General features: G+C 41.3%; 2 protein-coding genes across 6 annotated transcripts in view; both read left to right on the forward strand.

The window, feature by feature from the left end:
• The first annotated feature begins 15,971 nt into the window (after positions 1-15,971).
• LOC131226612 (RNA demethylase ALKBH10B-like) lies at positions 15,972-43,552 on the forward strand. Its single transcript, XM_058222187.1, has 8 exons — positions 15,972-17,082; positions 19,891-20,016; positions 20,605-20,726; positions 20,843-20,960; positions 40,424-40,547; positions 40,949-41,057; positions 41,146-41,300; positions 42,457-43,552. Exons 1-8 carry the CDS (start codon positions 16,497-16,499, stop codon positions 43,217-43,219), a joined length of 2,103 nt encoding a protein of 700 aa, XP_058078170.1. The 5' UTR covers positions 15,972-16,496; the 3' UTR covers positions 43,220-43,552.
• Positions 43,553-67,904: 24,352 nt separating this feature from the next.
• LOC131226685 (uncharacterized) overlaps positions 67,905-72,089 on the forward strand; it is a 21,251-nt gene continuing 17,066 nt past the window's right edge. For 3 of the 5 annotated variants that reach the window (XR_009161985.1, XM_058222311.1, XM_058222312.1), the window contains exons 1-4: positions 67,905-68,155; positions 68,226-68,352; positions 68,437-68,512; positions 71,169-71,241. Coding sequence is in view for 4 of the 5 variants with exons in the window: in XM_058222311.1 (XP_058078294.1) it covers positions 68,012-68,155; positions 68,226-68,352; positions 68,437-68,512; positions 71,169-71,241 (420 nt within the window). In the remaining variant the exon portion in view is untranslated. Of the gene's footprint in view, positions 68,156-68,225; positions 68,353-68,436; positions 68,513-69,407; positions 69,463-71,168; positions 71,242-72,089 lie in introns of those variants that run through there. The other 2 variants (XM_058222313.1, XM_058222314.1) reach the window with 2 other exon arrangements.

Consider the following 72,089-nt stretch of genomic DNA (forward strand, 5'->3'; position numbering starts at 1 on the left):
GTCGGATTCGCCGGATCGGGTTAGATCTGCCCACCTCTACCAGTGAGTTTGGAGCAAGGCAGGCCTGACCCAGTAGGGAGCGAGTTGTGTCATCTTATTAACGAGTTAGGCAGTTAATCGTGTAAATGGTTGGGTTTCGACATATCACTTGAATGGGGTCTGCTATTCTGATTCGATCAGAGTGGTGAGACAAGAATTCGGTTAAGTCAACTTGCCACCGAGTTGAGATATCTGCTACGCATAGGCAGTAATGTCGGATACCACATCTGATTACCGTCTGATCTAGTTGACAGTATAGAGCCATTTTAGTCAGGTTTTACCAAACTAGAGCTGCAATGCAGGGTTGGACGGTTCTTTGAAAGATGGAGCCGTTTCAGAATTTCCGGATCTGCAATTGAGTGGGGACGGACCCGGACGGAGTTGGCTCTCTTCTTCTCTCTCAGTTCTCTCTTACTATCTCTCAGAACTGAATGACTCGGCTGAGTTGAGTTGCTACTGAACCGGCAACCCGCTCAAACAGCGTTCTAACTCTCTCACTCCCTTTCTCTTTCCATTTCTTTCTCTCATTCTCCTTGGGATTCGCCCTAAACTCAGGTTATCTATAGCCTTCCCATTTCTGGATAGTTCCTCAGCTAATCACGGAGATTAGCGCTGAGTTAATGTCTATTAGACGAGAATGGGTTGCTGTCAGGGTCCCCCCCATCGGTCGGATCTTGAGTGTGGGCCCTAGATTTTGTCTCTAATAGATATTAGAGGGGATGGGCTACGAGATGGATGGCTTGGATTTGAGGGTTAGTTACTATTGTAGAAAATGGGTCCCACAATCGGTTTGAGGAAGATGGACGATTGACAATGGCATCTTCGAGTGGGACGGTTGATCCCTTGATCCAGGACGCTCAGATGGTCTAGATGGTGCCCATCAGGCTTGTGGGTCACTATCAACAGTGATGGAATGCCATGTGGTAAGTAGGATTAGCCGCACGAATGAGGTTTGCGCCGAATCCCAATCTCGTTAATTTCTCGTTTAGCTACGAGATTTCGAGCAACCCTAATCTTAACATCCAGTATTTGCTGGGTCGAAGCTTCCAGAGGGCGAGAGATGGTTGAGATCGGTCATTGCCGAGAGTGGAAAGGATTCCTTTTGCTTTTTGCTACGTAGGGAGCTAAAACCAGAAATGGTAGGGGTGACGAGGTTGCAGCTGAGTGCGTGGCCATCATCTGACACTCTCCAACATCTGAAATTGCCAGCTCACCAACGGACGTGGAGTTATCTTCCTCGTCAGCGCCTTCCCTTTGCAATGCCTGATCAGTCGCTGTCCAAGATGGCGCAGGTAACCTCCGACCGTGGATCAAACCATGGTTATGGTCGGTGGGATCGTACCTAGCGGATGGACGGTTTAGATCTCGTTACTGGGACCAGACGGATGGTCGTTTGCGTTGACGAATGAACGGTCAGGTTTAAACGTGTGTTAGGCAGGAGTCTGCTTGAAATTTTAAGGTTTTTAGTTTTCTTTCATCGGGTCAACACTCGTTTGACCCAATGGTAAGTTTCGTGCACAGCGTGTGCATAAAATCTGTGCACATGCACCCACGGATTTGAGGTCCATGGAGCGATTAGCGCTGATCCATGCCGTTCATTATTCTAGGGTGGTCCCTAGAGCACTTAAAGTTAAAGATTTCCTAGTATCATCGTTTTTGGAGTTTATTATTTGGGGTCTTAACATAGTAAAATGGTGTTTGTTTTAGTTCTGGTACGATTTTAAAGGTAGACCTGAGCGACTGAGCCACACATTTATTTTAGTGTTTTAGCTACTTCCTTTGGTGAGAAGATTAACGGGACTTATGGTTTAGGTGGTCCGAAATAGTAAAGGTTAGTGGTGTTGATTATATGATTAGGTTGTGTATATGTGCACACTACGGTGTAGATATTGGATTACCGATTTTCTTATTTTATAAAGTGGTTGGTGAGTAGGATTTTTCTTAAGCTTCAATGGGCTCTCAGAATGACCTTTGACTTGACTCGATGAGAGTTGTGACTAATGGAATTTTCTAGAATTGTTCATGAGTTTCAAAGATAGCCTCTTCGTGAATTAACTGATGATGATATCTATATTATGTGTCCCCATACGCCTAAATACTTCCTACTGTTAAATGGCATTACTTGAGTACGCAAAAGTACGGTATGTTACAGGTCTACTCGGCAAGAGGCCCTTGTAACACAAGAACGGGGGAGAGGAAAGAACAGAAGGGCGGGAAGGCCAGAGATTAATTAAGAAGCAAGTTGAGTACCATGAAGGATGTTGAATGCTAGAATTGTGGCAAGAAGGGCCACTATAAGCATGAATGTCGTAAGAAGAAAAACGATAAGAAATGAAAAGGAAAGAGAAGGAAGATGAATCAGATTCCACTGTGGTCGCTTTAGATGACGATGTTGTAGTTATTCTTTCAGCAGATAATGATGTTTGTCTCACGGCTACGAATTAGGACACCGACTGGGTGATAGACTCGGGAGCCTCATTTCATGCGACTCCACGCAGGGATTTCTTCACAAGCTACAAGTTAAGTGATTATGGGACCGCGAAGATAGAAAATTCTGGCATATCGAAGATCGTAAGGGTCAGTGATATTTGTGTGAAGACCGATATAGGCTGCACATTGGTTCTCAGGGATGTGAGGCATATCACAGACCTTCGCTTCAACTTAATGTCAACGGGAAGGTTGGATGATGATGGTTATGAAAGTCGATTTGTTGGTGAGTGCTAGAAGCTCATCAAAGGTTCATTGATCGCGGCCAGAAGAAAGAAGTGTTGCACGCTTTACAAGGTAAGTGTCAGTGTGTGCAAGTGTGGGTTGAACGCAGTGAAAGATTCAGCTATTGATATGTGACACAGGCGTCTAGGCCACATGAGTGAAAAAGAGCTTCAGCTACCAGCAAAGAAGCAGTTCCTTCCAGACGTGACATGTATACCTCTCAAAACCTGTATTAATTGTTTATCAAGGAAACAACATAGAGTTTCATTTGTTAAAACTATTTCTCATGTTAATAAAGTGCATACGGTAGATTTGGTTTATTCTGTGTAATGACCGAAAAAATTTCGTGCAAAGACCCGAGTACTACCTCAAATTCTTTAGAAGTTTAATGTGGGTTATTTAGCGCTAAACTCGATTGCTTGTGAAATTAGCATCAATGACTTTAAATTTGATCTACAGGACTCAAAACCTGTAAAATCGTTAGCGCTATGTTGCCCTGAAATCTGGGATTCAACGCTATATCCAGTTGCTCTCGGGAGTACTTGAAAACTTTGTATCGGACCTGGACCGCGCGTCAAAAGTCCGATAGTGATGATCTTAGACATTTATGATCTTCTGGTTGGGCTTGACCATCACCTTAAAAATGAAGTCCAGATGATGTCCTGAGTCGATTTGCTTGAGTCCGGAGTAAAGAGTGTGAGAAAGCTGAGAAATTAAATATAAATTTGTGAAATCTGAGTCGTGTCGCTTGCGCGCTGATTCTAAGCTTTCTGACCATTGGATTCTGACCTAATTTCACCCTCGGATCAGGGAAGATGGCCCTGGCATGTCATAGTGCCGGTGGACCTGATCGAGTTTCGGTGACCGTTGAATTGAGATTGGTCTGCCACGGCTGATCTGTAAATCCGATCGGTACGAAAACTCAGTCTGACCTAGATCCATGGTCAGTGAGCTTAAGTCCGATCGCACGTGGAAAAAGGACCACTGAAAGTGCTCCGTTGGATCAAAATAGACCCGATTTGGTTATAACCTAAGTATACCTTGGCCCTGGGGCTATTTTCATCCATTTTAGGCCTATATAAAGACCTTAAAACCCTCACTCTCTATTCTATACGAATTTTCTAACCCTAGCTAAGAGAGAGAGAGGAAAAGAGAGAAAGTGAGAGAAGTTGGTGAATCATCTTGAGATTCTTCCTTGTTGCTTTGTATCCTTAAACCATCACTTCTGAATCGTTATTCCGGCGATTCTAAGTTCATTCTTGGGTAAGTCAATCAAACCTTAACCTTTTTTGGAGCTTAGAATAGTCTAAGTGTTGATGTAGCTCATTTCTATTCATGCCTTAGGTTATCTAGTCGCCGTTGACGAAGACTTATCGTCTGAATCAGATCGGTGCGCTTTTTCTGGTTTAAGGTGCGGACTATATTCGTATAGGTTATAGTTTTCAAGGCTTTCAATGTTGGTTAATGATTTATTATTGTTGTGGATGTAATTTCACATGCCAAATGCGATGTTTATATTGCCTTCATGATATATATAAGCTATATTGAGATTTGTGTATTCCTTGTACGTGTAGAAAGTATCGTATATGTGTGAAATACGAACATGTGTTTGCCATGATTATTTGTCGTGTATTTGTATTAGTTGTATGTGTGTCAACTCCTTGGCGAAAGGAATTGTCCAAACGTGTGTTATCATCAACATATGTCATGTATGTTGGAATATGTAGTCTAAGTGTTTGTAGAAATGCCTGAATGATCAAGTGTGTAATATATTATCCTGTTTACGGACGTTGAGAAGAGATTCTCAACTATCCTATTGGTGTGTATGATTTCCTACATATGATTTACATTCTTTGTTGTTTAAATTCAAGCACTACTTATGTGTAAATCCATGTTAAGTTGATATTCGTTAAATGCTCACATATTGTATGGATGGAATTGTTGATCCATTACTGTTCTCAATTATTAGTATGAATATCTGTTATGATTGAATGTGTTTGGGACTATGAAATAGTCCAGGGAATCGGTAACAAACCTTAAGTTCGTGGCCGAGGTTGTTTTCGCCACGTAGGACGTGTTAGACGAACCCGAGTCGTATTAAGGTTGACGACAGTGGTTTGGCCACACGGGGTGTTTGCGCACTCTATGTCATTCAACTAAACGTGCGCTCGTGCTAGTCGAACTCGTCAAGTAACTCGATTGTCTCGGTGGATGTATACCATGATGGACGCTATTGTTTAAATCTAGGGTACTAAACTTACCGATGTAATCCTGTTAACCGTTGTACCTTGATCCGCTAAGACTCATGAGCCGGACATGGTGGTGTGGGACACCGTGGTCGAGCTATCGGCCTATGCTGGGGTGACGAGCCTCCCCATAGTCACTAGTAAGCACACTAGACTCGTGAGCCGATTATGGTGGTATGGGACATTATATTCATGCTGTCGGCCTACATTGATTGGTGACGAGCCATTTGTAGTGACCTCGAGCATACCTTGATACTGCATTGAGGCGACGAGCCTTAGGGTAGTAACTATATGATAAGCATGCATTGATTGGTGACAAGTCCTTTGTAGCGACCTAGAACCATATGATCGTATGAGATTGTCTAGGACTGACGACCCTAGAATGGATCATTGTTTGGAAATTGATATGAGGAAGGTACCTTAGCTTCCCAATCCTGCTATATGAAAAGGACTAATAACAACTTGGTAATTATGTTCATGCACCGCATTGCATGTGCGTTGGCGTCATTGGCACTGCGGGAGGTTGTCATGCGTACCGTAAGATGAAGACGCTGAGGGAGTGCAGGCGAGGGCATGCATCATTTCTACATACATCATTACATCAACAAGAGTAATTAGGATGTGTTTGATTGTATTGCCTTATCATTACTGCTTGATTGATTTGATATCATGTTAACTTTTACTGTATAGTTCCACTGAGTTGATCACTCACTCCCACATTCTGGGACAGTGTTTCAACACTAACCAGACTCTGTCTTAAATGCAGATGATGACGCGACCCCTGAGGCAGAGCAGGAGTATGAGGATGATGAGGATGCGCTTTCTTTGATGCAGTTCTCAGGCGGGTTCATGTGAGCCGTGTCCTGATATATGGGGATACAGGGTTTATTTTGTAATGGTTTATTTCATTTGATACTTGCATTTTGAGACACACATAAATGTAATTATGACCTGACAGAGTATACATATTACAGGGACTTGCACATGTACACATATATTTCTTTAAGTTTTCTGCTTGCATCTTTCACTTATCCCTGGATTATGTTTACAGTTTGGCTTAATCTATTCCATGTTTTATGCACTCATACAGACAACATACATCCATCATTAAATATGTTGTATAAGTGATGTTTTGAAACTCGGGAGCTGAGTTATGCTCGACCCCCGAATTTCAGGGCGTTACATTCTGATATTTGTGGTCCTATGAGGACAAAAACCTTAGGTGGGGCATTATATTTTGTCACTTTATATATGATGCATCTATGAGGGTTTAGGTTTATGCTTTGAAATTCAAGGACGAGGGCTTTGGTGTGTTTAAATTGTTTCAGTCTATGGTCGAGAGAGAGACAGGTAGATCATTAAAATGCATCCGCACTGACAATGGTGGTGAATACATTAGTGACTTTCATGAGTATTGTAAGTTCTTGGGTATACAACATGAACAGACGGTTCCCAAGATCCCCCAACATAATGGTGTGGCTGAGCAAATGAATCGCACCATTGTAGAGAGAATCAGATGCATGTTATTCTATGCGAAGTTACCTAAGACGTTCTGGGGAGAAGCAATGTACACGACAATGTATTTAATAAATAGGTCTCCATCAGCCCCGTTGAATGGAGAAGTACCGAAGAAGGTGTGGACTGGACAGGATCCATCGTACAGTCATCTCAGGGTGTTTGGATGCAGGGCATCCGTTCACGTACCAAAGGACGAAAGGTCCAAGCTCGATATGAAGATCAGGCAGTGTGTGTTCTTGAGGTACGGTGATAAAAAGTTTGGTTACAGATTGTGAAATCCGACCGAGAAGAAGCTCGTCAGGAGCAGAGATGTGGTTTTCTTTGAAGATCAGTGTATAAAAGACATTAGTAAGCTAGAGAAGAACCAGCCTAGTTCAGGTGAGCTAGAGAACATGGATCCGATTATTCCTCCCGTGATGCCTGATGACGGGGGAGTATAGCAGGGCATAGAGGACAAGGGAGTTCCTACAGAAGATGGACCAGGGGAGCAGCCCCCACCTGATCTACCTGTTGAGCCAGAGGTGAGGAGGTCATCTAGGGACAGACATCCGTCTAAGAAGCACTTGCCGCATGAGTACATTATGCTCACTGATGGGGGAGTGTCAGAAGACTGTTTTGAGGCCTTGGCCGATGAGCATAAGGGGAGTGGTTAAAAGCTATATAAGAGGAGATGAAATCCTTATATAAGAACCACACCTATGATATGGTGAAACTGCCTAAGGGCAAGAAAGATCTGAGTAACAAGTGGGTGTTCAGAAAAAAGATTGAACTGAATAATTCACAAACGAGGTTCAAGGCCAGACTTGTGGTGAAAGGGTTTGGTCAGAGGAAAGGCATAGACTTCGAGGAGATATTCTCACCAGTGGTGAAGATGACATCCATACCGGTGTTGCTTGGGTTGGCGGGCTAGCATGGATTTGGAGATAGAGCAGTTAGATGTTAAAACTATCTTTCTTCATGGTGACCTAGAAGAAGAGATCTACATGCACCAACCAGAGGGGTTCGAAGTCAAGGGCAAAAAACATATGGTGTGTAGGCTAAAGAAGAGCTTATATGAGCTGAAACAAGCTCCAAGGCAATGATATAAGAAGTTCGATTCGTTCATGTTAAAGCATGAGTATGATAAAATGGAGTCGGACCACTGTGTGTTCAAGCGCAAGTTCTCAGATGGTGATTTCTTAGTTCTGCTTTTATATGTTGATGACATGCTTATCATGAGAAAAGACATTAAGAAAATTGACAGGCTGAAACAGGTGTTGGGCAAGTCATTTGCGATAAAAGACTTGGGCCCAGCTAAGCAGATCCTAGGAATGGAGATAACCCGTAACAAAAGCAAAAGGAAACTTTGGCTGTCATAAGAGCGGTATATTGAGAAAGTCATAGAGCGGTTCAATATGAATGCAGTGAAACCGGTCAGTACTCCACTAAATGGTCACTTCAGATTGAGCGACGGGCAGTATCCTAAGACGAAGACAGAGGTGGATGAGATGTAGAAGATACCCTACGCGTCAGCAGTGGGAAGTTTGATGTATGCTATGGTGTGTACGCACATAGACATAGCATATGCGGTTTGTGTTGTCAGCCGGTATCTTTCCAATCCTGACAAAGAACATTGGACAGCGATGAAATGGATACTTCGGTATCTAAGAGGCTCATCCAGGTTAAGCCTATGCTATGGTGACGAAAAACCTGTATTAGAGGGTTAGACATGCAAATATGACAGGTGACATAGACTCCAGGAAGTTGACATCGGGGTTCATGTTCACGTTTGTAAGGGGAGTGGTTTGTTCGCAGAGCAAGCTACAGAAGGTCGTAGCATTGTCGACAACAGAGGCCGAGTACATTGCGGTCATAGAGGCATGTAAAGAGATGCTTTGGATGAAGAGGTTCCTACAAGAACTTAACCTGAAGTAGGAGCAGCACGTGGTCTATTGTGATAGTTAAAGTGCTATACACTTGAGAAAGAATTCAAGTCAACACTCCAAGTTGAAGCACATAGAGATTCGGTATCACTGGATCAGGAATACTTTGGAACAGAAGGTGTTACAACTTAAAAAGGTCCACACGGACAATAATAGGTCAGACATGATGACTAAAGCTTTACTCAAGGGCAAGTTTGAAGTTTATAGAAACCGGGTTGGCTTAAAGAAGGCGAATTCCTCTTGAGTCGGAAAGGGGGAGATTTGATGGGGTTTTTCTCCTCAGTTCAGAGGAGAGATTGGGCAACATAGTGTAAATTGGATGTGTTTTACTGCGTTGCTCGACTGGTCGAGTGGGTTACTCAATTAGTCGAGGGTTCGCTCGACTTAAAGTCCAACGAGTTTTGGTTTGAAAATTCCGAAGTACTTGACCAGTCGAGGGAGGTGCTTGACTGGTCGAGTGGGCCGCTCGACCGGTAGAGGACCTTACTCGACTAGTCGAGGTTACGCAGATTCATGTCCGAATTTTTTACGGATTGCGTAAATTTAAGGCGGTTTTGCAAGAGGTGCGAAAAGGATTTGCCTAAACTATAAATAGGAGTTCCTAGGACTTTTTTAGGCAATGCAAGAGAGTTTCCTAAAGCTTTGTAAGGGTTTGCTAAAGAGTTTGGGGCTATCAAAGGTGTGAGAGAGAGAGAGAGAAAGAGAGAGAGAGGAAGCTTGTGGAAGGAAGGTTCTGCTCGTAGAGGTGATCTACTGTACAGTTGACATCTCAGCGCTTTTATGTCCTCGTAATCAGTGAGATCTCTCCGTTTTTCTTTATTCTCTTATTGTTCATCTACTCCTATGTGAGTGAAGAAGGTTTGATCCAAGTGGTGTGTGCTTGTAATCGGTTGTAACGTTCTACTTCATAGTGGATTGTTGATCTGGACGAGGTCCCATGGTTTTTACCTTTTTAAGGGTTTTTCATGTAAAAATCTCTCGTGTCGTGTGGTTTATGCTTTGATTTATTTCATTGCTTTATTATCCTATAATTCTGGTGGTTTTTTGGGATGCTAGATCCTAAGGTTTTGTGCAACAGCCCCCAACACAAAGAAACAATTTAATGAAGAAATATGAACAATATGATGATTTCAAGGAGAAATACAAAGATACAAAGATGAGTTTTGGTATAGCAAAGGTATTTTTGTCCTTAAAAAAAAAAAAAAAAAAAACCTCCAAAATTTAGGAATGAAAAGTAAAGTTTTGGAGGTTTAAATAGACTGTTGAGTTAAAAGTGAAGTTTATGGGGAATTTCTCCATATGCTATCCTATTCAACCGGATGAAGGAATGAGTTTACACAATTCCCTTTGATGTGGCCCACATCAGTTTCGGATCTGAGAGATAATTTGGATCAACGCCAAGAACGGAGTGATACGCCTGATGAACGGTCTAGATCTCATTTACATTAAGTCATTCCCCAACATTAACGGTAGGCAAGTTCTCAGTGTACCCACGTGAGGCACGCTCGTGTCTCCGTTTTACTAATTCCTCCCAAATAAAAAACCTCAATGTTCTGGCAGACGCGTCGGTTCCATATGCATGCACTCTAAAATAACTACATTAAAATGATGAATTAAACCCGCGTGACTTTAGCTTTTCGATATAGGGTCATCTATCAATCATCCAAACTGTTTATATGATGGGCATCACCATGGATGGATCTTTCGACACTTTCTTCTTTTAGTAAGACAGTCTCTATCTCTCTCCCTTCTATTTTCTTTCTCTCTTTTTTGGTATTCCCCATCCCACGATGGGCCCATCATATGAACGGCTGGAGTCAATGGACGGATGAGGGATAGTGCTGTAGTTCGTCGGGGAAAGCGGATTGCGTGTGAACCCTGGCACACAGGTATACTTGTGCCCTCCGCTGTGTGGGGCCCATAGAGATGTCTGTAGAAAATCCACTCCGTCCATCTGTTTTGAATGACCATGATAGGACATGGTACTAAAAATCAGTAGATCCAAAACTCATGTGGGGCTTGCCACAAGAAACAATGAGGATTGAACGCCCGGGGTGACAGAAGTCTTGTATCAGGATAATATTTGTTCCCACAGTTTACCTGAGTAGTAATAACCCTCTGAGCGGTTTGGATGACGTGCAAACACCATGGTCAGCTCCATGAAGGTTTCAACGTAGATGTTTCTATTCCCGCTGTTTCGTTGGTGTGGCCCACCCGAGTCTTAGATGTCTTATTTTTAGACTCATATGGCATTATGATCTTTCAAAACATATGCATGGAGTGGATTTGTCATAGAAATTTTTGTGGCCCCACACAGCCCCAAGTGCAGGTATATCTCCGCATCTTCGTCTTCATCTGAATCCCTACTACCCAACAACTAGAGTTGGGCATTGAGTCAAGTTGGACCAAGTTAGGGTTGACCTGGCTCAATCCGGTTTTGAAATAGGCCTGGACTAATCCGGATTGAGTTTGACCCGATCAAGAATACTAAGTTAATTTGAGTTAGCATTAATTTGGATTAAGAGATGAGGGATGGATGGAGTGGAGAGGAGACAGAGAGAAGAAGAGGAGGAAGAGGAGGGTAGTGATGGTGGTGGGTAGTTGCCGGACTTGGAAGAAGAGGGAGGGATCGGAGAGGAGAGAGAGAGAAGAGAAGGGTAGTGATAGTGGTGGGTGGTTGCTGAACTTGGAAGAGGAAGAGGATGAGGGAGGGAGAGAGAGAGGATTTGAGAATGGGTTGGTGTTGGCGTATAGAATTAGATATAATTAAAAATTATGATTTTTTTTTTAATTTTATTTTATAAATACCTGAATTGGAGTTGAGTCAGTTTTGGATCGAGTCGAGTCTGATTGGATTGAGTTTTGGGTTAAGTCAAGTCAAATTATTGGGTAGCTTCAACTCAACTTAGTTTGAATTCGGATAAGATAAAACCTACTCGATCAAGACCGACTCACCCATTTAGTTTTGATTAAGGTTTAAGGTCTAAATAAGTCGAACAAGTCTGAGCTAAGCAAGCCAAGTCATTCAGCACTTCTTTTACCAGGCGTTGGCTGGGGTAACACCCAAGATTAGTTAGTCAAATCATACGTCTATGCACTTGGCAATGTGCCATCCATGAGAGAGATCATCGGGACCATTAATCAGGTAGGCTCCAGTTAGTAACTTCCGTGTACTCAAAATAAATTAGGTCCAATCATAAGATGGGCCATTTATATATGGTTAGATGTGGACCGTTGGTTAAGTTTTATAAATATCCATTCTTCAATACACGTGTGGCCCACCTGATGATTAAAATAAGCCACGACACATACAAAGTGGGGCACACTAAACAAACGTTCCAATATGATGGATTTTAGTAGTACTCGGATGTCTACTCATGCGGGTAGCTAATGGCATCTCGTAGTCCCTTACGCGCACTATGTATGCGTGTGAAACGGACACGAGTGTTATACATCCACTCCGTCCATCAGTTGTGTGAGATTGTATTAGAACCTAAGCCCAAAACTCAGGTAGATCCAAAACTTAAGTAGGCCACACCACAGGAAAATGTGGGTCCCAGCAGGAAGAAGGGAAAGTACAGATTTAAACATGAGCCAGTAGTTCGGTGGACCACAAGAATGTTACGTTGGTATTATCACCATCATTAATTTTCCAGCGGTATGGCTCACTTGAATTTTGGATGTGCCTGATTTTCTGGCTTACCTCCTAAAATAAGCTGGATCGATTGATGGACGGACTGGATGATACAGATATACGGACGGGCCCAGAGATTTTTCTGGGCACGGGCTCCTGCTGTATTGGCATGCGAGTTTCCTGCAACACAAAACCCTGTGAGGCCCACCATTTTGTGTTCTTGAAATCTACTCCGTCCATCAGTTTTTCCAGCTCATGTTTGCATGGGAGCCCAAAATTAAGACATATGCAAAGCCCAAGTGGGCCACACCACAGGAAATAATAGAGATGAAAATGTTTGCCATTGAAACCTTCCTGTGCCTGACCGTGCTATTTATTTGCCGAGCCAACGAGAGAGGATTGGAGAGCGACCCTGCCACCAGCCAATGGCTAGTGGTCAGTGCTCTGTGGGACCCACCATGATGTATGTTTTTCATCCATGTTGTTCATATATTTTTCTAGTTCATTTTATGGTATGAGCCCAAAAATGAGGTATATCCCAATCTCAAGTGGACCACACCACAAGAAACAATGTTGATTGAACATCCACCATTAAAAACTTTTTTGGGGCCATCAAAGTTTTGGATCAAGCTGATCTTCGTTTTTTCCCTTCATCTAATCAACAGATTGGATGTCAGATAAACAGGACAGTGGGCCTTATGAGGATTTTAATGGTGGGTATTCAATCAATACTGTTTTTCTGTAGTGTGGTCCACCTAAGATTTATATCCCCCTCATTTTGGGGATCATGAGGATCTTAAAAAATGAATGGATGGCATGGATAAAACACATACTTTATAGTGGGGCCTACAGAGCACCGACCATGGCAGCGACACCAGCCAAACCGCGTCCCGAGCGAACTCGCGCTCATGAGGAGATTTACATCAGATAAAAGAGAAAACCAGATCCAAAACTTGTGTGAGCCTCAGTAAAGTTTCAATGGTGGGCATTGAATTCGTCATGTTTCCTTTGGTGTGACTTGACACGAGAATGAGATCTAATTCACTTTCGGGCTCTTATCTTAAAATGAGCCGGCGACGCTGATGGACGGAGTGGATTTCACACGGACGACGCTGTGGGTCCACAGGGCTTTGTGTTGCAGGACACGTGCATCCGCAGCATTGGGAAACTAACCACATAGAAAACGGGAACGGATTGACTACTCCCCCCTGACACCAGCCAATGGCTGATGGTCGGTGTTCTGTGGGCCCTACCATGATGTATGTGTTTCATCCATGCCGTCCATCTATTTTTACATAAATTTTTACTGTATGAAACCAAAAATGAGATATATCCCAATCCCAAGAGGACCACATTACAGGAAACAGTGTTGAATGAGCGTCGACCATTAAAAAAAATTTGGTGGCCATAAAAGTTTTGGATCAAGCTGATTTTTGTTTTTTCCCTTAATCTGGGCCTGTATGACCAAATCAACAGATTGGATGTCAAATAAACAGTATAATGGACCTTAGGAGGATTTTAATGGTGGATAGCCAATCACTGTTGTTTTCATGTGGTGTGGACCACATGAGATTTATATACCTCTAATTTTTGAGATAAGATACTAAAACGATCTTTAAAAGTGGATAAATGGAACGGATGAAACAAATACATCATGATAGGGCCCACAAAGCACCGAACGCCAGCCACGGGGCTGGTGGCAGGGGGAGTAGCCAATCCGTTTCCATAGAAAACCAGGTTGGCCCGCTCATTCGGGAACGGACTGGGTACTCCCCGTGCCTTCTGTGGGCCCCACCATGATGTATATGTTTCATCCATGCCGTTCATCTATTTTTATAGATAATTTTATGATACAAACCCAAAAATGATGTATATAAAAATTTCAAGTGGACTACATTGCAAGAAATAGTGTTGATTGAATGTCGACCATTAAAAACTTTTCAGGGGCTATAAAAGTTTTGGATCAAGTTGATATTTGTTTTATACCTTCATCTAGCTATGTATGACCTAATCAACAGATTGGATGTCAAATAAACAGTACAGTAGGCCTTAGGATAATTTTAATGGTAGATATCCAATAACTATTGTTTTCCAGTGGTGTGGTCCACCTGAGATTTATATCCGACTCATTTTTGCTTTCAAGCCTAAAATGATCGGTAAAAATGGATGAACGGCGTGGATAAAAGACATACTTCATAGTGGGGCCCGCAGAGCACGGACCACTAGCCACCGGGGTAGTGGTAGGGGGAGTCGCCGATCCGTTCAGTAATTCCACACGTGTAATCGACGTGGACCGCTGCTATGTTCTTTCAAACCATCCCTTGTTTTCGTACACGCAGGGCCTGATTGACGATTGGACCGTTTCTATTGTCGCACTTGTCATCTTCAATGTCAGTAAGGCCCACCTTATGTACGTTCAGATCCTCACACACGTACGGAAGTCACGTGTTACTCGTGTAAAGTTGCGTGGAAAGAGTGCTCATGGTCATGTGGGACCACCAAATCTGTCCTCGAGAATATCAACCCTCGACCCGAGTTTCAAAAATTTTGCGATATGATATTTATCCCAATCTCAGAATATCGCGAGAAACTCAAAATATAGCTTCGTTTACGTTGGGATTGAGAAGGAAACCCGGTTCACCCCTCGCTGATTACCGGCTATTCCCTGTTGCTCACCAGATCCAAAGAGGAATAAAGAAATGTTCACATACTGCGGATGTATGGTACCTTTAACATCCAGCCTTTTCTACACCGTTACTTTACTACCTTTATAAAAATCCTATCCGTTGAAAAGGTTGGCCACACCATGATCAAGATCTTATCTGGAAAAATCACTGCCATCTACTCACTCACCGGTCATAATATTAGACTCGGTCAGACAACGTCTATCCTTTGATTTGACATAGCATCTCTCGAGATGAATGGATCTGTTTGATTTCCCACCAGGTGATCATGATCGAGTGGTCCACATTTTTATTCACGTATAGGATATTCTACATAGTTTGATATTTGTGGGAAAGAAATGGATGCATGTGAAAGTTTACGTACAACTGCTGCATGTGATCCAAGAAAAACTTCGAGGCAACTCGCGCGAGGTATATTGAAGTGGTGATTCACGGCACGTGATTCAATTTCGAGTGCTTATACGGGATCTGAGTCACTCAAAAGGTGGGCAGAACCCTGAGAATTCACTGGGCCTCTCATTAGGTTTTTCTATTTACATGCATCAAATGTAGGCCATTGATAAAATTTCTTTCACCGCATAATTTTTAAATATATATATGAGGCATAAGATAATATTGGCCGTCCGATTTTTTTTTGTCCTAACCATTGAATGGACGGGATTTCCATTTACGTGATGATTTTAAAGGTATGCCGCGAATTGCCTTTTAATGTCTAGTCGCGCGAATCGCACCACCTTGTCTCTTGAAAGCAACACTGTATATGACGATCGAAAGCGAAGGTTGTAAGAAATCTGAGAAACGTTACCACTCGCGCGACTACACTTATTTTCTCATTCGCCTCTCTCACGTGGAAACCTATCACACGTGTGAAATATCCAGTCTGTTCATATGGTGGAAAGCTTAAATCAGGATAACATATTATCAAATGGTCCATGGTCATATAAAATAAATGGATGGATAAATGAAATAAATTTAACAGTCGAAATTAAACAAAAGATTATCGATTATATTATTAGAGAAAAGATCCAAAATTTTATAAAAATATAATCGAAAGGATAATCCGACTGATGAACGGACTTGATCTATTCGCACGTATTCCAATTGTTCACTCATGTGAAACGAGTGCGGTGCAAATAGCATTTTTTTTTTTCGCAAACGAAATCCAAATCAGTGAGACGAAAGAGAAACTCAACACACACTCACAGAGATCTCAAATTACCGAAAATACCCTTCTAATCCCGATTCTTCCTTCATGAAAATCTATAAACTCATTCATATATAAATACCCGATCTTCTTCTCTCTCTCTTCTCCTTCAAAACCCTAGATCGCATTCAGCTTTCGAATTCCAATCTCTCCACTGCCATTTCACAGTCTAGATCTGGAAAATTCAGCTCCAGATCGACGATCTTCTCTGCATTTCATCTTTTTGCACGGAGAAATTGGATCTCATTCCTCTTGAATGGAGATTTTTTTATTTTTTATTTTTCACATTTCTTCTCGGGGAATTTTTATGTGATTTGAGGCCTTTCTTGTGATTGCTGCAGCGAACCGCATCGAGTTGTTGTATTTTAGAGCTTTTAATTTTGCATTTTGAGATATTTTGTTGAATTATTTTTATATTTTATTGTACTGATCTAACGATTGGCGGATATACAATCTTTTAAGAGTATACTTAAAAAGGAATCGGAATAGGTGATCTTGACATTGAGATCTGTAGAAATGAGATTGTAGTGGATTTTCATGGCATCGGGAAATGCGGTGATTTCTGATAAAATGCAGTTTCCAAGCGGTGGCGGTGGCGGTGGTAATGGTGAGATCCATCACCCCCGGCAGTTGGTCCTGGACGAGCGGGATGGGTTCATCTTCTGGCTGCGGGGGGAATTTGCTGCTGCGAATGCCATCATTGACTCTTTATGTAACCATCTACGGTCCATTGGCGATACAGGGGAGTATGATTTCGTTCTCAGTTGCATACAGCAGCGGCGGTGCAATTGGAATCCGGTCCTTCATATGCAGCAGTATTTCTCGGTAGCGGAAGTGATGTACGCATTGCAGCAGGCAACGTGGAGGCGGCAGCAGAGGTGCTTCGATCAGACTAAGATTGTGGAGAAGGATTCGAAGAGATATGGTTTTGGGTATAGACACGTGCAGAAACCTGGTTTTGAACCTCAGTCTCGCAATGTGAATTCTTCTGTTACCTTGAATGGTCCGGATTTGAGCTCAGATAAAGGAGAACAGAAGTCAGAGGAAGAAGAGGAGGGGAAAGAGAGGAGCGAGATCCAACAGTTGGATGAGAAGGGTTCGGTAGCAGTTGAAGATAAGGAAGGTAATGAAGTACTTATGGCTTGCTTAATTCTGTTGCAGGCCACGTACACATTCTAACTCAGAATGCCGACCTGTCAGTGCAAGATCCTTGCCATTCATCTGGTGGGATCTACCGCGAATGTGCCCTTGCCTGAAAATCAGGCTGGTAACTTATAAAGCGGGCCACACATTTGAAAACAAGAAAAGATGGTTAAAAGAAAATGGCCCATGCTCTGTATTCAGTCTACACATATGGCGTGCTAGATGAGTGGCCCAGCGAGGTTTTTGGGCAAGGGCATGTTCATAGTGGACCCAACACGCATTGCCAATAGCTTCTTCAAGCAATCTGCGTGAATAGCTTCTTCAAGCAATCTGCGCGCATTTCCATATTGTTTCTCATTCTTAATATTATTAGTGGCATGTACAGTATGAGAAGAAATTGCTAGGTTATTTTGCTTATTTTCGAGTCAACTAAGTTCCACTTGTGAAAAATTCGCCTTACGAAGTTCATGTTTTCCAAAATGCTATTGATGTAGTGCCATCTGTAGAAGATTGGCCTAGGAGCTGTATGTGGAATAGAGATCATGATGATGTTTGTAATTTTTAGCTGTATAAGATTGTATTATTTTGACATGGATTGCACAATTTTTGGTTCGCGTGCATCGACAGTTTTGATCAATCAATTCATGCAGAACTTGTATACAGTTTGTATTATTAATACCGCTCTTTATTCATTGGTTCCCAAATATGGTTAGATAATTTGAGATTTATGTTAGATTTCTTTCTAAAACAGAGGTGCTACTTGGAATGACAGCTATCAGTCTCTCATTGCTCGTGAAATTTTAGGCTGTGTTTGGATGCTCAATTAATTTGAAGTGTAATAATTCAATTGAACAAATTTGAAATAGGCTAAGTGGGGCTAGCCTGGCCAGCCCTATTCCCATTAGCCCCGAATTAGCAATTTGGGTAGTTTCTAGTGTGACTTTGAACAAATGGAATCACAACTAGGGTGGGTTTTCATTATGGATTAAAATTGTCCGATGTCTATTTTGGTCGTTTCCTCTATACACAATTGGATTTTTGCAATTTGGTGCAGAGAAACAACGGACGAATCCTCTCAATGGATTCCACAATCCCGGCAAGCAGTTGAAGAAACGATAGGGTATATGGGATGATATTTAAGCTATGCAACACAAGGGTAAGAGCCCAAGAGAATTCAATAATTGTAAAATTCCATCCAGGCTTCGTAACTCCTCTTAGGGGCATTTGGCGCATGGTATTAGATGGGATTAGGAGGGATAGAATTGCATTTGGTCCCGTGCAATTCCATCCAACATTTGGAAATGATGGGATTAGGTGGGATGGAATTGCATTTAGTCCCTTGGAATTGCATTTGGTCCCATGCAGGATTTCCGTGGATTTTGAAATCCACTACACATGTGGGCCCCACATTGATGCATGTGTTTATCCATGCCATCCATCCATATACACCATTTACATGTGACATTTTGGTTAATATGTGTACAAGTGGGCGACATCTATTGCTAATTTGGTCCTTTGATTACAATTCCATGGTCCACCAAACATGATTTTTCTTAATCTAGTGTTTTCCATAGCAAAAATTTTATCACGGACATGGGATTGGATGGCTACAATACCATGGTATTTCCAGACATGCAATCATTGAGCAATAATGATGTTTATCCCATCCAATACCATTCAATTCTACGAACCAAACATGCCCTTAGGTTCATATATATAACCACATAAACAATTCCAAATCCAACTTTCTGATTTTAAAACACTCTTTAAGTCTTAACTTACTGATGTACTAGGACTTCCCAAAACCTATTACTTCCATAATAAACTTAGATATAGGTAAAACCTCCCTACAACCAAACCAAAGATCTTCTTAACCTTTCCTAAAATCATTCTGAGCCATTCAAAACAAAATAAACAAAATTTGATTAATGATGAAGCTAAGGTAGCCTTTCGACCAAGCTAATTTAGAAACTTGTTTTGAATTTGACTCCGAATATGGAAACCAAGTCAACTTAAATTAATCTTGGAAAAGTAAACTGCAAGCCAAACTGCTATATGGAAATCTATTTAAACCATAGAACCAGCCTACGATCTGCTCTGTATCTGTTGGGCATTCAGTCAAAACTTCTTCAATCCTTATCTGAATCATTTAACTTTGGATCTGTTGGAAAGTGAACTCAATTGGTGATTGGATACTAACATATTCATGCCCTTTGGACATCATTTGACCATCAATCCAAAGTCCAAACAGGCCTTCACACACATGCACAGATTAAGGAAACTTGCCAGAGAGAGGGAGGGAGAGAGATCTTTGTAATTGAAATGGGTAAGCATCTTACTTCCAAGATTAAGAAACTTCACTCAGTGGCATCTTACTTGAACCACAATACTGTTCATGAAAACATGATTCCATCTTGAAAATTGTATGTAACATGCATGCCTTCCAGGGCCATGCCAGTAAAAACTTAAACTTTGCTATCAGCATCTCATGCTCTCTTCAACACCTTGACATGTGTTTTGTGGGACCCCAAGTTCCGGACTGCATCATAACTGAGTCCCATCTGAGCTTCCAAATGCACCAACAATATATTCATGATTGTGTTTTATTCAACTGAGAATGGCGGAAAGATAAACCCAAAACATCAGAAAGTGTGGACCATTGATGCATTTCCTCCTCCTTCCCCCTCTCCCCTTTTGATCAACAAAAACTAATAATGATGTTAAAGGCATTGCAATGGAGAATTTGCATGCATTGTACTAAACTACTTGTTTATTGCATTGGGCACAGGGGTTGATGGCATTACTAGTTCTCAGGCAGATTGCAACCTGAAGAATGGTGGAAACCCATCAGAAACCTGCTGCAATAATTTGGGGCCTGAGACAATGAAGGATGGTTGTCCCCCCGAGTTGAAAGGTATGACCGCTGTCATGCATATCAGCTAAATTTTTTGGTACGGGCATAAGAAAGACAGAAATGATGTTAAAACTTTCATTAGTTTCTGTTTTTAACAGTCTGTACTTGTGCTATGCGATTTCATTTGATTACTTTGTGGTTGATTTGAGATACATGAATACCTTATTCATATTTTCATTTGCATTTTTAACAATTAACAAATGTAGCCCTTTGCCGAGACTAAGGAACATCAGTCTCCCTCTTTCTCTCTCATGTTTTTAAAGGCTGACACTTCTGTGCCTATATGAAATGCATGTGATATGCAGGGTTTTAAGTTCTAATCATGAGAAAATCATCATCATCTAAGCCTTATCCCAATTATTTTTGGTTGGTTTGAGCCATCATCATCTAAGCCTAACCATGAGAAAATGATGAAGAAAATACCTGGGGACTACAATTTTTCCGGTTATTGTTTTTTCCTTTGTTATTTTGTTATCCCAGTCTCTGAGTATGACCTCTCTCTATTTATTGTTGTGAATTCACCCAAGGATTTCAACGAGTTGTCAAGAAAAAGCCTCTAATATTCGTTTTGACTTTCATTTATATCAGTGCCTTGCAAGACTGTCCCTCCAAAGGGTGGGGCTGATGCTAGCCTAAACCAAGATGAGAAGCAGAAACTGATGCCAGCCCCTAAAGTTTTTGTTGGCACTGAAAATTTTGACCAGAAAACGGTAGGATCTTGTAAACCACTAGCAGAATCATATGTTTATTTTACCTGGAATTGATCCACTACTCATGTGTAGTGTTGAGTAGTGCTTAAAAGGCATATCCAATTTTTTCTGCACAGGTTAATGTTGTTGAAGGGCTAAAACTGTATGAGGAACTGTTTGATAGCTCTGAAATTTCAAGGCTTGCTTCATTGGCAAATGAATTGAGAGCAGCTGGACGGAGAGGAGAGCTTCAAGGCAAGTTTTCTTGCACTGTTTTTCTTTTCTTTCGATCTGAATGAAGTCCATTTTCAGTTTTGAACTGGCTTCATCCCCCTGCAGTTGTATCTTATTCCAGGAAAAAGATTGCCCATATTATGAGGAACTGAGAAACCATTATCACTTTAATAGCTGGAAACTAAAAGGTCTTCTTTCATGAAGATCTCCATTCCTGTGTACCATTTCAAACTCTAGAAGCTTGTTTTGGGACTGGGTGCACTTGTAGATAGGAAAAAAAAGTGATACAACCCAAAGTATGCCAATGGATCAAAGAACAAGAAACTAAAGACTGGGGGGAGAACCCACAATCCTGTAGTTAAGAACTTATTAGAGATCACAAGTCTCCCTCTCCTCTTCTTCCAAGTAAGAAAACCAAAATTTTGAAGAAAAAAATTTCTTTGCACATCCAAGCATAGGTCTTATATAGGCTTTAAGAAGAGAAAACCCTAATATAAAAGAAAATTACTGAAATACCATTGAATCCCATCCCAACCATACTTGCCTTCTGTAAATTGGCCATAACTCACTCAAACAGTGTTGGAATTACATGATCTTCTGCTTGTTTGAAAGCTAAAACAATAGGCTATGAAATGAGAGTGCTTTTGTGTCTGTCTGACATTGGTTGTGCCAAAAAGTGGCTAACCAAAAAGTGGCAAAAATACAATAGGAAACTTGTTAAATAAGTTATTGCTCAATCTAACCCTAAAAAACTAATAAAAACAAATAAATCCAATGAATTTGATGAACATTCAATCGATTTTGTTGGCCCCACAGCATAATCTAACTGTTGATCTAATCAAATTTATCATTCGACCACGGATCTAGTATATACATCAATTAAGCCAATCCGCGGTTGGATTGGTCAGATCTTTGATTTGCCAGCTTTCTTTGCCTTCTGGTTGCATCAAAATTCTATTTGTCATGTCGGATGATATTATAAATCTATGTCATACTGGCTGCTGTTAAATTTCATAAATTGCATAGCTTTGTGAGTGCGTGTGTGCGCATGTGAGCATATGCATGCTCGCATATCATCAATCAAGACAATATGAACGTTTGGATTGATAATATCTTTGATTGGCTAGCATCTGTGGCCTTCTGTTTGTGCATCAAAATGCAATTTGTTATATTGGATGATACCATGATATACTAGCTCCTCTTAAATTTCATCAATGCTTATCCTTGTGGGTGTATGTTCGTGTGTGCGTATGCATGCCTGCTGCATGCCTCATTAATCCATTTCTTTAATCTGGAATAGGCATTGTCACCTCAAGGTTGTCAGTTGTCACCCTTGCATCCTAATGTTGTCCTACAAAGCTCCAACCCACTCTTCTCTTTGTATGTATTCAAATGGATAATTGTATGCAAGCAAGCATGTGGCTTTTTGTAAAAGCAAGCAAACGACTGTATTTTGTATTTGAGTGGATATTTGTGGACAATCAAGCATGGGAATGTTGATGCAAGTATTTTAGAAGGAAGAATTCAACCAATGCCTGAAAATCCTCAAGGGCTCACTTGCTTGTCCATAACACTAGATTTTAATTTCATGGTCAGATGCCATTAAGGGGATGTTTGGCAGCACATGGATTTTGGGCAGTCGGGATTTCCAATCCTGGGTTTGAATCCAAGCTGCATTTTGCACCCTGGATTTTGGTGGATTTCAATTCCACCTGAGATTGGAAATACTCAAAAGGAGCCCTTCTTGATTCTTCTTTAAAAGTTTTGGAAGGCAAAAAATCCAAGGATTTTCAATCTGCTCCGCCTGTCATAACTGCTCTCTTTTCTTCTCTGTGAAGTGGCCTTTTGAAAATCTAGGTTGAAAATCAGGGTTTCCAAGCACAGTTTCTGAAATCCAAGGTGCTAAGCACAACTGATGGAATAAAAATCTCAGGGATTGAAAATATGATTTGGATTCTCGAGTTAAAATTCAAAATCAAGGTGCCATATGAGCCCTAAATCTGATTTCCATTTTGTTTCGTATCAATGTCCCAAGTTTTTGAAAACCCACTTGTACTCAAGACTTTTTTAAAACCAGATTTTGTGCAATCTTTCGCCCTTTTTCTTCCTTTTCCTACCCCCACGTCTCCTTTTCTCTTCTGCAATTCCATCCTCCCTCACTTAACTCCAGACCATACCCCTGAAGGAATTCCTTGAAATGATGTGCATATGGATCCATTATGTTTTTTAGCATTCTAGATTGTACTGTTTGTTGACTAAAGAGGAGAAACTTTTTAGTACATAACTGAAATGTGGCTGAACTATGCACATACAGTTGAGTGCTTGTTATATGTTACATATATATGTACGATATATGAGTAATATTTACACAGCTTAATGGATGGTAAGTTACTGGAGATGCAACTTGGACACAAACTCTTGTTGGTGTTGGATGTGGGTATGGGATGTTGCAAGCTTTTAAAAGTCATATAAGCTGATAGCCTTGTCTCAACAATTCAGGGTTGACTTTTAAAAGGTAGATTGGAAAAATGATTCAGGACCTCAGCCAATCATCAAAATAGGGTCAAAATGGACTCTACATTCTATACAACAGACATATTAGGCCATTTAATCTGTCCAGTGGCTTCTTCAACAGTTCTGATCACTTTTTGGGCCACATAATTACAAGTAACAACCATGTGGCTCAAAATAGTGTCTACACCCTTCTGTTGGCCCGCCATGTGGTCAAACACATTTTGGATCCAATTCCAGTACAAAAGGTAATCTTATACAGCCCATATGTTGAATAGTTGAGTTAGGGCTGTCAACAGGCTATGTTTTGGCCGCATTTTGAACTGTTTGGGCTGGCTTCTTGGGTTGGGCCTTTTTTTTTTTTTTGCATTTGTACGCCCAAGCCCAGCCCATTGACAGCCCTAAGTTCAGTCATCTTCCTATTTAACTCTCTATTTAGTTAGGCATTTAATTAGGATTATGGAGCAAATAGCAAGTCGGGTTTGGTCTTTATCATGTGTACGAAGTAAAAAAATGCAAGTTATTCAATTGATCAATAAGCCTCTTGATTCATGCAATGGGGAAAAAAAGTCACAGAAGTGAAACTCTTCTAGAATACTATTTGATGAGATTCCTCTAGTTTCTTTCTTTGTGGAAACATTCTAAAAGCTATCCTCTGCCTATCCATCTCGTCTTTATGTCTTTAATCCTTCTCTTGTATTCCCTATATTTCTTTATTCTACATGTGGATTACATGAAGTTGAGAGCAATGTGAGATTATAATCTGTCCAGGCTATTGAAATCCTGAAAACTGCTAAGAGGTATGTTCCTTATGCTATTCTTGGATTGGAATTGAAGATAGATTAGTATTGAGCTTTGATCCCAATCAATTTGGTATTAGAGCAGGTTCTCTTTACCTTGGAAACTTGAGTTTTTTATTCTCTCCCAAATCTGTCCAAACCCAGAAAAATCCTAATCCTGAACCTGACCAAAATGCCCAACTGTATCTTCCTAAACCCTCCCTGATTCAAAAACCCTAACCCAATCCCAATTTGATTGTTGGGGAATTTTAGTTTTTGGTGTTTATGTTTCCTGGGGAAATCCAAGAGAGGGAAAATGTTTTCCTGAAACAGTTAATTCTTTTTGGTCGAGATTCTGGGAATTGTTGGGGAAAGTTTGAAATGTCTGGTAGCATTGAGGAAATTGTGGGAAATTTCTAGAATTAACTTTTAAAACATATCAGTGAGACTGTTGGGAATATATGCAGTCGATTTTACCCATTTTCCAAGTGGGCCACATGATGCATGGATGGTTCTAAAATTTGAGGATTGTCATTTTCATATGTCAACATGTCTCATAATCCAAGCCATTCGTGAAGTTGGCTAAATGATGCGGCTAAATGATGCATTGGCCATCATGAACCAATTAGCTCAAAATGAAGGAAGAACAACATGTGTGACAGAACTATCCAATCAAGTGGGTCTAATAATGCATGAGGCCACTATAAAATTTGGGCTATGGTATGTTCATGTGTCAGCATGTGATAGATCCAAGCCACTCATTAAGTGGCCTACTTGAAAGATGGATGATTGTACAGTTTGGGCCATGTCCTTTGGGAAAAAGTAAATTTCTAGCACAGTCATGCCAGATCCAAGCCGCTTTTTAAGTGAAACTCATGATGCACAGACCAAAAGATGATTTAAGGGATATGATAAATAGATCCAAGCCATTCATCAAGTGGGGACATCATCATGCATGGACCGAAAGGAGTTGATGTGAGAGGCATGGAAGGAAGGGGCGATTATGGCTGGTTGTAGAGAATGGTGAAGAGAGGAGAGGAGAGATGGATGGAAGACAACTGTAGTAGAGAGAGGGGATGTAGAGAATGAGAGGCCCAGGGTTTTTTTTTGGAGTTTTTCTATGAAATGATTAGGAGAAGCTGGGAAAATGGGTCATTGGAGGGAAAAACTAGGAATGGGATGGGATCAAATGCAATTATTTGGAAAGTTGGGAAACTTATTTTCCATAAAACAACCAGGCCCTAACTGTTTACATTCAACTTGACACAGCTAGGCAAAACGGCTCAGAAGAACAATGTACCGAACATGGTGAAGATGAAGCTCTTGGGCCAAGAAGTAAGAGGCATGCTCATATTGGGAATCAATAAATGCAAGAGTCCAATAAATATAATGTATTAAATGCAAGAGTCTAACAAAAGAAACTCTCCAACAAAGCATTAAAGGTAAAAAAAGATTGCTATGTACGCATTGCAAATTGTGAATAGCCATAGCTAGAGTAATGGCCTAAGAAAGTATGTACAATCATGTAACTTTTTAGAGAAAGCATTCTCTGTAGCTTGAAATAGTATACACAATCATGTTACTCGCTGGAGATGATTTTTTCTTGTACATGTGGCTGAATGTGAAAGGCTATACTTACGTGGAGGCTCAAGAAGATTTGCATGAGATTGCATGACTAATCAGCTTAATATTTCATGATGCCGTAGTTCGCTCTCCAGTAACCGCTTATTTTTTTGTTCTCGTGAACACTTATCCCAGTTTAGCTTAGTTTAGCCTCTCCACTTCTATCCAGCACAATGTTGCAACAAGGCTGGATTGATTAGCATAGTTTTAGTCTAGTTTAGTTTCCATGCACTTCTGTCCAACACCATGTCACAGCAAGTTTGGATCGATTAGCATAGTTTTAGTCTAGTTTAGTTTCCATCCACTTTTGTCTAGCGCATCGCTGCAGCAAGTTTGGATTAGTTTAGCTTGTTGTCGAATAACAAATCCCTGAGTTCTTACTTAGCAATTTTGATGGGGACATCACGCGCACACGCGCACTCACGCCGCCTCCCCTACTCACGTACGTACGTAGAAGGAGGACCCAACCATCGATCTGGCTCGATGACGACGTCCAGGGAGGGCCTCCTAACTAGAAGTCAAGTTTTGGTTCAGAAAAGTGGCCTGATAGTGAAGAAAAGCCCACCATGGGATCTCATGATCGTGGCCCACTTGTCGGATTGGTTTTATATTTTAGGTTTTGCTTATTGTTATTATTTAGAACATCGTGAACGCTTTAGATTTCCTTGTTTGGTTTTTATTTTAGTTTACTTCATCGCCAAGTAATAGGTGTTACACATGGTGCGAGTTTTTGGGTATAGGGTTCTCCTTATAAATAGGCACCCCTTGTAGTTCTTTTCATTCATTGAAGTTAATAAAAAAATTTCTGCTTTATTTTTCTGCTCTCTTCGTGACTTGTGGAAGAATTCAAAAGTGGGTGCGAAGCCCTCCCTTTTCGAAGGGCTAACTACCGTGGTGCGAAGCCACATGGATCCCAATTCACCCCCATCTTCCATCATTTTTTTTTTCCATCTTCCCCCACCATCCGTACTTCGAATTTGTTTTTTTGTTGCATCAGATTTCTTCATTACAGCAAATTTCCAAATTTCGGCCTGCAGGCGAGCTGAAACTTCGGCGGAGCACCAAGCACAAACCGTATATCGGATCGAGCTGAGATTTAGGGGTTTTGGAGTCCATCCCTGGTCGACCAGGGCCAAGGTGACCTTTTTTTGAATAGTGGGCCCCACACACATGCAGCCGGGATCACACGCACGTCCGTCTGGGCCATTGTTGCTGTCCACAGGCGGGATCATCTTTTGGCTCAGGTTTTTATCCTCTTTTATCCTCTCATAGCCGTTTTTCATGAATCCTAACCCTAGATTACATGATCCCTAATTGATTTGCCCATTTTTATCACCTTAGGGTTCCCTGAATTGAAATTAGGGAATCCCTTGGATTAGATACTGATTTTTATGCATGAGTAGTTGATTTTATTTTCCTTTGACATCGTTTGGTTTATAATTTTTATTGGTCCAGTCCTAGCCTGTGTCGGCTTAGACCCGCATAGATTCCCCTTTTTAATTGAATGTTTGGATTTTCATGTGGGACGTGGAATTTGTGTGATTGTTTCTGAATTGGTAGGATCTAAGCCTGAAATCTTGCATATCATATTTAATTTTCCATGTCCTGCATCAAATTTGGTATTAGAGCCTAGGGATCTTGTAGGGGAATTCATTATATGTTTAGGGTTTGGTTGTTTATGTCCATTACGCATCAATTCTCATCATATATGGCTGTTTAGAGGTCCATAAACCCTGAAATAAGCTGCTGAAATTTTCTGTTATCCCCTTATTTGAAATATTTTAGAAATTAACTTAGTTTTCTATTTCTAGGTTTAGAAACTTTCCTTTTTTGTTTTTTTATAAACTAATTTTTTAGAAACTTTCTTAATCTGTTTTTAGAAACTAATTTCCTTTCCTTTTTCTTTTTTAGAAACTAATTTACTTTCCTTTTTCTTTTTTAGAAACTAACTTACTTTCTATTTTTAGCAACTTTCCTTTTTTTCTTTTTCTTTAGAAACTAGGTTGTTTTTTTTTTTTTTAGAAACTTTCCTAATCTGGTTTTTTTTTTTTTTAGAAGCTTTCCTAATTTGTTTCTTTAGAAACTTTCCTTTTTCGTTTTTTAGAAACTAGGTCGATTCTTTAAAAAAAAAAAAAAAAAAAAAAAAACTCTTATATTTTGACAACTATATTGCTGAATTTTAGTTGGCACCCTACACTAAATATGGAACAACTGCAAGAGTCATTAAACAAGTTGTCCTAGAAGTTGGAGTTTATGATTAAGCGCTTAGAAATGGACCAATGCTTTGAGCAGCTTGATGAACGCATTGCCCGACTAAAGACCATCGCCAGAACAAACCCCACCATTGGGGTAGATGTCCAATCTCAGGCAGGTGGCCTAAAGGATAGATTAATGAATAGAGTTGGCCAAGGAATCAGTTATGAGCGTGCACCCGTGTACCCACCCCATGAGGGACATCAAGACCACTATTTTGAGGGGTACAACATGTGCAGCCTTGTGACTGGAGAGAGTGCACCAGATGTTAGTGTAGAGTTACCCACTGAGGTCATTCCGGTAGTGGATGAGTTTCGTGATGTTTGTCCTGATGATCTACCGGATGAGTCCCCTAGGAGGGATATAGAGCATACCAGAACATGGGACACCGTAATACCTACAACCGAGTTTACGTTGAATAATTTTGTCGATAGGTCCACAGGTCTAAGTCCTCGTGAAGTCGTTACTGATTATAAACCTAAGAAACTTATTGATCTTGTCCCTATGTCACTGTCCCATAGGCCGTCAGAGTCTGCAGAGTCTTTTGTGTATCACATTCATTCATGGCATCAAGAAATCAGGCAAAAGATCATGACTAATAATGAACATTGTACATTTTCTACAGACCAGTATAAATGTTTCAAAGGATTCAATATTGGGGACTCTGTGATGGTCTGCATCAGGCTCGAGCGGTATCCTTCGAGGGTCGTTCGTAAGTTACACGCGTGTGGCGTTGTACCTGTCAAAATTATAAAACGAAACGGTCTCAATGTGTATGAGGTAGATCTTCCACCTTTCATGGGAATTAGTTTTACATCCGATGTGGAGGATTTAGTTACTTTTCAGGGGACCACTGATACTTTGTCCGGCCCTTCGTCCACCCATCCTGATTCCCCATATTTATCTCTTGAACCATGGCCCCTTCCCAATCCATTTTCCCAGCCTCTACCTCCCATATCTACTTTTTCTAACATTTCTTCCCAGCTTCTACCTCCCATACCTACTCTTCCCGACCCATTTTTCCAGCCTCTACGTCCCATACCTACCCGTCCCGACCCATTTTCCCAGCCTCTACCTCCCATATCTGCCATTCCCAACCCATTTTTCCAGCCTCTAAGTCCCATACCTACCCGTCCTGACCTATGTTCCCAGCCTCTACCTCCCATATCTACCCGTCCTGACCCATCTTTCTAGCCTTTACCTCCCATTCCTATCCTTCTCGACTCATTTTTTCAGCTTCTATCTCCCATGCCTAACCTTCACACACCCAAAAAGGAAATAGAGGATATCCTGGACCATCAGATAGTTTCAACGTCGGACGGCGGGTCTCAGAAGTACGTGGTTAAATGGAAGTCATGCCCAGCTTCAGACAGCACGTGACTCACTGAGGAGGAGCTTCAGAGACTTGATCCTGACATCCTGGAGCGGTTCAGGAGTTTTATTTCGCCAGTGGCGAAATCTTTACAGCCGGGGAGAATTGATGGGGACATCACGCGCACACGCGCACTCACGCCGCCTCCCCTACGCACGTACGTACGTAGAAGGAGGACCCCACCATCGATCTGGCTCGATGACGACGTCCAGGGAGGGCCTCCTAACTAGAAGTCAAGTTTTGGTTCAGAAAAGTGGCCCGATAGTCAAGAAAAGCCTACCATGGGATCTCATGATCGTGGCCCACTTGTCGGATTGGTTTTATATTTTAGGTTTTGCTTATTGTTATTATTTAGAACATCGTGAACGCTTTAGATTTCCTTGTTTGGTTTTTATTTTAGTTTACTTCATCGCTAAGTAATAGGTGTTACACATGGTGCGAGTTTTTGGATATAGGGTTCTCCCTATAAATAGGCACCCGTTGTAGTTCTTTTCATTCATTGAAGTTAATAAAAAAATTCCTGCTTTATTTTTCTGCTCTCTTAGTGAGTTGTGGAAGAATTCAAAAGTGGGTGCGAAGCCCTCCCTTTTCGAAGGGTTGACTACCATGGTGCGAAGCCACATCAATCCCAATTCACCCCCATCTTCCATCATTTTTTTTTCCATCTTCCCCCACCATCCGTACTTCGAATTTGTTCTTTTGTTGCATCAAATTTCTTCATTACAACAAATTTTCAGATTTCGGCCTGCAGGCGAGCTGAAACTTCGGTGGAGCACCACGCACAAACCGTACATCGGATCGAGCTGAGATTTGGGGGTTTTGGAGTCCATCCCTGGCCGACCAGGGCCAAGGTGACATTTTTCTGAATAATGGGCCCTACACACGTGCGGCCGGGATCACACGCACGTCCGTCTGGGCCATTGTTGCTGTCCACAGGCGGGATCATCTTTTGGCTCAGGTTTTTATCCTCTTTTATCCTCTCATAGCCATTTTTCATGAATCCTAACCCTAGATTACATGATCCCTAATTGATTTGCCCATTTTTATCACCTTAGGGTTCCCTGAATTGAAATTAGGGAATCCCTTGGATTAGGGACTGATTTTTATGCATGAGTAGTTGATTTTATTTCCCTTTGACATCGTTTGGTTTATAATTTTTATTGGTCCAGTCCTAGCCTGTGTTGGCTTGGACCCGCATAGATTCTCCTTTTTAATTGAATGTTTGGATTTTCATGTGGGACGTGGAATTTGTGTGATTGTTTCTGAATTGGTAGGATCTAAGCCTGAAATCTTGCATATCATATTTAATTTTCCATGTCCTGCATCAAATTTCATCAGGCCATGACCAGTTGGCCAAACCATGACCGTCTTATAACCGCCCAAGTTCAGATGAACGTTAATCATCAACGGCCGCTTCGCCCACTCGAACTATCGTTAGTAATCTTTCTTCTTGGATTTTTTTAATTTACTTATTGATTATACTACATTTTTCATCAATTCAATAAAATCAGCGCTTGGCTTTATTTCTTGCTTTTGAGTATATTACATTATTGTAAAACGATACAAGCTATCATTAGAGTAATAGAAAGTCTTTACTTCCAAGGCAGAACTTATTTGAAGGATTAACTCACATTGACAGAAGTGGAGAGGCTAAACTAGGATAAGCGTCCACGAGGACAAAAAGACTGGAAACATTATGCTGAATAAGAGGTATGTATTTGGATTGGTGAGGGCTTCTTCTCTCAATTTATAATTTTGAGAGGTGATTGCTGGAGAGCGATTTTTGGGATTGTGAGGGATTAAGCTAGCTGGCCATGCGATCTCGTACAAATTTTCTAATCCCTTACATAAGTGTAGCCTTTCATATTTGACCACGTGTACAAGAAAGTGTCGTCTCTGGTGAGTAATGTGTTTGTGTATACTATTGCAAGCCACGAGGGATGCATTCTCTGGCAAGTTATGTGATTGTGCACACTTTCCTAAGCTATTACTCTAGCTATAACCATTCATAATTTGTCACGTGTATATGACAATCTCTTTTGTCTTTAATGCTTTGCTGGAGAGTTCCATTTGTTGGATTCTTTCAGTTAATGTATTGCCTTTATTAGAATCTTGCATTTAATGCATTGCCTTTATTATACTCTTACATTTAATGCATTGCCTCTATTAGACTTGCATTTTTTGCTTCCTAATATGGACACACATCTTGCTTCTTGGCCCTGAGTTTCATCTTCACCACATGTGGTATATTGTTGCCACGTGGCGTCTTCTAAGCCATTTGGCCTGGCTGTGTTAGGTTGGGTGTAAACACTAACATTAACTCTTTTCCCACATCATCAACCAGTCTCGGAACCAATTTCAACTCCTTTTACTTTCCCTACTCCCAACAATAGTCCCCCTAACTTTAACTTTAACCAAACAGAACCTTATTACCTACTCACTCTGATTGCCACTTATTTTGCATTCCACCATAAACCCATCTTACATGCAATTCCTGTCACATGCCAAACCCTAAGTCCACCTTAAAGGCTAATATCAACCTAATCCTATTCCTACCACAAGCTCCAAATTCCAACCTTAATCCTAAATCCAACCATGAACTTCAAACGATAACAAATCCTCTGTTCACATATATACACATGTATCCTTGGGACCTATTCCTTTGAGGAAGCTCACATGGCTGAAGTACTCTCTCTTAGAGAAGCTCTTCACATTTTCACCAGTGAGTTGAATGGGGAGGTCAATGCGGAAGGTGACTCGAGCAACGTATGGGCGAAAAAGGCAGGAGCTGAGTTGTAAGCTTAGTTTTGTTTTGGAGTTTGGACATTTATTTGGTGTAACAGGCTATTCCTTGGTAAGAGTGTTGTTTGTTTGGCAATGTCAGCTTGACTTGCTGAAAGTTGACCAAATGGGCCCTAATCAAACAAAAATCAAGCATGATTTGGTGGATTAGGGCCTGTTGCATATAAAGACAACAGAAAATGGAAGGACAAATTAAAAAATAATGATGGTTTATCCCTTTTGATATTTCCCAAAATGGTCTACTTTGCTTTGGTTCATCAAATCCCACTCAAATTTTGAGTTTTGGTTTTCAGAATAGGCATAGATCTAGTTTAGAATCGGTTTCTAAGCTCCCTTCATGGTTGAAACCAGAGAAAATTTGAAAGTAAAAACTTCCATAATGGACCCTTTATGGCTGTATTGGCCAATGCGAGGCGTATTAGCTCCGTAATGGTGCTAATATGGGGTGCACCGGCTGGCCTATTTTTTTCATACCAGACTGATTCACCCTCGTAACAATGACGACTTTTTCCTTTATGCAGTGGCTACGATTGTAATGTAACTGCTTTTTTAATTCCATGGGCTCTTTCCATCATAAATTTGTTCCCCTCTTTTTTTCTTTTTTTTATTTATTTATAAGATTTTCCATTACTTTCTTATTAACAAAATCATCTTCCAAAGTCCAATTCACCCAAAATTACCTTCTTTAAAAAAAAATAAAAAATACAATGGGCTCTTTTGGGAATATGTTCCTCCTTGTTTAATAATGATTTGGCTTTCTAAGATTTTCTGTTACTTTCTTAAAATGAAATCCTCTATCCACAGCCCAATTCACTCAAAATTATCAAACTGCAATTTACTACTAGTCCAATCATACGCATTGCAAATTGTGAATAGCCATAGCTAGAGTAATGGCCTAAGAAAGTATGTACAATCATGTAACTTTTTAGAGAAAGCATTCTCTGTAGCTTGAAATAGTATACACAATCATGTTACTCGCTGGAGATGATTTTTTCTTGTACATGTGGCTGAATGTGAAAGGCTATACTTACGTGGAGGCTCAAGAAGATTTGCATGAGATTGCATGACTAATCAGCTTAATATTTCATGATGCCGTAGTTCGCTCTCCAGTAACCGCTTATTTTTTTGTTCTCGTGAACACTTATCCCAGTTTAGCTTAGTTTAGCCTCTCCACTTCTATCCAGCACAATGTTGCAACAAGGCTGGATTGATTAGCATAGTTTTAGTCTAGTTTAGTTTCCATGCACTTCTGTCCAACACCATGTCACAGCAAGTTTGGATCGATTAGCATAGTTTTAGTCTAGTTTAGTTTCCATCCACTTTTGTCTAGCGCATCGCTGCAGCAAGTTTGGATTAGTTTAGCTTGTTGTCGAATTAATTTTCCATGTCCTGCATCAAATTTCATCAGGCCATGACCAGTTGGCCAAACCATGACCGTCTTATAACCGCCCAAGTTCAGATGAACGTTAATCATCAACGGCCGCTTCGCCCACTCGAACTATCGTTAGTAATCTTTCTTCTTGGATTTTTTTAATTTACTTATTGATTATACTACATTTTTCATCAATTCAATAAAATCAGCGCTTGGCTTTATTTCTTGCTTTTGAGTATATTACATTATTGTAAAACGATACAAGCTATCATTAGAGTAATAGAAAGTCTTTACTTCCAAGGCAGAACTTATTTGAAGGATTAACTCACATTGACAGAAGTGGAGAGGCTAAACTAGGATAAGCGTCCACGAGGACAAAAAGACTGGAAACATTATGCTGAATAAGAGGTATGTATTTGGATTGGTGAGGGCTTCTTCTCTCAATTTATAATTTTGAGAGGTGATTGCTGGAGAGCGATTTTTGGGATTGTGAGGGATTAAGCTAGCTGGCCATGCGATCTCGTACAAATTTTCTAATCCCTTACATAAGTGTAGCCTTTCATATTTGACCACGTGTACAAGAAAGTGTCGTCTCTGGTGAGTAATGTGTTTGTGTATACTATTGCAAGCCACGAGGGATGCATTCTCTGGCAAGTTATGTGATTGTGCACACTTTCCTAAGCTATTACTCTAGCTATAACCATTCATAATTTGTCACGTGTATATGACAATCTCTTTTGTCTTTAATGCTTTGCTGGAGAGTTCCATTTGTTGGATTCTTTCAGTTAATGTATTGCCTTTATTAGAATCTTGCATTTAATGCATTGCCTTTATTATACTCTTACATTTAATGCATTGCCTCTATTAGACTTGCATTTTTTGCTTCCTAATATGGACACACATCTTGCTTCTTGGCCCTGAGTTTCATCTTCACCACATGTGGTATATTGTTGCCACGTGGCGTCTTCTAAGCCATTTGGCCTGGCTGTGTTAGGTTGGGTGTAAACACTAACATTAACTCTTTTCCCACATCATCAACCAGTCTCGGAACCAATTTCAACTCCTTTTACTTTCCCTACTCCCAACAATAGTCCCCCTAACTTTAACTTTAACCAAACAGAACCTTATTACCTACTCACTCTGATTGCCACTTATTTTGCATTCCACCATAAACCCATCTTACATGCAATTCCTGTCACATGCCAAACCCTAAGTCCACCTTAAAGGCTAATATCAACCTAATCCTATTCCTACCACAAGCTCCAAATTCCAACCTTAATCCTAAATCCAACCATGAACTTCAAACGATAACAAATCCTCTGTTCACATATATACACATGTATCCTTGGGACCTATTCCTTTGAGGAAGCTCACATGGCTGAAGTACTCTCTCTTAGAGAAGCTCTTCACATTTTCACCAGTGAGTTGAATGGGGAGGTCAATGCGGAAGGTGACTCGAGCAACGTATGGGCGAAAAAGGCAGGAGCTGAGTTGTAAGCTTAGTTTTGTTTTGGAGTTTGGACATTTATTTGGTGTAACAGGCTATTCCTTGGTAAGAGTGTTGTTTGTTTGGCAATGTCAGCTTGACTTGCTGAAAGTTGACCAAATGGGCCCTAATCAAACAAAAATCAAGCATGATTTGGTGGATTAGGGCCTGTTGCATATAAAGACAACAGAAAATGGAAGGACAAATTAAAAAATAATGATGGTTTATCCCTTTTGATATTTCCCAAAATGGTCTACTTTGCTTTGGTTCATCAAATCCCACTCAAATTTTGAGTTTTGGTTTTCAGAATAGGCATAGATCTAGTTTAGAATCGGTTTCTAAGCTCCCTTCATGGTTGAAACCAGAGAAAATTTGAAAGTAAAAACTTCCATAATGGACCCTTTATGGCTGTATTGGCCAATGCGAGGCGTATTAGCTCCGTAATGGTGCTAATATGGGGTGCACCGGCTGGCCTATTTTTTTCATACCAGACTGATTCACCCTCGTAACAATGACGACTTTTTCCTTTATGCAGTGGCTACGATTGTAATGTAACTGCTTTTTTAATTCCATGGGCTCTTTCCATCATAAATTTGTTCCCCTCTTTTTTTCTTTTTTTTATTTATTTATAAGATTTTCCATTACTTTCTTATTAACAAAATCATCTTCCAAAGTCCAATTCACCCAAAATTACCTTCTTTAAAAAAAAATAAAAAATACAATGGGCTCTTTTGGGAATATGTTCCTCCTTGTTTAATAATGATTTGGCTTTCTAAGATTTTCTGTTACTTTCTTAAAATGAAATCCTCTATCCACAGCCCAATTCACTCAAAATTATCAAACTGCAATTTACTACTAGTCCAATCATTAAAACCTTAGCCCATCCCCTACCCAATTACTCATCTCACTCCTTAACCTAAGCCAGCAACCTGCATCTCTACATCTATTCTTTTACACTATTATCAGCTCCAAATGCCCTCTCCGTTGGAACCCAATAGTCCAGAACCTGTTCATAAATCCACTGTTAAGTCAGTCTGCAGTTGCAACCCAATTTCTGTCCAATTCTAGCCCCTCCCCTCAAACAATTCCTCAGTAGCCCCTACAGAACCATAACCTCTTTCCGAAGTCATTCCCAATCACAACTTAGCTACAACCCTTATCTGGATGCAAACCTGTACTAAAACTACTGATTTTCAGCCTACTTTACCTCAAACGGTCCTCAGCCCAACCATAAACCAATCATCTCAGCCCTATCAAAGCACAATTACAGATTTCGAAACCACCCCTAAACAGGACCTAAATCTGCCCTCCCAGTGTAAGCATTTTTGTCTTTAGCTCTTAATGAGGTTGTGTTATCATTCAGAAAAAGAAAGAAAGAAAAGAAAAGAAAACGCATGAGAGAAAGAAAAAGAAGAAGGAAGTAGTTGTTGCAGTAATTCAAGAAAACAGAACTGCCTAATAGTTTCTCCTTTTCATAACTTAGGCCTGTACTTAGAATCTTTAGGATTTTTAACGGTCAGGAGTCAATTTAATACAAAAAAGAATTCAATTTTTAAAACAGAGAAATAGATTACTGACAACCATTTCTTTAAAATTGTGGATGGGGTTAAGTAACCAGGGATTTGGTTGTTACCATTTCAACCAATAAATACCATGTTGCCACTGTGGTTGAAACTCCTAGTTTTTCTCTTTTGGAGGATAAGGGGCTGAGTGGGATGTCAGATGTTGGAAAGTAAAAAAGAAGAAGAAAGGATTGGAATTAGCTTTCACCAGGTCTGTAAATGATTTGGCTTCAGGTTGGTTCAAACAACAATCTAGGTCCAATCCAATTCAAGAACATCCTCTTAAGATTTGAACTGGATTGGATTTGAGATGGGTTTATATTTCCTAGGTCTGAATTTGACCTAGTTAAGCAAAGGAGCTAATTAGATCCCATCCAGATTCGATTAGGCTGTCAACTTGTACTGAATCCATGGATACTACCTGACCCAATTTAAATGGGTCTGTATCCAATTTTTAGACCCATTAGAAAAGGGATCGGGTTCGGGTCCACCATCTTGGACCCTATTTGGATCTGAACTGGTTTTAAGATGAGCTTATACATCGATCTGTATTTGACCCGGTTAGGCAACTGAGCTAATCAGATGCCATCTGGATTCGAGTTGGGCTGTCAACGACTACCCAAATCCATGGATGCTACCTGACCCAACTTAAATGGGTCTTGGTCCAATTTTCAGACCCATTTAGAAGAAAAGGGTCAGATTCTGGTCCACCATTCTGGACCTGGTTAAAAATCAGGCAGGGTTGGGTCTGGGTTCAGGTTGGGTTCCAAGTTACTTTTAACATTTATAAATACGCATTATATATATATATATATATATATATATATATATATATATATATATATATATATATAATTCTAATAATTGAATGAGGTACAAGCCACCCATGCATCAACATGACACGCTTGTGAGATCCAATCCATCCATAGGGATTCCGACCATGTAGATCCTTTTCACCCAATGAGGACCTGAAGCCAAGGTTCAAAGACCCAACAGGTACAAGAACCCAATCAGATTTGGGTCTAGGACCCCAAATATGGTACTGGATCTGAACCCAAGTCCCTTAAGGGGGTCGGGTAATGGGTACACCTAGATACAACCCGAACACCTAAAATGCTGACTGCCCCTAGATCCGAGATTTAATGCAGTTTATAGCATCACAATTGAGGCTGACGGCATTTTCCTATTTCCTCTGGTAACTAAGTTTCTATATATATATATATATATATATATATAACAATCACTTTGGGGATGGATGGATGAGAGACAGAAGTGTGGGCAAGGGTTACAGAGGGAAGGAGGCTTTGTCCAGGTAAAGTGAATCATCTCTATTGATGTTAGTGCAATCACTATTATGTTTGCATTGTGAGCCGGAAAATGAGACCCAGTGGAGGACTAGAAAGGCAAACTCAGGTTGAAAGGCCTATCAGCTTTGTGGTATAATATTGATGTCCTGCTATGACTATTCGGGATGATTTGATCTAGAAGCTGCCTCTTGTGCTAACATTTATGCTTGAGAGTACTACGTTACCTGTAGACGTGTTAGACAATGATCTATGATTGGTAATGTTTCTTTTAAGTTGGATCAAGATTGTCAAGCATGATAGTTACTTGATGCAAATATCAGGCAGAAGTCAAGGAGAAGCAGCCATTGGAAGTTACTAAATGACCTTGTTTTGGAGTGTTTGTGGGAGGTAGGCCCACCTGTTGGATGATGCTCCAGTTAGGGTTTGGATCTTCAGACGAAGTAGCTGGGAGATTCCAGCAACCACCAGCATCATCATAGCCTTGTACCCGCTATTTGGATTCGCTTTTCAAACCCCTTTTCCCAATCTTTCCTGTCCAAGCCTCTACCCTCAGTAAGTTAACACACCTTCCTATCCCTCATCACCATTTTGATATCCTCTTTAATACACAAACACGAGGAACTTGGTCCCAGCTGCATTTTTCCAAAGAAGAAGAGGAAGATTTGGAAGACACATCATGCATTGAGCTTAAGGCTGGTCCACTTTTGGATGTAGGCCTCAAACAACATCCCAATTAGCATGGTGCCCATAGCTCTTAAACTTGGAATCTGTAGAACTCGAAATATTTATCTTTGATTGGGTGGATTCGAGATCTCTCATTTCTGTTAAGAAGGAGATTGGATTGCTAACAAACATTTCAAACAACTAAGTGGATCTTGAATCTTTGAACTGGCACTCATTCCTTGACACCTTAAACAGCTTATGTAGTTTCTACTTTTGTTTTAGAAATTAGAATTCTTCTTCTTATCATAATTCTCATGCTGCCTTGAACAACATTCCACTTTTCGATGTAGGCCTCAAACAACATCCCAATTAGCATAGTGCCCATGGCTCTTAAACTTGGAATCTGTAGAACTCGAAATATTTATCTTTGATTGGGTGGATTTGAGATCTCTCATGTCTGTTAAGAAGGAGATTGGATTGTTAACAAACGTTTCAAACAACTAAGTGGATCTTGAATATTTGAACTGGCACTCATTCCTTGGTACCTTAAACAGCTTATGTAGTTTCTACTTTTGTTTTAGAAATTAGAACTCTTCTTCCCATCGTAATTCTCATGCTCCGAAATATATATATATATATATATATATATATATATATATATATATATATATATATATATATATTTATATAAAATATAATATAATATAATATTCTTTGTCATAGAAGGAAGCAGTATCCCACTCAATGCATGTTGCTCAAGAGTATTCATGCCTGGTTGCAAATTGATGAGCTACTTTCACGGAAGGATGTAAGTAATGGCAATGAGGAGATGAATCTGATTTCTCAAAGAAAGGGAAAAAAAGAAGAAGAAGAGGACATGAATTTGCACTATGAGACATGTGATAGAGGGGAGAAATTGCTTAAATATCAGGGCCTTGGTGAGTTGGATGAAGGGAGGGTTGTACCTCCATATATATGTATGTATTTCTATGTGTGTGTGTGTGCGCGTGGTGTGTGCGTGCATGTGAGGGGAGAAGTTGTGTGTGTGTGTGTGTTGGGCCTTGGTGAGTAAAGGGAGAATTGTACCACTATAGGTGTTACACGCACACATATGAGTAATGCTCTTGTAGGAACCGGTTCTCACAAGAACTCATGAGAACTTTTTGAGAACACATCTCACGTGATGTGTATATGCAATCCGAATGGTCCACTAGATGAGTCACCTCATGAAACTTCCATGGCCCAAAAGTTAACTTGATCTAAAAATCTGGTGGGCCTTGGAAAACTGAGAGGCAAATCAAGGGAGGAATTTACCTCTCGTTTTGCTATGGCCCACGAGATTTTTATATTGGGCTAACTTTTAGACCCTGTGGGTTTTATGAGGTGATTCATCTAATGGACCGTTCGGATTTTGTACACACATCACATGTCAAAAGGTGTGCATGAGTTCACATGAGAACCAATTCCCCTATGAGCATTTCATTATATATATATATATATATATATGGGGGGGGGGGGGTTTACTTTTTCTGGATTTCTGGCGTCAAAGTAGAAAGGATTGGATCTCATGTAAAAAGAAGAAATATTCTGAGACTGGAAACTTATAGAGATGTACACTTGGATGTAACACAATGTTCTCTCTCTCTCTCTCTCTCTCTCTCTGTGCGCGCGTGTGTACGTGTGGTGGATTTTGGTATCATTGAGAGTTTTGCTTGCTATCAATAAACAACAGTCCGGATTTTGACAAAAAGCAGGGCAGACATATGCTGTTTCAAAGAGACCTATGAAGGGGCATGGAAGAGAAATGATACAATTGGGAGTCCCGGTTGCAGATGGACCACCAGACGATGAACATTCATCTGGGACCTTCAAAGGCAAGTTTCACCTACTAAAATGAAAGCTATTACGGTTGTGTATAGTCTACTAGAGATTCTTTGGGGTCTTGCCCTTATTGCCTCACCACATTGTGTTTCAGGTTATTCATCTTATGGTCCTTCCATGTGTGGGCTATCTGGCTAGAATCTCACTGCTCAAAGATCCTCACCATTTTATGAAGGTGTGTTAGAATTAACAGTCCATGGTGTTGTTAAATGAGGATCTCAAATCAGTGGGAATTATTCAGGTAGTCATGCATGTGGAACATATAAAATGAATGGGCCGGATCACCTCTTGGAGGTGAAGCAGAAGGCATGAGCCTCCCTAGCAGATCTCATGAACTTTCATTTTAAATTTTCTAAGTATCAAAGACCCTTGGACCTTAAAATCAAAACTGCAGATAGGAAGGTGGAACCCATTCCTAGCTTGCTGCAAGATGCTATCAATCAATTTCTTCGTTTGCAAGTAACGACTTTGAAGCCAGATTCTTGCATCATCGACTTCTTTAATGAGGTAAGAATAGCAGTCTTTTAGCATGATGAGTAAGGTTCCACTGAGAATCCAACACCATGAGAGCCTAACCATCCGTATTGTCTTTTAGGGGGATCATTTGCAGCCTCACCTGTACCCACCATGGTATGGTAGGCCTATCTGCGTTCTGCCCTTGACAGAATGTGATGCGGTTTTCGGCAAAGTCATTGGACTAGATCACCCTGGGGATTACAGAGGCTCCCTTAAGCTCTCTCTGGCAGCTGGGTATGTTTTTCTTGATTTGATATGTTTGAAGATGAATTATGCAATCGATGAATTGAGGCCCGTAGCCTTTGGGATGACCGGACCCCATAGCTAGATTGTCTAGTCTGTTGATCTGATGGATAGACCATGCCCAAAATCTCTCAAATTGGAAGCTCATGAGTTTTGTGATCATTGGGTTGAGAATCAAGCCTTGCTGTTGGGATGGGCAGGCCCCACGGCTTGATTATCCGTCTCTGTTGATCTGATGGATAGGCCATGCCCCAGAATCTCTCTGATTGGAAGCTCATGCCCGGTGTGTTTCTATTCTTAATCATCTATGTGCAGAACACTGGTGGAAGGATTTGGATTTTCAACTGGGGCAACTTTGGGAAATTCATGTCCATGGTGGGGCTAATCACTGAGCCATGGGGCCGCTTGTCCCAGCCGAAGGTCTGAGGATGCTAGCATATCCTTGGTCCAATGATGATATATTTCTATTGAAAGGCGTATCTTCTTCAGAGAAACTAGATCATCGAAAAAACACTTGTGTGACTACAAGTAGTCACGAGGGGGTGTGAGTATTCACCGATGTGGATGGAGGACTTCCTGTGGATGAGGTCCACTCCATCCATCCATTGTTCCACTCGTGCTTTGAAGGGCCCAAAATTCAGGTTAGTTCAGAACTCAGGTGGGCTACACCACGGAAACACTTGAGATGGAAGACCCACCATTAAAATCATTCAAATTATGTGGGGTCCACCCATTATGTGTATGCCATTGAATCCACTCATCTGACGTGCCACACCAGGATGAGTGGATTCCCTGAAATCAGGACATTCCAAGGCTCATGTGGGCTATGCCATGTGAATTTAGACATTAGTGCATGATTTTACACTGTTCCCATGGTGTGGCCCACCTAAGTCTTGGATTGGACTTTCTTTAGGATCAACACCTGATGAGTGGTGTGGATCTGATTCACATTCCCCCCTACATGGTTCTCAATTAGTTGCAGGTTTGCCCTTTGTATGACTACACGTAGTCAGGCAAGCACAGTCCTATGATCATCGACCCCATGTGCTTAGTATTCTCACTTTTTTAGATATTGGAAGTGGGGCCATCATCCAGATCATTGCCTCTTTTTTTTCCCTGCTCCCTAATCCTTCTGTCTCAATTTCAGGTCGCTGCTTGTGATTCAAGGGAAAAGTGCAGATATTGCCAGGCATGCAATCTCATCGATGCGCAAGCAGCGCATCCTTGTCACCTTCACAAAGTCACAGCCAAAGAAAGCCCCGCTAACCGACGGCCAGCACCACTCCATGGCCCCGGCAGCCACTGCACCACCACCACCCTTGCCTTGGGGGCCACCCCCAAGCAGGCAGCTGAGCATTGCACGCCATCCGGCAGGCCCAAAGCATTTTGGAGCAGTGCCCACTACGGGCGTGCTGCCCGCCCCATCTATTGGTCCACAACGCCTACCGCATCCCAATGGCATACAACCACTATTTGTGACTGCCCCAGTGGCGCCAGCAGTGCCATACCCAGCACCGGTGCCACCGCTCCCACCTGTGTCGGCTGGATGGCAGGTGGTTCCTCCAAGGCCGGCCCCACCTCGGCTCCTGGTACCAGGAACTGGAGTCTTCCTCCCTCCCCCTGGCTCAACAGGTCATTCCCCAACTACACAGCAGCCAGTGGCAGTGATCACAGCTGAAGCAAGCATCCCAGCGGAGACGGCGTGCCCACCAGAGAGTGAAAATGCAGGGCCAGAAAGATTGAATTCTGGAAGCAATGGTCCGAAGGGTAAGATAGATGGAAAAGGGCAGAGACAGGAATGCAATGTAAGTCTCAGCAGTGTTGGTGGTGGAAAGGTTGGGGCCAAGGAAGACGAGCAGAGTGTTAACGTCAAGAAGGTTGCAGGCAAGCTGGCTGCTGCCGTTAAATGAGAGAGAGAGAGAGAGAGAGAGAGAGAGAGAGAGAGAGAGAGAGGGTAATTCTTTCAAGCATTTGAAAAGAGAGTAGGCTGCAATGCGGCCACCGAGACTGGGGCAAATGTAAAGAGCGGCGGAGGGGAGAGAGAGAGGCTTGACTTTTGAGAACTATTTTTTCAGTTTCTGTAGCAATTTTTCTTCTTCTGGATTTGTATTTTTCCAGTCTCTTTCTCTCTCTACCTATATTGGATCGGTTGAATTCACAAAATAGATTTGAAAAGAAACATCGATGAGGAAATCTGTGGAAGGTCGTTGGTTTTAGTTTCCATCATGTCGAGGGAAACTTTATTTTGGATGGTCAATAGTAAAAAACTGGTACATATTTCTAAAACGGGGGGAAATGAGGATTAAAGTTTTTGGAAGGAAATGATTTTTTGGTTTGTGTAGCTTTATTTATTATTATTATTATTATTATTTCTTTTTTCTAGACTTGTATTTTTATTTTTATTTTTCGTTCTCTCTCTATATCTATTTATTTGGATAGGTGGAATCCACAAAATAGATTTGGAAAAGAATTTTTTTTAGGCACACCCCCCACAAATGGGTACTTGAACTCATAACCTCAAAGTTGAAGGACTACCAATACTGCGAGGGCGGGACTGAAAAATGGATGAGACATCTGTGGAAGGTTTTTTATTTTAGTTTCCCTCATTTTTAGGGAAACTTCATTTCAAGTGAATTGTGGGATGGTCGGTGGTGAAAAAAGTGGGGAAAAAAAGGTGAAATATGTTTCTAAAATGCATGGAAATGAGTATTAGGCCAGTTAATGGTTAAAAAGAAGAAGTGAAATATGTTTCTAAAATGCTTGAAAAATGATGATTAGGCCCTATTTAGATTCAAGTATTATGCTGCAATATTTAGTATTCGACTAGTGATTGCCTTTCCACGGTAGTGTCAATGTAAGTGGAGTGTACATCCAATGTACAATGCATAAGGATGGTGGGAACCACTTGGTGATAGTAAATTCTAACCATTGTAACCATACATTACATGTTTGGATACTGACCCTGACTGGGAAATGAAACGGTGTTATCAAGAGAATGGTGCTCCATTGTCGATGTCTAGTTTGGTGCATACAAGATCCATCTGATCCTGTATACACGCTCAACTTTGCCAATTGTGCCCAACCATTTCTGTTAACAAATTGGGGGGCCCATGTACAAAACATGCCAATGATCCGGTTCCCTCACCTTCCCAAGGTATATGTATATGGGCTATTGTATATCTTCCTAGACTGCATAAAAGATTGTGACCGTCTCAATTACCAAATGTATGGGGTAATAGTTACCATATGTAACGCAAGACGAACTCCTTCATAGATGGATTTCATTGTCTACTTACTAAGTTACCACATGAGAGAATTCTATATATGTGATTAACAAATAACGTATACAAAGTAACCCAAATTGAGAGAAGACTAATTGTCCAAAAAAGGAGTTTTGAACCAGAAAGACAATACTTCTACTAAAAACTACTAGAACACTATGTAAAACACTACCCAAAACAGCAATGATGCAATAAAGAAACAAATGAGCCACTCCTCGTCAGACATTGGTAACTTCACGACGCATTGCAATTGTTGGCCCACCGACAATTCCCATGTTTGAAGAAGTTGAAGCTCCACTTGCTTCCATTGAGCGTCTGATCATAAGGGTTGTCAGGCTACCTCGCGTCACACCCAAGAACTGAGAATTACCATGAAATGCATGCTATCTAATGCATGCATCATCATATGAACGTATGACTTGAAACTGCTGCTAGAATAGCCTTCCACCTGTGCATTGCATTCTTTCTAATTGTCATGGATTCAAGGTTTTCGAGTGCTTTGATATTGTACGATCTGCATGGACAAAAGAGACATAAATTGAGAATGCATAGAAAATAAATGGATATATGCAACTCATAAATTGACTAATTATATCATGTAATTATGCAAACCAGAGTTTAGGTTAATGTAATAACCATAGTTCCTCGATTTCTATTATTTGCTTCTTATTAGCCAACTTACATCACAGATCAGGCATGTAGGACATCTAACTACATCAAATAGGCCATTGCATACATGCAGCTCATAATCAAAATTAAGTTGAAGATCACCTCCTATCATATAGCAAACATATACCACATAAACACAAATAGGCCATTGCAGTTGCCCGCAATGCACCATATATGATAACCTATGTTAATTACATGCTATATATAAGTCTGTCATTCCATATGTAAAGAGTTTATCAAAGTTACCTAACAACCAAACCACTATGGTCCACCATGTGACCATCCACTACCTGCCCATATTTATCCTTGTCCAAAAAGATTACCTTCATTTCAAACCTACAACCACCATATCTATACCTATGAAACGTACATGGTAGACGGCAAGCTGTGGACAGATAATTATGAATTACACAATCACAACATTTTTTTAAAAAGAAAAATTATATGGTTTTTATCGACGGCTTCTCGTTGATGGTCACTAATCTACTAACTTCTAGCGAAGGCATTATAATGTGCATCCATCTTCCTTCGGATCCATGTTGCCCTCGTGTATAGAGGTAACATAGGAAATGCAGTGGCTACACCATCATCCTTTAACAGGACACTCTTTGCAATCAGGTACTTGACTTCGCTCAATCCCGAAATCTCCGCCAACGCGGTTCAAATATATTGTATTATGTATGACTTTAAATTTTTTTCAAGCTACCTTACTAACTTCGTTATCGCTTCAACCACGTTGCCCATACCGATCCACATAGTGTTACATGGACAGCTCACCCTGCTTTTCTTCCGAGAGCTAATAGTATTACGAGTTGTCTTAGATGTATTATTAGAACCTATAAGGCTTCAATATGATTTATTTACATAATTTCCGGTGCCAAAAAATTAGATCATTGCCCCATTTGTTTAGATGTGGAAGAGCAGAATTGGGGGCCTAAGCCATTCCGTTTTGATTTATCATGGCTCAAAATTTCAGGCTTCTCAAAAAAGGTTACCGATTGGTGGGTAGGCTTCAAAGTTACAGGATTTGCCAATTTCAGGCTATCCTCTAAGCTGAAGATGCTAAAAAAAGAATTAAAGCAGTGGCACAGGAATGAGCTTCAAAGCAAAAATCAGGAATTGTTAGCTATTGATGCATAGGCCGAAGTTCAAATTTTGTCTCCAGACTCTCAGGCCAGAAGAGTGCAAATAATTCAAGCCATTGCCAACACAATCCTTTAAAAAAATATATCTTGGAAACAAAAGGCCCGTCTGAAATGGCTGAAAGAAAGCAATAGGAATACGAGATTCTTTCACACTATGGCAAGTATGCATGCAACAAACAATATAATTTCTAGTATTTTGGTGGACAGGGTTCAAATAGAAGACAAAGACGAGATTGTTGAGGAGATGATCTATTACTATAGATCCCTTCTCAAGGGAGAAGAGTGGTGCAGGCCCAAGTTAGATGGAATCCAGTTTAATTCAATTACAGAGGAGGAGGCGGTTCTTCTGGAAGGTCCTTTCTCAGGAGATGAGATCAAACGGGCCATTGACTCGTTAGGGGTAGACAAGGCGCCTAGTCCGGACGGATTCCCAGTCTCTTTCTATGCTCATTTTTGGAAGGTGATCCAATCAGATGTCATAGATTGGTTCAATGTAAGACCCATATCTTAGTTCATACTGTTTCGTCGACTTTCGCGATCCTTCCCGCCGAATTTCGGCAATCTGCGACCTATAATCAACGTTTGCACGCGACCCTAAGTCGTATCCCTTAGATTCGAGTCGGCTTAATCCGAGACTTATACCATTGCGACCGCACCGTCGCCGCGGTTCCAACGTCGCGTCTTGCATACCAATCCGATACCCTGGTTAGAAGATGTGGGTCCACGTTCAGTTCGAGGAAAACACCGCGCGTTTACGATTCCAAGAGAATCTCTACAACACGTTCCATCAATCAATCACTCAATCAATCAATCAATCACCTCATGTCAAGTACATGAGCAACTCATGCTTTCTTTCTCCACAAGTCAAGCAATCTACCCCAAAAGTCAACAAGTCTCTCACCTCACCTATCACTCACTTCATATCCATTACCCATCACTCTCTCTCCTTACAACCCTCTCTCTCTCATTTCTCAAACACAAAAAAAATTCCAAGCAAAAAGTGGTGGATGTCCATGGTTTTCCAAGAGAGAAAGTGAGATGTGTGTGGCCCACTTCCCACCCCAAAATCTTTCATCTTAGCCGTTCATTTCTCATCATCCTCCATCAAAGTGAGATACAAGGAGATTGGTGTTCCATCGGACCAAGAAGATCAAATGGTGGGTGCTTTATCGGCTAGATTCTCATGTTTTGATGATGGACCAAGTGAGGCCTACCGATTGATGGTATGGATCTCACTTTGGACCCTAGATGTGGCCGATGGCCCACTTTAATTTTCATGATCATTCCATGATAGGGCCATTCTCCATAGACCCCATCATGATGTTTATTTTCCTTACATAAATAGAGTTATCTAGACCTTGCATTTCGGTGGGGAATGGATCTCCATCGTTGATTTTGATCGGAAGGCCCATATGAAATGGGACCCACTTGATGTATGTTGTAAATCATGCAAGGGAGGGCCCATAGTGCCGAGGTACCTCCATCATCGTCTCTCTCTCTCTCTCTCTCTCTCTCTCTCTCTCTCTCTCTCCCTCCTTTCTTTATTTTGTGGCCCATTTATTGAGTATATGTGATATCTAGGCCGTCCATCAAATGGACCCCATGGCCGTCCAAACCATGTGGCCCCTACCTTGGGACGATGGGAAAACACAAATATCAGACTTATCTAAATCAGATGGGCCACGTCCATGTGGGACCCGCCTTGACGAATTGTATATTCACGCCGTCCGTCCAGGGACGCTGGACGTGGGTTCACAGCAGCAACAAAAAAAAGATTTTTAAGGCTTTTGGGTGGGCCACCCATGCAGGCCCCACCTTGATGCATAGATCCAATCCAAGTCGCCCATCCTGTTCCTCAGATCATTTTAGGCGTTGAGCCGAAAAATGAAGCTAATTCGACTATCTGGCAGGCCATAGCATAGAAAATGGTAGTTTTTATCGTTAAAATTCACTTTGATGTTTCTGTACACCAAAGCACATCGAATATTGGGCTTGTTTGGCTTCTCTTGGGCCATGGGATCCAGTGGACGGGGTGGATTTTGCCGCTGCAGGCCCCACCTAGGAAAAACCATGAAAATACAAGTTTTTCAAAAAAAAAATATATGCAGCAGACGCTGCTGCTGCCAGACGGCGCGCCGGCAGCGCCTGCTGCACTAGTGGCGGACGGACAGGTAAGGACCCACGGTCCCAGCTGTGGGCCCCGCCATGATGGGTGTTGATCATCAACACTGTGCATTTGTTGGGTCCCCTCTGACCAGTGGGCCACCCTAAAAATCAGCCGAATTTGGAACTCAGGTGGCCCACGTCACAGGAAAACAGTGTGATTGAACGTCTACCATTGAAACCCTTTCTAGGTCACAGAAGTTTTGGATCATTGTGAAATTTGTTTTTCCCCTTTATTCAGGTCCGTGTGACCTTATCCACGGATTGGATGGTAGGCAAACATTATGGTGGGCCCCACGTGGGATCCACTGACATATGTATTATATTCACACCTTTCACACGTGTGAACCCACCTGATACTGTCTGTCCCTTTTCAGGGCGCAGAACCCACCCTGCACACGCTGCACATGTGGGGTGGGGCCTACCTATGATATAGGTATTGTATACCTAGCTGTCCGTCCGTCCAGGCGGTGGGTTACACCATAATGTATATGTTTTATTTACACCGTCCGTGGTGTATGGGCTTTATCCTGATCGTCCATCTGTGCGGACCCCACATAAGGTATATGTTATATCAAACCGTCTATCTATGGGGCCCAGCAGTGTTGCTGCTTAACGTCAGCAAGTGCTGCGTGGACCCACCATGATTTATGTATTTTATCAACGTTGTCCATCTATGGGACCCACCCTGATGCATGTGTTGCATCCAAACCATCCAACCATTTGGCAAGCTTGTCTTACAAGCTTGAGACTAAAAATGAAATAAATCTATAGTTCAAGTGGACCCCACCATTGAAAATAGCGGGGACAGTGACATTCACCGTTCAAAACTTCTTAAGGGCCACGGTAGTTCCGATCAAGTTGATGTTTTTGCTTTCACTTCATTTACCTCTATGTTAACTTATGAATAGGTTGGATCTCAAAAATACATAAGGGTGGGCCCGATTGATATACATGAAGCCCATTTGATTCGGCCCATTTTGATGAGGCCCGATGTAATGTATTTGAGGCCCGTGGGTTGAGGCCCATTGTGATGTATTCGAGGCCCCTGGGTGAGGCCCAATGTAATGTATTCGAGGCCCATGGAGAAGGCCCAATGTGATGTATTTGAGGCCCGTGGGCGAGGCCCAATGTGACGTATTTTCGACCCATTTGGAAAGTCCCCTTGAGATGTATTCAAGGCCCATGGTTGAGGCCTAGTGCGATGTATGTATGGCCTGTTAAGTTGTGTATGAATCCCTTGTATGGGCCACTCCTTGGGAGCAATGTTGGTTAAATGGCCACATTATTGGGCAATGATGGTTTAATGTCCACATTGTGACCTTTCCTCAAGCCTTTTTCGGCCGATTATCAGTGTCGGTTATTGATACCGATTATGAGTATGTGACAGCATAGCATCATGATACCTACACCTTGGAGCCACCTTTTATATATATTGGGCCTATAAGGAAGTCTAGTTTATTACGCGATAGAGAGGGTAAGGAAGCCCACTTATTGCACTTAGATTCGGATCTACCCTCGATGGGGGATATTGTGACGTTTCATCACTGTGATCACATGTGGGCGGGGCCTAAGGAGCCTGAGTGAGCTACCAGTGATTGACAGGCTACTGTGCTGGCAGGCTACTGTGCACACAATGAAAGCAGAACTTTGTCCCACATCGGTTGCATCGTTTGATGTTGTGGTGGCTATAAGCTGGATTCTTTCCTTAACTATCGTGACTCGTTTTATATCAGTGAGTTTATCTTGATATTTAGACTTGATCCGCAGTCCTTCTGTGGACCCCCATCATTCGTATGCATGTTGTGATGGATGATTGATTAAAGGAGATACCATTGGGCTGAGATGTTTATGGGACTCCTTGTGAGATGGAGTTATCCCCACATGACCGCGTGATATGCGCAGGTTTGATGTATGGCCTAGATGAGGTTGATGGTATTCGTGGCTCGTCAGGATTTGCATATTGCATTGCATCCTCAACATCTGTTATTGTCTCATTGTGTTTTGCATTGCATAGCCTTAATATAGTCGTTAGCATTCATGCCTTGCATCGCATAGCCTTGGTACGACTGATAGCACTCATGGACTTACCAGTATATTTTCGTTTACTCTGATATCGTATGATTTATGATCTTGCCTGTATTTCCGATATTGTATGATTATGGCATTGTATTGGATACTTGGCATGTGCATCGCACACACTTTCACCACCCTCTAAGTTTTCTATAAGCTTATGCATGATAGATGCGTGTAGGCGGCGTTAGGTTGTAGCAACGTTGAGCTTGGAGCGTGCAACAGACTTTTGGAGCTTTGATCACTAACATATGTATTTCTCTTTCAACACTGTATTCAAATGTTAATATTAGTGGATATGTGATGATGATGTTACCTTTATGATTTGGGTATACTAGTGGTTATGCTTCTTATGAGACAAAAGTACGTTGGAAAATCCTCTTTGTAGGATCTCAGGATCGAAACCTGGCGTTTGGATGCTGGGAGCTGAGAATGGGGTACTACGAAGGCTGTCGGCACCGGATTCGACGATCGAAAATTTTGTGAGCCCGGTTTCCGAGTTTGGGGCGTGACATTCAAGGACTTCCATAATAGGAGTAGGATTTCTACCAGCTTAGGGGCTACTTTCATGGCTTTGATTTCGAAGATAGCAGGTGCTGCGTCTCCAAAAGATTTCAAGCCTATCAGTTTGTTAGGGGGGCCTTACAAGATTTTGGCAAAGGTTTTGACAATGTGGCTGACAAAGGTTATTGGGAAGCTTATATCAGAAAATCAGTGTGCCTTCATAGCCGACAGACAGATAATCGATGCAGCTCTTTGTGCTAACAAAATCCTGGATGCTAGTGTTAGATCGGGTCAAAAGCACATCGCTTGTAAGCTGGATATCGAAAAAGCCTATGATCATATAGACTGGGGCTTCTTACAGTACATGTTGCAGCACATGGGGTTTGGAGACAAGTGGAGAGCATGGATGAGAGTGTACTGTATCGGCTCATTTTTCTATCCTATTAAATGGGTCTCCAAAAGGCTTTTTCAAAAGCTCAAGAGGCTTAAGGCAGGGAGATCCTCTCTCCCCCTTCCTTTTTTTGATCGTGGGAGAGGCTTTATCTCGTATGCTCCTAAAAGGGTAAGAGGAGAGCATCTTATGTGGGATCAACATCAATGGTATGCCAAGGCCAATTACGCATATTCAATATGCAGATGACTCCATTATATTTTCCGAAGCCTCGTCCGAGATGGTTCTCAATTTGAGAACTACTATTCTTTGCTTCCAAGCGGTTTCTGGTCTGAAGGTGAATATGGTAAGATCCAAAATCTTTGGGACCAACATGGATAAAGCAGAGGTAGAATGTCTTGCTCAACATTTTGCCTACAAGTCTTCTTTCGTGGGCTTGCCGTTATGTGTCGGTAAACCTTCCAAAATTTTATGGGACAAAGTTATAGCCAGATTTCAGTCGTATCTTTCGAGATGGAAGAGTAGATATCTCTCTTTAGGAGGTCACCTTACATTAATCAAAGTCGCTCTCTCCAACCTCCCAATTTACTTCATGTATCTTCTTAAATGTCCGGCTTCGGTAAGGGAGTCTATTGATAAAGTGAGGTGCTATTTTTTATGGCAAGGTAAGGAAGTTGGGAAGAAGTTTCATTTCCTAAAGTAGTCAGAGGTCTGTCTCCATTTGGCGGACGAGGGAGCTGGGGTCAGAGATCTTAAAGTGATGAATAAAGCTCTCTTAGGAAAGTGGATTTGGAGGCTTGGGACTAAAGAAGGAAGTCTTTGGAGCTCCATTATCAAAGGAAAATATGGTACATCTCCTAGTGGCTGGTGGGCTAAAGAATTACTGTCTCATAAAGTCTTACATATCTGGAAAGAAATTATGAAAATGAAGCAGGTCGTTCTTCTGAGCGTTGGTTTTGTCCTTGGCAATGGAACCAAAATTCAGTTTTGGGATGACATCTGGATTGGAGAACAAACGCTCAGAAGCAGATTTCCTTTCTCCTACCGTATTGCCGTGTCCAAGAATTTGTATGTTGCTGATCATTTCACCAAAGTGGATGGGAAAATCGTCTGGAACATGAAGTGCAGAAGAAGCCTCCAAGTTTGGGAGATTTCGAATTTTACAAGTCTCCTGGAATGTCTCTATTCTGCAGCCCCCTCTCTCTCGTCTCAAGATTCAATTTTCTAGAAATTGGACAAATCGTCTTCTTTCTCCGTTCGGTCTCTCTAAAACTAGATGCACAGACTAAAGCACGAACCCAATAAAAACCTCTCCTTTCTCTAGAAGTACGATGCCCCCCGAAAATCATAGTGTTTGGATGGCTGGCAGGGAAAAAGAAAATCCTTACGGTGGAAAATCTGAGGAAAAAGGGGATGGTTCTCTTATGCTGCACGCGGGCTGAAGAGACAGTGGACCATCTGTTGTTACATTGTCTGTTTGTTCGATCCATTTGGGCTGAGATTATGAATGAGTTCAATTTACATTGGTGCTTTCTGGGTGAGGTTCACCAATTCCTTCAAGCGTGGCACGAGATGCATATTGGTAGGGTGAAGATAATCATTTGAAGAATGTCGGTTCTTGCGATTTGGTGGTCAGTATAGAGGGAGAGGAACAGTAAATATTTTTAATATGCCTAGTTCAGTGGCAACTAAGGCCAAGTGTCTGATGATTGAGTGGGCCTCCAATGTTAAAGACCTTTATGGTCAAGACTTTTTCTTTTTACGCCTGTAATTATGGGCTGCTCTCTCTGCATCCATTCTCTTTATTTTTTGCCTTTTACTTAATGAAACCTTTCATCTTTCCAAAAAAAACTTTTAGCCCATTATCCCGTAGTCTTTAGTGTTAAGACAAACCGTATCTTTATATTGATTTTCCAAGTCATTCATGTCACGCCCTTGTTCACTCCCCAAGTATAGGGTTGTGATGTAGTAATAAACTCGGTGAGACCGAGGTCGAATCCCAAGGGACTGAAACTTGTACGTAATCTGAAACTAAATAGAACTAGAATTAGACTAAGATGAAATCTAAATCAAATGAATTTGAGGGAATAATGGTGAAATATTAATTTAAAACTTGAAGAATTCAGAGGTAGGAAACTAAGGATTCAGAGGATCCACTTATAGAGATCAGGGAGATCTACGGTCGATTCGTGAACTCAACTGGACTTCGAGTCCCATCTTCATCCAATTGGAAGATATAACCTGAAAATCAATTCTTAACTTTATTTAATCTAGTTTTCAAGAGATTAGACGGGTGTAAATTAGAATGGATTCCATTACAAAATTATGCCCATGAGACAAAGTAAACAACAGAATTAAACTAATTCACAGCCAATCTGAGTGATGCATGAATGTCAGGAAGAGTTCCATCATCCAACCATGCCCAGGAGACGATGGTGAACAACATGGTTCCCAAATTCATAAATCCATAATGCTAAGAACATGCTCAAAGCTATCGCAGATCTATTGTAATTTCAGTCACAACAAACCATTAAAAACTGGAAGCATTCCTATTAATCAAACTAAATCAACATCAATTTAGTCTAACATGAATCAAAGCCATAGAATCATTCCCATCACACCACAAGCTTCACCTCTTAGCCCTAGCTAAGAGGTTTAGCCTACCATGATTAGGCTATCCTCAAATTCAAAAAAAAAAAAAAACAGAAAATAAAAAACTCTCTCAGCCCTGGAATTGTGCTTCACATCCAGCCTCCTGGTATCCAACTTGAATCCCCTTCCTTTCTTCCTCTCTCTCTCTATTATATACGATGGAGGTCGGCTGGTGTAGAACTCGAGTCGGTGGGGAGTCAGTGGAGTCTTTCGCAGCCACAGATTCACATCCGCACTCTCTCCTGTTTTGACGCTGTGTAAAGACCTGAACGGACGATTTGCTTCGTTCAGTCTTCATAGCTCTGATTGGCCACACCGCGGGAGTAATTTGAATAGTTCATATGGACAGACCGATCCTCGCAACGATTGCAAAAATGGCCCGGAACTTTAGTCGTGCGCACAACAGGGCCTGCGTAAATCAACTTACGCTGATGTATTGGTGGAGCCCACTTAAGATGACTTTTGGAAAATCCACTCCGTCCACCAGATTCCTCTCAGAATTTCGGTCGGAATTGTGTATATTTTTCCTTCTTTTGATGAGGTCCACAGGATCTTTTTCTTTGCCGTTCATCTTACGTTTGGACGGCTGAGATAAGTTATATGCTATCTTTCGAAATACTTCCACCTAGACCTGAGTGATATGGGCCACATGAGTCACATGGACGGTCCGGATCAGTTTTCCAGGCCAATATGGAGACCCACAGAGATCATCCGCAGGCTTTGTTTGAGCGTTCGCAATGCGGGAGTCTGGATTTCCGAATCCGGATGGGTTTGTGCGGGTCAGCGCCCGCTGACCGTCTGACTCGATTCAATGCACCGGGAGATTAGGTGCGCTGGATGTGCACTCACCCCAAGGTGGGTCCCATCGTGATGTTAGTGAGAAATCCGCTCCGTTCATCTGTTTTATCATCCCATTTAATGGGTTGAGAGCGAAGTTGAAGCATATCCAGATATCAGTTGGGCTCCAGATGAGTGATTTATAGGCTGATCTGTCTGTTGGGCCACTTCTACAGGGATCCAATGGTTGAAAATTGACTTATACGGTTAATTTATGGTCCTCAAGCTACATATGAAGTTTCGAGCCGAACTGATGGTGGAAACCCTGTGATCTAGCATTCTGGCTGACTTTCAGGCCACTTAAGCTTCAATTTCTCGAATTTCTCGGGTCACTAGTGTGTAATTCCGTTAATCTTGGTCCCTTGGGGTCCGTTCCTTTCCTTTGGTGTCATCAGAGCATTAAATCTATGCTTTAAGCTCCCTTTTTCAGTCCATGCTTGTAAAGTCACCTTGCAACACAAACACAAGTAAATCGGGCTGTTAAACAGTATTTTGTTCGTAAATCTAAGCAATAACTGGGTCTGATATGCAATATTTGACCCTTAATAGCCCCAAACCCGGAAATCAGATTCATAGGAATCCCGATCGCCAAATCTGGTGCCGACAGCCTCCTTAGTACCCCATTCTAGGCTCCTAGCGTTCATACGCCAGGTTCCGATCCTGGGATCATATAAGGAGGATTTTTTTTGTATATATTTAACTCGTAATAAGCATAACCACACGTATATCCAAATCATAAAGGCAACATCATCATCATATATCCACTAATATAATCATTTGAGTACAATGCTGAAAGGAAAATACATCAATTGAAAGTCAAGCTCCAGAAGACCGCTGCACGCTCCAAGCTCAACACTGTTGCAACATATCATCATCTGCACGCATCTATCGTGCATAAGCTTATAAAAAGCTTAGAGGGTGGTGTAGGTATGTGCACAGGGTAAGTGTCAAGTATTCAATACAATGTCATCATCATACAATGCCGAAAATACTGGTAATCCATAAATCGTACATTATCAGAATAAGCAGAAGATTGACAAGATCATGAATTATCAAAGTAAGCAGAAATACTGACAAGATCATAAATCATAAGATAACAGAGTAAGCAATATATAACAGCTATGCAAATAAGGAGTCATAAAAAGCCAAATATCAGATGCCGAGGATGCCATGCAATATACAATTCCTGATAAGTTCATGAATAACGTCAACCGTATCCAGACATATTAATGCAGAAACGCAGTAACCTAAAATGCCATATGCGGTGTGAATGGAATGACCATGCCGGAGTGTGAGGTCTAGATGATAGTACGTAGTATCGCAGGCTATGGGGTCCATCACAAGAGACTTCTATCCAAACCAGTCCCATACCTAAATTTGGATAGTCAGACTCAATGTGGTAAACTCCTGATCTCAGGTTAGTCGCACGCCTCAATCGAAATCCTGGCCATTGCGAAGGCACATGTAACAAATAGTTGTGCACCACCAACCCGAGTGGATAGTGAATGAATGAATGCATGAATGAGTATGCAACTCCTACTCACTAAATCCATATATCAATACAGTTCATCTCTAGGATCATCACCGGGGTTTAGTACACTCCAAATGGCACTGCCGCTCTCTTAGCTGCACAGTCCAAGTGAGCGTAAGAAACCTCATTATCCGCCTGGCCAATAGTCTGTCAATACCTATTCGGCATGTCGATAGCGGACCCATTCACGAGCTGGTCAAACTCAGCCTAGTATTGCCCCCTACCCTCGGGCAGGTAAGGCCACACCCCCTCCCAATCGACCATGATACAGTGGGAGACGTGACCTCCTGATATTCGGTACTCGGGCACTCATGTATCCACTCGGTCTCGACGTTGGGGCGTCTCCTGGCCACAGAGGTTTAGGAATTTTCACCCAGGGACATCTATGGCGCCTGTATGCTAGAACCAAACATTTCCGGTGTCCTATTTGGCCATCCACGATATGCCTGTGGAGGCTACGGCCCTGATGTCGCTAGGGCATACAGTAATCATAATGTGAGATGCATGAGTTATACAATCCAATCATGCATCAATCCTGCGCATACCGCGTGCTCATGTGAGATAACCTCCACCTATCAGGGAGTCTCATAACAACATACTTAATGACATATGCAATGATCAACCACATCTCATAACGAACATGCAGATGATACGTATGGGCATGTATCATGATGCTATGCTGTCAAATACTCATAACCGGTATCAATAACCGGCATCGACATTCGACCTCGATAATGTGGACATTTAACCAACATTGCCCCCAAGGAATGGCCCATATAGAGCCAAACATATAATAGGCCCACGGTCTCACACAAAGGCCTGATATGCAACACAGTAGGCCTTACTCAAGGGACACATATACACAATAGGCGGGCCCTGCTCATGGGCCTCAAATACATGACATGTGGGCCCTACACATGGGTCTCAAATACATCGAATGGGTCATGCATCTTGGGCCATGAATACATCACAATGGGCCTTTCTCATGGGCCTAACATATATCATAATGGGCTCTATAGCCTGGTCCTCAAATGCATCCCAATGGGCCTCATCACATAGGCCTCATATGCATCATATTAGGCCTTAAACACGGCCTGAATGCACATCACGATAGTCCTCAAATATGGGCCGCATATACATCGCACTGGGCCTCAACAATCGGCCTCGATATTTGGCCTCAATACTCGAAATCGACACTCGGGATCAACCTCGATAATCGGTACCGATGATCAACATGTATAAATAAGACGGGGTCCATAGATGGACAACTAATTAACAATAATGTAAAGATCCGCTCTCAGCCGTGGTTATACCAATCCGTTAGCACGGAGCCATCTGCCTATGGCGAATGGGGCCCACTTATTTGGGTTAACCCACGAAGAGAATGAGCCTAACAAGGCCTAAGGAAAGGTTACAATGAGGACATCTAACCGTCATTGCCCATCAATGTGGATATTCAACCAACATTGCTCCCAAATAGTGACCCATGTAGAGTCAAACATAAGGTGGGCCCAAATATCCAACAGGTGACCTCAAATAGTCATCACAGGTTGGCCTTACACATGCAGCACGTGGGCCTACATATCACGGTGGGTCAATACATTGGGCCGCACCATTAGCCTAATATGCACATCACGGTGGGTCGCATCATTGGGCCGCATCAATGGGCGTCAATCCAACAAGTAGGCCGCATCAATGAGCCGCACTAATGGGCCTTATACACATCAAGTAGGGCCTCGATAACTGGGCTGAAAACATGTCATAATGGGACACGACATACGGGCCGAAAATACGTCGCAATGGGCCTTGACCCATGGGCCGAAAAAACATCTCTGTGGGCCTTACCAAATGGGCCATAAACACATCCTAATGGGCCTCTAACATATCATAACGAGCCTTGCATCAATGAGCCGCACTAATGGGGCTCATGCACATCAAGTGGGTTGCATCAATGGGCCGCACAAATGCACAATAGGTAGGCCCTGCACATGTAGTAGATGGGCCCCACCAGATGGTTAGTGTGGATATAAAATGCATACATCTAGTGGGTCACACATCCCACAGACGGTGTGAGTAAAACATTCATCGAGGCTGGCCCTATATGACCTGGACGGTTAGGGTGGATCATATGAGGTGGGCTCTGCTCATGGGTTCCAAATACATTACAATGGGCCTTACCAAATGGGCTTTGAATACATCTCAATGGTCCTCAACCCATGGGCCCTGATATATATCATAATGGGGTGCCTGCCGTAGATGGCGTGGATAAAAATACATCATGGTGCATCCCATCCAAATAGTTGGACAGTATGGATATAAAAACATATATATCATGTGGGATCCATGTGTACAATGGATGCATCAAGGTGGGCCTCACACAGATGGACTGCATGGAACAAAATACATATGTCACACGAGTTCCACATCCCACGGCCAGAGATTGGGCGGTGAGGATAAATAAATACATCATGCTGGCCCACAGTACATATGGACGGTATGCTTATTCAACACATATAATAACATATAGTAAGGAAGGCCCCACCGTCCAGTAGCTGCTGGATGATATAAATAAGGAGTGCATGCATCAAGATGGGCACCTCGAATGGACCACAAAATACATCAAAGTGGGCCCGACAAATGGGTCACAAAATATATCAAAGTGGGCCTCATAACATGGGCCTCCTATACATTAAGGTGGGCCCCACTGGACGGGCCGCAATATATCAAGACGGGCCTCCTCATATGGTCATACGTACATCAAATGGGCCACACCCAAATAAAGGTGGTGATAATGATTTCCACCATTTAAGTTCCTAAGGCCCACCATAACATGTGTTTCCCATCCAACATGTTCATAAATTAACGTAATGATAGATGAAGTGGAACAAATATCAGCTTAATAGGAAACTCCCATGGCCCTTAGAAATTTTGAACGGTGGACGCATTGTCCACTACCTTAAATGGTGGGGTCCACTTGAACTTTAGATCTGACTTATTTTTAGTCTCAAGCCTGTTAAGACAAGCTTGCCAAGTGGTTGGACGGTTTGGATGCAACACATGCATCAAGGGCGGGGTCCACATGAGCTATGAATCTGACTCATTATTTAGCTCACGCCACGAAATGAGCTTTCAAAATGGATGAACAGCTTGGATGCAATACATGCATTATGGTGGGTCCCATGAAGGCCCACCATCATGTATATATTATATAATATAATATAAAAATCTATATATAGTATATATAATATATACAATATAATATATATATATACACACACATGCGCGCGCGCACACACATCAGCCCCACACGTGGGGTGGTCCCACCGTGATATTTATCTGCCATCTAAACTGTTCATAAGGTCACATGGACCAGGGTAGGGCCCACTATAATATTTATTTGCCACCCAAACTGTTTATAAGGTCACACGGACCTTAGGGGTCCACCCTGATGCGGTTCAGAAATCCAGTCCACCCATTATGTGTGTCCCACTTGACTGAGGGTTCAGACCAAGTTTCAGCCGCATCCAAATTTCAGGTAGGCCCCACCGAGTGATTTTATATGTTTAGGCATGTCTTCACATGATTTTAAATGGCGTGGCCCACTTGAGTTCCGTATACAATTGATTTTTGGGGCGGCCTCTTGGTCCGAGGGAACCCATCAAATGCATGGTGTTGATGGTCGAAACGAATCACGGTGGGGCCCACAACTGGGGCCGTGAGGGCCCTGCCAGGCCGTCCGCCCGCCCATTGACAGCGGCAGCAGCAGGTGCTGCTACCTTTGTTACTTAATTTTTTTTTTTTAAATGTGAAATTTTACGGTTTTTCCCCTGTAGGGCTCATATCAGATGAATCCACTTCAACCATTAGATTCCATGGTCCAAGACCGACCAAATGAGTCCAATATGTGGCCTATTTTTGGCGAATAGAAGGATCAAAGTGGGTTTCAATGGTAATATCGTTATTTCCTATAGTATGGCCCACCAGAAAATGGAATCAGCTTCATTTTTCGGCTCAACGCCTAAAATGAGCTGAAGAATGGAATGGACGGCGTGGATCAGCCCCATACATCAAGGTGGAGCCTACATGGGAAGCCTATCCCAAAAGCAAAACTTTTTTTTTTGTTAGCTTTATTAGTACACACCCATGTCAGTACATACACTCCATGTTAGCCAACCACGCTGCCTCACGTCCAGCGTCCAGGGACGCTGGACGACATGGATATACACAGCATCATGGTGGGCCCCACATGCACGTGGCCCACATTTTAGTCAAGGTGGGTCCCACATAAACGTGGCCCACCTGATTTGGATCAATCTGATACTTAAGTTTTTCCTTCATCTTGGTCCGCTAATGGGCTGGATGGCGTAGATCCAACACATTCATCCAATGGGTCCCACATGAAAAATATGATTCATGGTGGGCCACACTCACCCCTTCATCATATTACCATTCAAAGAGAGAGAGAGAGAGAGAGAGAGAGAGAGAGAGAGAGAGAGAGAAGCACCCACCAATCAGCCTTCTTCTTAGACTTTCTCCTTCCATCAACGCATCCTAAAGATTCAAAGGGTGCAATTCAACGGTCGAGATTGATTTTGGAGGGTGGAGATGAGAGTTAAAAAGGTGGGCCACACTAGCTTCTCTCATGGAGCCATGGATGTTGGGTGCTCCCTGGGGTGTTGTTTGAAAATGGAGAGAGAAAATGAGAGGGAGAGAGGGGTGATGGGAGAGGAGTGATGGGAGAGAGGGATGTAAGGGTGTACTTGGGTAAGGGATAGAGTTGACTTTTAAGGGTTAATTTTGTACTTAAGTATGAGATAGATTAATGGGTGTACTTTGACAAGTAAAGTTATTGATGTGATGGATTTTCTAGGGATTGCAACGCGCGGCATTTTTCCTCGAACTGAACGCGGGCCCACATCTCCTGGCCTGGGTACCGACTCGACGCGTAATACGTGGCATCAGAACCGCGGTGACGGCATGGTTGTAATGATATAAGTCTCAGGTCGAGCCGACTCAGACCGACAAGATCCGGCTCAGGATCGCGCGCAGACGCCGTTTACAGATCGCGAGTCACCGGAATTCGACCGGGAGGACTGCAAAGGCATACGGAATGGTACGGGCTAGGATACGGGTCTTACAATTTAATGAATCAATATCGTCCCCTCCTCGATGTCGACCTGCATATGGTGTAGAATATCCTATTTACGAATGTTGCCCATTAGCCATATCAATACCGAAGAATATTTCAAGGTTATCATACCTTGAAACCTGGTTTCCTCTCACATTTTCTACTCCAAGATGAAACTATTATATGTTAATAAATATGAAGTTAATAACCTTAATAACAAAATGTGATACGTGGGTAGACACTATATGTTTTTTACATTATAACAATAGACATCGTACTTGTAGATAAGCGTCTCATATTTCATTAGTAGCTGACATAATTTTAAGCCTCAGTCACATCCGAACTCATTTGCAGCTAGCATATCTTGGGCATTATTATAAAACATCTTTAATGGACACACAATTCTGATATAATTTTAAGCTTCAGTCCCTGTTGATGTTGTATTTCATCAATTATAACCTTATATGCATTGTTACAAAAATCAATGTCTCATTTACGACCTAACCCTACCTGCTTGACATGCCCATCAATTAGGATGTTATCAATTAGGTATGTCCATTGAAGCTTCAAGTGTGAGCTTGAGCTTTGGACAATAATTTTATGCTTTCTTGGAGACTTTCTCATAGAAAAATTAGAAGAGTTCATAAATAATTTATCTGGTGTCATCTCCAAGTCAAACAATGGGAAAGACATAGCTATAACATTCTTGTGAAAAGCATGAGACATAACTATATTGCATTAATGAAACATGATACATAATGCCCCCACATACTTACTATCATTCGTTAACATTATAATTTGTTGATCTATACAATATAATAGCAATATATAATGCCACAAAGAAACACAAGGCATATACTAAAAAAACAGTTCAAAGACTATAATAAAGTATCACGATAGAAAGTTAAGTCTAAATATTACGTACCATAAAAAAACTAAATTCTTTATTTGCGTCGTCTTAGATGAATATTCATCAACATTTTATCAATCATTGCATCTCTTTTCTTGGCCCAGGCTTCTCTTTCAGCTTGTGTCACATCAACAAGTATGCGTCCTAAAGCCATCACCACTTCCATCCACTCAAATGAAATTGAAGGGAACATAATATGAAGTGACAATCTTCTCCTAAGTGTCAAACTTCAACCGCAGGGTTGTATGCATAATTGAAAACCACATATTTAACACACCAAAGTAATATTCAATAGCATTCATCAACTGTGCCTAACGACAATTGAATAGCTCTCTTTTTATTGTTTGACATGTCCAGTATTCTTGTAAGTTGTAACATACACCTTGATATAGTGCCACAAAATCCTAAGAATGAGCATAACAAATGTTAACCATGTAATATTTTTATACGTTTATAAAATATTAAATATATAACTCACCCAAAAATAAAAAATTTGGTATGAAAAAAATGATCTAATCTATGGGTAGGGGCATCACGTAGTACCTAAGCATCCGACGTGAATCCTTCTTGCTCGGCCAACACATATATGAATCTTATATCAAAAGTATAGGTAACTAGCACGTTGTATAATACTACGTCCTTCTTATTATGAAAGTTTTTACTTGAGAATTGAAGAAGATGCACAAGTATATGAATCTCATTTAGGGCTTCAATACAATCCAAGGGACAATGTAAACTTCTACATTACAAAGCAAATGAGCTAAAAGTGTATAGTGTAGTTGAAACTTTAGCACTAGAATTAAATCAGTACTTGAAAATATGCTCGCTAATTTGGATTGATATTGATTTCAAACAGTGTATGCAAGCCTTGGTACTTGACATACTCGGTGTACAAAGACGAAATGACATTTAAGACTAAGAAAATAACGATTAACAGTCTCCTTGAATGAATAAACCAATGTTTAATTACTCTATTCCTGAAGTTATGGCCAACTGTGGTAAGAAACATTACTACTTGCTCTTCTACACTCATTCTTTTTATATCATTAGTATATTCATCTTTCTTAGTAGGGAACACAAATGGAATACAAATTCCTTATTCATATGTAGTTATGTTAACATTTGGTGTCAGACTTGTTGATGATTTTCTTAATGAACTGATTTCGCTTAAGCTCTCATCACCTACATAGAAATTTCTTTATATACAAATGGTAGCACTCTTCACACCTATGACGATATATACAACTTCCATTAAGGCACATGTAGCATTCTTCATCTACACTTATTTTTTATTATCTGTTATCTTCACTTTAGTACTATATTAAATTTATACGTTTCGATAAGTATAATCATCTGATAGTATAAATTTTCTAAATATGAATTTACAAAAACGACACAATTTGGCATGCATATATGAATAAAACATGTACATCGACAATATCATTTCATCAAGTGACAAATAATTAGTTATCAACACATACAATGCATGTTTATAACATATCTGAAGATGAAAGTAGGAAAGGGAATGAGCATCGGCAAATTCAGAATTTTTTCTAATTGATGGATTAATACTTTGATCTTGATTATGAAGTCTACCGAGCGCTTGAGTCCAAGAGAAAGTAATGCCCAACATTCATGAATCTTAGACTTCTAGTATCTGGAGTGTTTCCCAAAATCATTCGAGTTTTTAGAATTATCCTATAATTCTCAATTTATTTTTCGCATACTTTTCTCGGGACTAGCAAAATGCTGGTTAGGGGTTGTGTTAAGGGTCAAATATTGTATATTAGACCCCATTTATTGCATAGATTTACGAACATGATACCAACTAACGCCCCATTTTAATCATGTTTGTGCTGCAAGGTGGATTTACGAGCGGGGACTAAAAAGAATGCTAAAAGTAAGGATTTAACGCTCTGGCATCACCAAGGCATTGGACGGGACTCCATGGGTCCAAGATCGAGGATTTACACACCAGAGATCAGCGAAATTCCAGCCGCTTACTTCAAACAAGACTGAAAAATGTCCAAAATGCAAGATCACAGGGTTCCCACCATCTGATCGGCTCGAAACTTTATACATGGCCTGAGGACCATGAATTAACCGTACACGTCGAAATTCAACCATTCGATCCCTATGGAAGTGACCCAATGGACAGATCAGCCCATGAATTATCAATCCGGGACCCACTTGAGATCTGGACGTGCTTCGAATTTGGACTCATCCCATTATATGAGGTAAGAAATGGAATGGATGGAGAGGATTTCTCATAAACATCACATTGGGACCCACATACGTGAGGTGTGTGCACCGTGTACATGCACTGGAAGTGCACTGGACCACTACGTTTGGTCAGAGTTGGTTTGACCGACTTTCCTTAAACAGAGAAACGAGTCTCTGTTTTCTCGTTACGCACGGACGTCCGTTGGGAGGATGCATGGCCCACCTTCATCATCCGGAAGGTTGATCCGATCCATCCAATGCACTTAGGAGGAGAAATCGACCGCACCTTAGGAGATCTTGGCCCAAGACACGTCAGAATCTGCTCTCTTACTCGCTGAAGGGTCGAATCATCACCAAACAATAGATCAGGTGGGCCGCATCAAGAGACAGCCGAAACCATCCATTTCCAGTTTTTTTTTGACATGCATTCAATAGACGGAGTGGATTTATCAAAACAAAATCGAGGTGGGCCCCACCATTAGAACAACATAAGTGCTGTTATGTAGGCCCTGTTTCAAACGTCCGAAACTGACACTGTCTAGCCGTTGCACGATCATGGCCGTAGATATGATGGAATATCTAAACCGTTCATCGAGTAGGCCATCGAAAACCATCCCAAGGAACCCTATTTCTTTGGAAAGAAAGAAGGAAAATGGTGCAGATCTCATCCGTTCGTTGCTGTGCAAAGAAGAGGCACGTGGCCTTTGTTATTTGCGATTGGCTTTGCACAAAGAGAGTCGGTTCTCCGACTCCAGCAGGATCTACATGCAGCTACCATCCTTCCTTGCTATAAAAGAAAGAGAAGAATAGGAGAAGAGGGAGGTCGGTTGGGCTTGGACGTGGAAGCAGACGTGGGAGAGAGTTTTTTTAAGTTTTTTCTGCTTTTCTTTTCTTTTCTTTTTAGAATTAGTTGATCATGTCTGTGGTTAGCTAAGCTCTTAGCTAGGGCTAAGAGGTGAAGCTAGTGGTGTGATGGGTAGTGTTCTACTTGGTTTGATTCATGTTATGAATGATTTAATTCTGGTTTGATTATTAAGGAATGCTTTTAGTTGTTAATGGTTTGTTGTGTGAAATTACAATGATCTGTGATGGCTTGAGTATTTCCTTTTCCTCTTTGTGATTATGATGTAAGGAAGCCTTGTTATTCACCATCGTCTCCGGGCATGGTTGGGTGACAAAACCCCTCCTACCGTTCATATATCTCTCAGTTGAAGTAGATCGGTTTAATTCATTGTTTGCTTTGTCTCATGAGTATGGTTTTGTGATGGAATCCATTTTAATTCATATACCTCGATCTTATCTCTCTAAAACTAGATCAAAAGACGTTGATTTGATTTTCAAGTTATATCTTCCAACTGGATGAAGATGAGACTCAAAGTCCAGTTGAGTTTGTGAATCAAGCGTGATCTCTCTGATCTCTATAAGTGGATTCTTGGCACCCTAGTCCCATCTTTATTTTTATTAGTTTTTAATTAATCTATTCACAATTATTCTCTTCAATTTTAATCGATTTAGATTTCATCTTATTCTAGTTCTAGTTAGTTTCTGATTACGTACAAGGTTTAGTCCTGTGGATTCGACCTCGGTCTTACCGAGTTTATTATTACATCACAACCCTATACTTGGGGTGTGAACAAGTTTTTGGCGCCGTTGTCGAGGATTGATAGTTATGTTTTTCTAAGATTAACTGGTTTTAGAATTAGACCCAAGGGCCTGTTTGGCCGGGCAGATTGGATGGGATTGGACGGTATTAGAGTGGATTGCATGGATTTCAAGGTAATGATAGCTGCGTCAGTGGATTGGTGCAAGATCCATGGGATTGCTATATCCGGTCTGTTTGGCACGCCCGGCCAATCCTAGGATTAAACATTCCAATCCATTTCAATCCCTCGAGCCAAACAGGTCCTACGCAATTTTGAAGGGATTGGAGTGGATTGGATGGAATTTAAAGGTAATAATGGTGATGTCAGTGGATTTTCTTAAGATACATGGGATTGCTATATCCCCGGGGTATGCATCCCATGTCTGTTTGGTGGTGGTGACTAATATTCTCTTTCTAGTGCACTGTGTACATCCACCAACATAGAAGACCGTAGAAGATAACTATGTATGGACATCCACCAATATGCCTAAGAACTATGCATTCAACACTTTAATTCTTATAAATATGTCACTTTAGAGAACATCTAGGAGATGAAAACATGTGTTTATTTTTTTTTATTTTTAATGATGGTTGATGATTTTTGTTTATTTCATATATTTATTTAATTTCATGGTACCCAGTGCCTAATATTATCGAAGGGTTATAATTATTCCATCAAGAAGAGCATATCACATGGTCCATTAATTAAGGGGTTATATTTAAGAGATGTATGTAGATAAGAGTATAAGTGTGCCAAATGTGGTGGCAAAATAATAACACGTTTTGTCTCATATTCTCTCCAAGAAACTGACATTGGGACAATTTGAGCAAATTTGAGAAATTGTAGATATTTGTGATTTGTTTTTATTAGACAGTTTTTGTAAAAAAAAATACTTATTTTTAAATATTATAACTTTTAATTTAAGCTTTCAACAGCCAAAATAATTTTCAGATCTTATCTTCCTGTTTACCGAACGGCACCTTATATCCACACCGTCCATACGATCTAAAAAATGAAGCATATCTAAATGCTATGTGAACCACATCACGTAAAAGGAGTGGTGAACGAATGCCCACCGTTAAAATCTTCTCGGGGGGCCACCAGAATATTTATTTTCCATCCAAGCCGTTGATAAGGTACATAAGACTTCGATGAAGAGACCACAAGAATATCAACTTGATCCAAGAGTTCTGTGGTCCCCAAGAAGTTTTTAACGGTGGGCATTCAATCATCACTGTTTCCTTTGCATGGTCTACCTGAGATTTGGCTCCGTTTAATTCTTAGGATCATGCCCTAAATGAGCCGACGGCATAGATGGACGGTGCCGATACAAGACACATACATCAAGGTGGGCCCCACAGTCAGGGATCCACCGATCTCGATGTATGCGGGGATTCACCGAAGCCGCGTCCTGGAAATACGTCCCGACTGCATCTGAGCCCGGCTCCTATTGCTTTTGGGTGTTTTACACGGCAGGTGCTGTAGACGAGACCAGTTCGTTCCGTACAACCCATCGTCTCCCATTTCTCTCTGATAGAGAAGAGAGAGGAAAATGACGGAGGGTGACCATCCTCGTCTCATCCTCCCTTCTTTTCTCTCTTCTTCTCTCTGCAAGGTTCTCCCTCCCTCTCTCCCTCTCTCCAAATCCTCTAAAATTGCGTCTCATCCTCCTTTTCTCTCTTCTTCTCTCTGCAAGGTTTTCTCTCCCTCCCTCCCTCCCTCTCTCTCTCTCTCCAAATCCTCTAAAACTGCGTTGAAAATGACAGGAGCTGGAATTCATACACAAGAGCAGCAGCACCGTCGGATACAGGCCCAGCGTCTTCTCCACCACTCTCTCTCATCTAATCGCTACCAACTCTCCCCATCTCCTCCTTCCTTTCCTCCCCATCCGAGGTTCTTTTTATCCATCCATCCATCCATCCATACATACATTCATCTCTTTCCTTACCTTCGCATCCTCAATCTGGTTTTCTGCAGAGAGGCTAAAAGAGAGAGTGGAGGAGTTCTTTGGGTGTGACTATGAGCTATTTGTGGAATTTACCGGTCTCATCAGGTGCCCTTCTTATACTTCTTTTAGGGTTCGTTTGGATGCTTGTAAAGTTTTAAGTGGTAAACACTTCACCTGAAACTCTTTTCAGGTGCTGTCTTGTTTTGCATTAAGTTGTAAACTATTTACATTTAAAGTGTTTACGGCATGTAATGAGGTATTCACACTTGACAGAGCTTGGAGAAGTAAATTCCTATAAAATCTTCAAATGACATATAGAGGCTTCATTTAAGATAGATCATTGGGTTGAACCCATCTCAATAAAGCTTGGGGCCGATCCTTATGCTGAACAAGCGAGCCATAGAAGTAGGCCCACTAATTCAAATTCCCTACCTTTGGTTTAAATTCTTTCTAATGGCTATTGAAAATTCAAATTTTAAGACTTCCGAAAGCTATTTGGGTGAAAAAAAATTGCCCATGGCCACTAGCGTTGTATGCATTAGAGATGGAAGATATTCATATCTGTCTAGTGCAAGGGAAAAGAATTGATACTTTGATGGAGTGTGATGGATGATATTGGGCACTAATATATTAATTAAAAAAATTGGCATATACATACATTTAATTCAACTTAAATTATAATATTGTGGGATCATGAATCAAAAACTATGCTAAAGATTAGATTGGAGGGCATTTATGGATGGCTCAAAATGAAAACTATTCAACAAACACGTGTCCACAATGAAGGGGTCAAGATTGCTCAACAAATCTGATTTTGGGACCCTGACATATTGATGGTGGGTTTCACAGTTTGAGGCCATGCATGCCACTGTACAAGTTGTGAGAGCCTGCCAAGCATCATACTCCAGCGGAGTATCAAATAACTCTCCCTTTTCTCATGGAACCATTTGAAAGTCCTGATACACAGTCATGGAGGGTTCTTCATGTTGTCTTGTATTAGAAATGGAGAGCAACCAATATCTCTCTCGCTATCATCAAAAGCAGTTGATAAATCTGTAAGTACCTTCTCATTTTTTCTCAAAAATATCTTTCATTTCATCCAATATTTCATCTCATCTCATGCAGAAGAAAACTCCAAATCACTCCCAACCCCATAGATTCAACACCTCATTCTCTAATGTGGATTGTGGCATATGTACAATATATAGCGATGAGCACATTGACATGTGTGGGACTTGAAGATTGATGGTGGCACTTGTGCAAGTATGGAGACTTGAACTTGGACTGTCGTGCATTGACTTTTAAATAATAAATAACACTGATTAAGCTGACCAGTCTAAAGTCTGTGATGCTTTTAGCTCCATCATTCTTGGGAATCCAAGAGTTTGTCCCTGGCAGCTTTTGCTGGCACACCTTTGCTTGAATCTGAATGGTCCCTTAACCTTTTGGCATTTGGCAACATGTCCTAGGTTTTACGTGAGGGTGCTATCCAATGCTTCTAGATTGGCACCCATGTTCTGCAACTTGTCCAATGTACACATGGCACATGAGCCAAGGTTACCGTGACCATGGGTTGTTTTGATACGTGGAACGGGAATGGGTACGTGGTATACTACTTTCTCCAATACATGATACATGAGGGTAGGATCAGGTGGGTGCGTAATGAATTTATCCCATTCTCTCATTTTTAGGTGTCTATGAAACAGGCCTAAGCATATGCAATATAACATTATACTTTTTTTTTTTTTTTTTTTTGAGGCAGTAAGGTGTGTGTGTGCGCACGTGTACGCGCCATGGAACATGAAATGAAATGTGAGTTGAGATGGACTAGTGGCAAGACAAGGAAGGATAGAACTAGAAATGAATGCATCCATGGGAACTTAGGAGTAGTACCAATATGTAATAAGATGAGGGAAAGTAAAGTTGGTTTGGTCATGCAATAGAGACCAAGAACCACACTAGTTAGATGGAGTGAGTTGGTACAAGGTGAAGTCTCTAAAAGGGCAAATGTTAAGGCACAAAAGGACTTGGGTGGAGATAGTAAGAAAAGACAAGATGACCTATGGTCGAATTAAAGTTATGGCCCTTGATAGAGTGGAATTGCGGAACAAGATTCATGTTGCTGACCCCAATTATTGGGATGAGGCTTAGATGATGGTGATGCCAAAAACTTGCTACAATGTAACATTCACTAATAAGAGCTGATCCAAAAACAAATAATTCTGCATAAATTTACTTGCATTTACAGTGTAACTAAAATGAGCAATTCCCAGAAGTGCATTCTATTTCTTAGTTTAAACTTCCTGAGAAGCCTTCAAAATTCCTCTTACCTGAGGATCTACATAGGGGCTTCTTTAAGTCAATAATCATTTCTCCTAACACAATTTCACACGTTGCCAGGCACGTTCATGGGACATCAGAGATGCATCAGTGGCACCCACCTTGTATATGTATTGGACCAAAAAATTAGCCAGTCAACTCACTAGTTGGGCCTCACATGTACGGAAACAGCAGACAGTTTAAAATTTGGTTCGCATTCAATGCACACTAGTGGCCTGCTTGATGAGGGACTTGCCTATTTTTGGGCTTGGACATTTACAAAAGGGGGCCTGCCTCATGAGCTGCCTGGATCTCATGCATGTGGCTTGTATTGGAATCTGCACCTGTTTGTGGTACATGTATGAGGAGGTGCATGGGGGCTTAGTAGCACTCTACCTTGATCATTGTTTGATGTTATTTATTATTGGGTATTGTAATTCAGTTGGTGTAGAGGAGCAAGTATTGGGTGGCACAGTGATGACAATAGGCCCTATCTAAAACAAAGAAGCTTTGCGGTGCGTACAAAACTTGTTCGGGATATTTCACTTTCAGTTGCGGGAGTTATTCAATTCTATATTTTGACAAGGTATTATCAATTTTTTCATGGGCTGATATAGCAAAGTTTAAACTATCCAGAAGTCTGCCTGTTTACATCCAGAATCTTAGATCTAGATTTCTTTTGATTGTCCTTTTCATGCACATATACATGCTATTTATTAGTTCAAACAAGTCTTTGGAACTTGTAACTTGGCTTGTGATTGATAACTCTTACCTTAGCTACACAATTCTTCTAACTAGGTGTCATTCTTGCTTTGAATCATGCTCCAAGATCGCACTCCCTCTCCTGCTTGTTACCTGTTTATATTTGAAAACATTTTGAAACAGATGCTTTCCCACTCTCGCACCTAAATCTGTTGCTGCTTTGCTTCACGCTTGATTCAACTATAGTTCTCAGTTCATGGGTGCATTTGGATGCACAACTATATTGAACTGCAAACATTTAGTTCAATCAAGAGGAAATGACCAAATCGCAATGGTCTTTCCTATTCGTAGTGAGGAAATAGCTGTCAGATTCCGGTTACATTTCTTTCATTTCCAACTTGAAAAATCATATTATTGCAATTTAGAGTCTCATTCTTCAATGTGGATGCCGAGGGCGGCACTTACCTGTGGGATCGAAACATGCAGGGGTCTGTAGTAGTGATGAACCTGAGCTAAAACCTCTACCATCCCCACCATTGGATGCCAGTTCTCAATCTTGCCGAGAGGGCCATCATATAAGGTTTCCCACTGTTTAAAACCTGGACTGGACTGGACAATTGGACTGGTTTGGACCAGAACTGCCCTCTACCATTGTCCAGTT

This window comes from Magnolia sinica, chromosome 15, assembly GCF_029962835.1.
Source record: "Magnolia sinica isolate HGM2019 chromosome 15, MsV1, whole genome shotgun sequence".
NCBI classification, from domain to species: domain Eukaryota; kingdom Viridiplantae; phylum Streptophyta; class Magnoliopsida; order Magnoliales; family Magnoliaceae; genus Magnolia; species Magnolia sinica.

What these genes read in the sequence shown, in the direction of transcription:
- LOC131226612 (XM_058222187.1), top strand. Translation starts at nt 16,497, where the DNA reads ATGGCATCGGGAAATGCGGTGATTTCTGATAAAATGCAGTTTCCAAGC. An exon ending in TCTGGGACCTTCAAAGGCAA is followed by an intron (nt 40,548 to 40,948) that starts GTTTCACCTACT and finishes AACTGCAGATAG; the next exon opens with GAAGGTGGAACCCATTCCTA. An exon ending in AAGCTCTCTCTGGCAGCTGG is followed by an intron (nt 41,301 to 42,456) that starts GTATGTTTTTCT and finishes TCTCAATTTCAG; the next exon opens with GTCGCTGCTTGTGATTCAAG.